The sequence below is a fragment of the Peromyscus leucopus genome, chromosome 4 (genome assembly GCF_004664715.2).
Source record: "Peromyscus leucopus breed LL Stock chromosome 4, UCI_PerLeu_2.1, whole genome shotgun sequence".
Classification (NCBI taxonomy): Eukaryota; Metazoa; Chordata; class Mammalia; order Rodentia; family Cricetidae; genus Peromyscus; species Peromyscus leucopus.
This window is the reverse complement of record NC_051066.1, coordinates 95,067,474-95,132,993: the sequence shown is the minus strand read 5'-3', so window position 1 is coordinate 95,132,993 and position 65,520 is coordinate 95,067,474. Positions and strand designations below refer to the sequence as shown.

Genomic DNA, 65,520 nt, shown 5'->3' with positions numbered 1-65,520 from the left:
AAGGTGAGGATTTTTAAACCGTGAGCCAGCATTTGGTAGGTTTTCGCAGGGAAGTTTCGAGTTGAGCAAAGCCTAAGAAATACTGGGAAATCCTGTTCTAGGAGTTTTGTTTGTTTTTTGCCACTCATTGATACCATGCTTGTAATCCCAGGAGGTGGAGGCTGGAGGACTAGGAGTTCATGCTGCAGGTAGCGAGTTTGAGGTCAGCCTGGGCCATAAAACCCTTCCTAGACGCGGGGAAGTGCTTTTCTTCTTTTTTCCAGAGGAGCCCTGGCTGATCTCCGTCTCTTAAATGGCTGGAATTACACACTTGAGCCTCTATGGGGGTCTTGCATTTTATTTCTCTCTCTCTCTCTCTCTTCTCTCCTCTCTCTCTCTCTCTCTCTCTCTCTCTCTCTTGTTTTTTGTTTTTCGAGACAGGGCTATGTAGCCCAGGCTGGTCTCGAACTCAGATATTTGCCTACCTCTGCCTCCCGAAGGCTGGGATTAAAATGGTGCACTGGGATTAAGCGTGCACCACCACTGCCCAGTTTGCATTTTATTTTCATGGCATTTTTTGTTTGCTAAAGAAAAGGTTAAAAGCCACATCTTAGTATACACCCTCTCAAATGAAGCAGTGGTCTTCCCGAGGCATCACCTGTCTTGCCCCTTGACCCCTTTGTTTAGAACCAGCTTGAGAAATGGAAGAAGTTCTCGTCAATTTAGTGCCAAAATATCTTAGCACCTTTCTCAAATCGCCTCAGGCTCCTGGCTTCAAAGTTACTTAGGCCATTGCAGCTCAGCCTTAGTCTCCCCAAGGCTCCTGTGCCCACTGAAGTTCTAGTCTGACTCAGTTGTTTCCTAATTAACCCCTTGTCTTACCCCATCTGAGATCAGCCTTCCTGTGCTGACAGTAACGCTGTGGATGTGGCAGTCTAAGAAGCCCATTAATGTGGTGTGGAATCTTGATGTCAGACACGTGCATACTCCCTCTCTTGGTTGGCCTGGAAGCTCATCTCTTCATCCTGACATTTTTTCCTCCTAATTTTTAATATAAATTTTGACAACTGTATCCAATTAAACCCTTTGTGTGAGGTCTGGTGGCTAATGTCTATAATCACAGCACCGAGAAAGCAGAGGCAGAAGTATCTTTGCAAATTCAAGGTCACCGTGGTCTAGATAGGGCATTCCGGTCAGCCGGGGCTACTCAGGAAGATGTGTGATATTTTGTTTATTTTCTGACAAATAAGGCTTGTCTGGAGATCAGAGAAGCAGAGCAGCCAGCCACCTCTTACCTCTCGAATCCTCAGCTCCAATAGGGGCAAGATCCTGTCTACGAAACCTCAAACTGTCTCTACCCACCTTATATTCCTGTCTGATTCCTGCTTCCTCCTACCAAGTACTGGGATCAAAGGTGTGTGCCACCACTGTCTGGCCTCTATGGTTAACTAGTGGATAGCTCCGCCCTCTGATCTCCAGCAAGCTTCATTTGTCAGAACACAAACCAAATATACAACAGGAAGATCCTGTCTAAAAACAAAAAGCAGTAACTAAAATTTCTTTGCTATATGGGATTTTTTTTCTGATTTGTTTTAACCTTTAAAAGTGGTATTTGTGTGCTGGGCAGTGGTGGTGCACACCTCTAATCCCAGCACTCTGGAGACAGAGGAAGGCAGATCTAAGTTTGAGGTCAGCTTAATTTTAACAGTAAGTTCCAGAGCAGCCAAAGGTACACAGAGAAACCTGTCTTGGGGAAAAAAAAAAAAAAAAACTTTAAAAAAAAAAAAAAAAAAAAAAAAGGCTGGGGCGGTGGTGCACGCCTTTAATCCCAGCACTCGGGAGGCAGAGGCAGACGGATCTCTGTGAATTCGAGGCCAGCCTGGTCTTCAGAGCGAGATCCAGGAAAGGACAGAGCTACACAGAGAAACCCTGTCTCGAACCCCCCCCCCAAAAAAAAAGAAAGTGGTACTTGTGTGTGAGAGGGATGTGTGTGTTCTCACCAGTGGAGCTGGAAGAGGCATCCTATACCCTGGAGCTGGAGTTAGAGGGTTATGAGCCACCAGATGTGATGCTGGAAACACCAAACACAGGGCCTCTGGAAAACAGGAAGCACTCATAACTGCTGAGCAGTCCCTCCTGCCCCGTTTGGCCTGTCTTGAATTTTCTTCCTTCCTAAGCATGTCATAACTTTTCAGATTTGAACATCCTAGCCTTATTGTGTGTGTTGTCACCGGGCTGCCGAGGTGGCTTAGCAAGAGGGCTCGCTGCTCAAACGTGAAAGCTGAATCCAGGTCCCACTGCCCACTTAGAGAGCTGGCACGGCCACACACAGACCTGAAACTCTGTGCTGTGGAGAAATCGAGACAAGAAGATGTCAAGCGTCAGTGAGAAAGCCTGTCCCGGGCATAACAGAGAGAGACAGTGCTGGAGCCTCTTCTCTGTAGGTTAGGTGCTGCTTGTTAACAGTATCGGTACGTTTGAGAGCCCTTCCTTAAAGGATGAAAATATAGCTGGAATGGTGGCGCACGCCTTTAATCCCAGCACTCGGAGGCAGAGGCAACTGGATCTCTATGAATTTGAGGTCAGCCCGGTCTACAAAGCGAGTTCCAGGATGGCTAAGGCTACACAGAGAAACCCTGTCTCAAAAAACCACACACAAAGAAGATTACTGGGGCTAGAGGCTGCTCTCATAGAGAACTGGCATTCAGGTCCCAGTACCCATTTGATGACTCACCATTTGTAACTCAGCTCCTTCTCTTCTGAGGCACTACATACATGTGGTTCACAGACATACATGCAAGCAAAGCACCCATACATACAAAATGATAATAATAAAGGCCCAGTGTCATGGTACATGCCTTTAATCCCAACACTCTAAAGCACTCTTTGTGAGTTCAAGGCCACCTACCCTACAAAGAATCCCAGCCAGCCAGGGCTACACAGTGAGACCCTGTTTCAAAAGCACAATAATAATAAACTAAAACTTTTAAAATTAAAAACAAAAATAAATAAAAAATTTTAAATAAAAGAAGTAAAGTGAAAAAAAAATCATAGTACCAGGGCTAGGGCTGTGTCTCGGTGACAGAGTGCTTGCTTACCTGTGCAAGGCTCTGGGTTCAGTCCCCAGCATCACAAGTATAAACAGACAAAAGCACTTGGGAGCTGGGAAGTCGGCTCAGTGAAAACCAGACACAGCATATTTCTTTAATTGCAGCATCCAGGATACAGAGGCAGGTGCATCTCTATTGAGTTCTACTCCAGGCTGGTCTTTATAGCGAATTCTATGCCTTCCAGGGCTATCCAGTAAGACTTTATCTCAATAAAACAAGGAAGAAGCTTCTATTTTAGCTATGATGAGAAAGGGGATACCATGTCCATTTTTTAAATTGAAAATGGTTTTTCATATAATACATTCTGATTATGATTTCCCCTCCCTTATCTCCTCCAGATCTTCCCCACCTGCTACACTTGCATTTCCATTCCTTCTTTCCCTCTTTCTCTAGAAAACAAACATGCCTTTAATCCCAGCACTTGGGAGGCAGAGGCAGACAGATCTCAGTGAGATCGAGCTAGCGTGGTCTACAGAGTGAATTCCAGGACAGCCAGAGCTACGTAGAGGGACACTGTCTCAAAAATACAAAAACAAAAACAAAAAACAGGCAAATAAACAAACTAGAATAAACAAAAGAACAAGAAACACACCAAGTCCATAAAAACACAAAATTGGAAACCGTAGTATACAAGCAAAAGTCCAATATTTCCAAAAATAACCATGAGTTCATTTTTCATAGGCCGTGTACTACTAGACACAGAGTCTGCCTGCCTTAAATGTGGTTTGTATACCCAGTGAGACTTCATTGGAGAAGCTAATTTTTCCTTTGTGAGCAGTTGTCAACTAGAGACAGATTCTTAGAGATGGAGCTGGTGTCCACCTCCCCTCAGTGCTGGGACCTGTGCAGTCCCTGTGCATGGTGCCATAGTCTGAGTTCCTATGTTCCTCAGTCCCCTGGTGTCTAGAAGTCATCTATCCCCTCTGGCTCTTAAAAATCTTTTGGCTTCCTCTCTTCCACATCCTTCACTGACCATGCCCATTTTATAAACAAAAAAGCTAATCTTGTCTTGCCCAGAGCCTACAGTTTTGAGTTTCCTACAAAAGAATTAAAATTGTGGGGCTGGAGAGATCAGTGCTTAAGATCTCTTTCAGAGGACACAGCTTTAGTTCCCAGCGACCATCAGCAACTCCAGTTTCAGGGGATCTGGCGCCTCTTCTGGCTTCCTGGGGTACTAAACTAATGTGCGGAGACATACATGGAGGCAAAACAAACTGTACACATAAAATAAAAATAAATAAAATTGTACTTGCTGTGGTTTTTAGTATTCTAAAAATAAGAAACAAAACCAACCTACTCTTCTTATCCCTTAGAGCAGTGGTTCTCAACCTTCCTAATGCTGTGACCCTTTAATACAGGTCCTCATGTTGTGGTGACCCCCAACCATAATTTTATTTTGTTGCTACTTCATAACTAATTTTGTTACTGTTATGAATTGTAATGTAAATATATGATATGTAAAATATCTGATATTCAGTCCCTGTAAAAGGTCTTTTAATACCCCACCCCCACCCAAAGGGGCCACAACTCACAGGTTGAGAACCACTGCCTTAGAAATTTGGAGAAATGCACCACCAGGTTGTGCTGGTGGCGCACACCTTGAATCTTGGCACCTGGGATGCAGAGGCAGGTGATTCTCTGTGAGTTTGAGACCAGCCTGGTCTACAAAGGGAATTACAGGACAGCCAGGACTGTTATACAGAGAAAAACCTGCCCCCCCCCAAAAAAAAAAAAACAAGAAAAATTTGGAGAAATGGTAAATAACCAAACTTTTGAAACTTTTGAGATAGGGTGTCCCTGGCTTGCCTGAAACTTACTATGTAGACCAAGCTGTTGTAGTCAGAGACCACCCTCACCTTGGTCTTCTGGATGAAAGATGTGCACCACCATACCCAGATCAAAATAGTCTTTTCAAAATAATGGTCTCTTTGTTAATTTTTAAGTGTTTGGATGCTTGACGAAGATTCTTTGAAGTCTGCTTTTGGAATCACAGAGCATGGATCCCAGCAGTGACTACCATTTCCTCAACCACATTTTGTGGAGAAGAGTGAAACTCACCTTGGTTTCTGGAATCTTCGAGGGCGTGCTCCAGCATGTGGATCCTAACAAGATTGTTGTCCTAAAAAATGGTTGGGTTCTATTTGTCATTTTCTTCTGCCTTCTTAAGAGATTAGCAGCTGCGTGTGGGTGGTGATTGTGGGCAGCATTAGTAGCTGGGAAAGTAGTGTTGTTCCTATTTTAAGAAAGGTATGAGAAAAATATTAGGATACTATTCCCGAGCAGAGCAACATGGCTACCTGTGTTGGGTGGTCCTCACTTGTGTACTCTCACTGACATTATAGTGAAATTTTCTTTTTATATTATTTACTTAATGAATGTGAGTGTTTTGTCTGCATGTATGTCTGTGTGCCACATGCATGCCTGGTGCCCTCCGAGGCCAGAAGAAGACATAGGACCCCTGAAGTTACAGATGGTTGTGGATTTTTACATGGGTGCTGGGAATCAAACCTGGTCCTCTGGAAGAGCAGTCAGTGCTCTGAACTGCTGAGCCATCTCTCCAGCCCTGAGGGTGGTAGTTTTCAATATATACTTCTAAAATTTGGGAACTTCTGTTAATTATTGTTTACATGAATATTGAAATCAATCTTGTTATTGAAATTGTTTTTGGCTTCAACAGAGGGGAAAAAAATCACAGATGTAAAAGAATTAATTTGTCTCCGACAAAAAGAAGTCCAGAAGTCAGGAGTTTCAGGGCCAGTCTCAACTACATAATGAGTTTGAAGCCAGCCTGAAATACATGAGAACCTGTGTCAAAAGCCCAAACCAGGGCTGGGGATGTAGCTCGGTTGGTTGAGTTCTTGGCTAACACACAGAAAGCCCGAGGTTCAGACCTTTACCCACACAGGACAGGTGTAGTGGCACATGTCTTTCTTGTTGTTGTTTTGCAGGGAGGGCGGGTTATGTGTAGCTTTAGCCTGTCTTTAGACCAGGCTAGCCTCAAACTCTCAGATCTGTCTGACTTTGCCTCCTGAGTCCTGGGATTAAAGACATGGGCCACCATTGCTGGCTGGCACATGTCTTTACTCCCAGCAATTGGGGTTTTTTCTTCTTTTTTAGTTTCTTTTTTTTTTTTCCTTTTGGCAGAGTCCTCATTATATAGCCTTGGCTGGTCTGGAACTTGCCAGATAGACCAGGCTGGCCCCAATCTCACAGAGATCTGTCTCCCGAGTGCTGGGATTAAAGTCGTGTGCCCACCACCACTCTGCAGGATTTTTTTTTAAAAGATTATTTATTTATTAAATATACAGTGTTTGTCTGCATGTGTGCCTGTAAGTAAGAAGAGGACACCAGATCTCATTACAGATGGTTGTGAGCTACCATGTGGGTGCTGGAATTGAACTTAAGTGCTCTTAACTGCTGAGCCATCTCCACAACCGAGGAAGAAGGGATTTTTATATAAAACTCGTGTTTCAGTAATTTTAAGAGAGTTCACAGTTTCTTGCAGTTTTGGGAAATAGTATGTGTTATTAACCAGACACAGTTTTATATCTGTGAAGATTCTTTTCTATCACAGTGAAGAACGTAGAGACAGGCCGGAGTGTCCCAGGAGTGAAAATGTTTTTGGGCATGAGATTTTGAATGGTAAGTTTTATGTTCCCTAATCGCTAATTGGAATCTACCATAGAAAACTTACTCCTCTGCCTCATTCAGGCATTTGAAAGAAAATAAGATTTACTTGTCTTTAGTACTGTATACATGAACTTGTTTTTTTTCTGCTTTCCACCCATTTATAGTCTGCAATTGAGCACGGTGTGTGGGTGGAGTGGCTGGTGGCTTTCCGCTGGAAACTGTTGAAAACCTTCTGGTTCTTTTTCAGTGGAACTAATGGATGAAGCAGAACAAGGTGCATCGGGAGAAAAGGCATCTTCTGTTAGGTATTACGAGACAGTTTCTTCACTGTGAGGTTTTCCAAGTGAGCACAGTAGAGGAGACAGACTTAACTCTAGTCCACTGGCTGCTTCTCAAATGGTCTAAGGAACTAAAAACAAGCAGGTCAGTGTGTCTGTCTCTAGATGGCGCTTCAGGCAGTGGATGTGAGCAGTGTAGAAATGGGCTGCAGTCTTTGCTGTTAACGATAGGGAGATCTGTCCATGGCATCGGTAACAAAGGACAAGTTCATCTGAATATGGTTTTTTGTAAGGATAGCATAAATACAGAAAGAGCTGCACTGGAGAAAATGAAAGACGAAGACCTAACTGTATGTGAACCTGCTTCATCTGCACCAGAGGCACCCACCAGCTCTTTACTCAGTGACCTCAAATACTGCCCATCGGGTGAGTGCTGGACCTCTGAATTTGCTAGGCTCTTTTTTTTATTGTGCCTCACAGTAAAATTGTGAATTAAGGTAAGTATTATAAATTATGTGTTTAGTTGACATGGGAATGCATACTGTGTGCCAGGATTGGGGATGCTGCCCTCACTGAGCTCTGATACAAAAGGTGCTAAATAAGATGAACGAATAGGAAATATGTGCCATACTGCACCTGTAACCCCACCACTGAGAGGTAGAAGAGGATCAAGAGTTCAAGGATAGAACTGGCTACATTAGCAAGTTTGAGGACAACCTAGGGTATATGAGACCCTGTCTCAAAAAAGAAAAAATGAGTAAAATATGTAGAATGCTAGTACTCTATTACCACATGCTGAGAATAGCAGGACAGTAAGCTTCACATGTCCAGGGCAGGTCTCACTGAAGTAGTAACGTTAGCATAAAGGCCTAAAGGAGGGAGGCATTGAGCTGTTTGGTTGTCATGAGAAATGCCTCCCTTTGTTCTTTGTTTTGAGCCGCAGTCTAGTATTAGATAGCCCTGGCTGCTGTGGTATTCCTTATGAACCCAGGTTGGCATCAGTTTCCCAAGTGGTAGGATTAAAAACAAGGGCCACCACTCCAGGCTCTTGTTTTCAAACAGGATTTCTCTGTGTAGCTCTGGATGTCCTGGAACTCACTATGTAGACCAGGCTGGCCTTGAACTCAGATCCACCTGCCACCATGCCCAGTTTTTCAATTGGTTAGTTTTTGTGGTTTTGTGATAGGAGTGATAGGGTCTCACTCCTATAGCCCAGGATTCATGCTGTAGCTAGCAGGCTAGCCTCAAACTCTTCAACAATCTTGCCTTGGGCCCTATGAGACTGAGATTATAGGCATGAGATACAGCACATGCTGAGAGATGTAGTTAAATGTAAAGGCTCTAGAGGTAGGACATGCCAAGATATCGAAGCAACAGCAAGGAAATCATATATGGAGCAGAAGAAGAAGGAATAGGTGATGAGGTGGATTGATGGGTCACTGAGAAATTTATAGACCATTAAAGGGGCGTAGGACTCTGAAGAAAGAAAGGAAGCAAACTAATGAAGAGCTTTTTGGGTTTAGTTTTTCATTAAAAAAAAAAAAAAAAAAAGTAGCCAGGAGGTGGTGGCGCACGCCTTTAATCCCAGGCAGAGACAGGCGGATCTCTGTGAGTTTGAGACCAGCCTGGGCTACAGAGTGAGTTCCAGGACAGGCTCCAAAGCCACACAGAGAAACCTTGCCTCCAAAAACATAAAATAAAAAACAAAATTAGTTGTTGTGGTATACACCTTTAATCCCATTACTAAGAGACTGAGGCCAGCCAGGGCTACAGAGACCCTTTTTCAAAAAACCAACCAACCAACAACACAAATAAACACATCTAGACAGCTTTGGGAAGAAATTATAATTCTTTGTTTTTCATTATTCTATCTCACACTGTCATCCATGATAACCTGGAACTCAAGGCAATCCTCCTGCCACAGTCTCCTAAGTCTTAAGATAACAAACAAGGACCACCATGCCTGATCTTCCTTCACATGATATATATTGAGTTTAATATATATAGTTTAATAATAATTATATATATATATATATATATATATATATATATATATTAGTGTTTTTGAAACAGGATTTTTTTATGTAGTCCTGGCTGTCCTGGAACTTTATAGATCAGGCTGGCCTCACACTCACAGAGCTCCGCTTGCCTCTGCTTCCCAGGTGCTGGGATTAAAGGCATGCACCACCACCACTGCACAGCTTATGTTTTAAATTTTCCATTACATTTATTTGTGTTGGGGGATACATGTGTGTCATGACATGCATGTGGTGGTAGAGAGCCACCTTGAAGGAAGGGTTTCTCTCCTTCCGCCATGTGCGTCCTGTATTGAACTCAGGCTGTCCAGCTCTGCAGTGAGTGCCTACACAATGAACCATCTCATTGGCTTGAAATATTGGAAACCACTCAGGACAGTGCCCTCGACTCCAGTGGTAGCAGTAGAGTAGGTAGGAAGCACTGTACTTCTAGATGTGTGTTGAAGGTGGGGCGGAATATCCTGACAAATTAGATAGGTAGGAGTGTGCAAGGATAACGTGGAATCAAAGATGATTTTAGGGGTTTGAACCTCAGCATCTGCAAGTATGAAGAGAGCTGTGTAAACTAAGATCAGAAGAACTTCATGCAGAAAAGGTTTTGGAGACCTGAACAGAAGTTCAGTGAATTAGACAGAGTTCTTTAGAGGAACAGAATTAATAAAATGAGAGAGAGAGAGAGACAGAGATGATGATGAATTTCTTGTCAGTAACAACAGATAAGTCACACTTGAAAAGTTAAGAATCCGGTAGTTACTAGTTCCTTGAGGCTAAATGCTTCCCCAGTTGGAGTAGTTCCATAATAGCTGTGTCTCCCTGGTTAGGGGCAACAGCTGTTAGTTACACAGGGCAGGGTGCCTCAGTAGTCCCAGTCTGGTGCAGAAGCCCCTAAGGTTCCTGGAAAGCCTCTGGTGCCCTAGTCCATAATGAAAGCTTGGAAATGCTGGTTCTGAGATCAGTGGAGGAAGCAGCAGCAGAGTAGCTTAACTCGGCAGCAGGAGGAAGACCAAGCCAGCAAAAGACCAAATTACTCTCCCTTCTGACATTTGCTTTTATCTGGGCTGCTACCAGAAGATCCACAATTGGGTGGGCCTTCCCCCGTCAGTCAAGGCAATAAGGACCATTGTTTGGTAAGATGCCCTACTCAGGTTATTCTAATTTGTGGCAATTTTTTTTTCCCTGAGACCGGCTTTCTTTTTTTTTCTTTCTTTTTTCTTTTTTTTTTTTCCGAGACAGGATTTCTTTGTGTAGCTTTGCGCCTTTCCTGGAACTCACTTGGTAGACCAGGCTGGCCTCGAACTCACAGAGATCCGCCTGCCTCTGCCTCCCGAGTGCTGGGATTAAAGGCTTGCGCCACCACCACCTGGCTCGAGACCGGGTTTCTTTTTGGCTTTGGAGCCTTTCCTGGAACTCACTTTGTAGACCATGCTGGCCTTGAACTCAGAGATCCACCTGCCTCTGCCTCCCAAGTGCTGGGATTAAAGGCATTCATCTGCCTGGCTATTGTGGCAAGTTTACATTAAAACCAACTGTAACATTCAGTTTTGGTCAATTTAAGTTTGAATAAAGACCAGGGATGCTGGCACTCAGGTTATATATTGCTGGGAAGATTGTAAGTGGAGGACAGCATGGGCTACATAGTGAAGCCCTGTCCCCAAAATAGAAAATGTAGCCTAGAGATGAGAAGTCTCATATGGAGAGAAAGCTTCAGGAATCAAGCAATAGACAGTTTTTAAAACCTTGAGACCAGCTGAAGTCACCAAAGAGAGCGTGTATAAATGCAAAAGAAGAGGAGGATTGTCCTGTGGAACTACGGAGATTAGGAAGTAAAGGATGTGTGTGTGTGTGTGTGTGTGTGCGCGCGCGCGCGCGCCCCTATGAATGCATATATGCACATCCTGGCTCTTGTGGAATTCAGGGGACAACTCCAAAAGTTGCTTCTTGCCTTCCACCATGTAGGCCCTGGGGATTGAACAGGTCACCTGCTCCCAAGCCTTTAAACTAACTGAACTATCTTGACAGGCTGTCTTAGTTTGGGTTTCTATTGCTGTGAAGAGACACCATGACCACGGCAACTCTTATAAAGGAAAACATTTAATTAGGTGGCTTACAATTCAGAGGTTCAGTCCATTATCATCATGGCGAGGAGCATGGCAGCATGAAGACAGACATTTTGATCAGAAGGCAACAGGAAGTGGACTGGGACACTGGGAGTAACTCGGGTCCTTTGGAAAACCAGCAAAAACCCTTAACCGCTCAGTAACTGTGCCAGTTGGAATGGGAGTGCCCCAGTAGCTTCTGTATTTGTGTACTTAGTCCCAGGGGGTGAACTGTTGGACCCATTAGGAGGTGTGGCCTTGTTGGAGGTGTGTCCCGGGTGGGCGTTACTGTTTCAGAAGCCCAGCACCAGGCCCACTGTCTCTGCCAGCTGCCCGTGGATCAGAATGTGGAACTCTCAGCTCCTGCTCCAGCTCCAGGCTTACTGTCGTGTGCCCTGCCGTGATGATAATGGACGAGCCCTCTGAAACTGTAAACAAGCCTCCAGTTAAATGCTTCCTTTTATGAGAGTTTGGTTGGTCATGGTGTCTCTTCCCAGCAGTAGAATAGTAACCATAACCAAGGCAGCCACCAAAAAATAACTCTTAAGGTAGGGTCTAGGGATGTAACTCAGGATAAGATACTTTAGTCATGTTAACAATGACCTGGGTTTCATTCCCATTATCATCAGATGTGTAAACTGTGGAAGTAGAGGCAGGAAGATCAGAAGTTCAAGGGCATCCTCAGCTACTTAATGAGTTCAAGGCTAGCCTGGACTGTGTGAGACCCTATCTCAAAAAAGACATCATCATCATCATCATCATAATAATAATAATAATAATAAAGACTTTAAAACTCCAACAGTATGGGTGGGTATTATTCCTTTTCCAGGACTCATTTATTTTAAACTGTTACTTTTTATTATGAAATATCTTTTTAAAGTGCTTGACTTGGGCAGGCAGGATGTGTCAGTGGGTAAAGGTGCTTGCTGAATAGTTTGCATTCAATCCCCAGAACCCACATAAAGGTAGAAGGGAGAACCCAATCTACAAAGTTGTTTTATGACCTCCACATTCATGTGAATGTGTGCACACACACCCAACACACCATACACATGCATACATAATAATAGATTAATCCCTACAGGAAGGCCTTAGTGTATACTCAGTATGTAAACCTAGAAGAGAATCAGTACTGGATTATGACCATTCAGTTTGTAAGATTATCCTTGGTAGAACTCTGGTTTACTCTCAGTTGACAAAACAGGATAGTAACTAGTACTCACATGTTTGATGTGTGAGGACTGAACAGGTGATAAGGAGTATGTCTAAAATTAGCAAGAGGACCATTCTTTTGTCAAGGAAGAGAGATACAATCAGTGCCATCCCTCTCTTGTAGAGGAAGAGGAGGTGACATACACAGTCATTGGTCAGTTCCAGCAGAAGTTTGGCGCTGCGGTAAGTACTGCCAATCGTTTACAATGTGGTCTTCTCTATAGATATCGAGTCTGTGTCTTACAAATTGATTTTAAGACCCTTGATGTTTTCCCTATTAACAGTATTTTGGTAGTTTTATTATTTATTTATTTTTATTTTTTGTTTTTTCAAGACAGGGTTTCTCTGTGTAGTTTTTGGAACCTTTCCTGGATCTCGCTCTGTAGACCAGGCTGGCCTCAAACTCACAGAGATCCACCTGGCTCTGCCTCCCGAGTGCTGGGACTAAAGGTGTGCGCCACCACTGCCAGGCTTAAAAGGTTTTAAAATATTCTTTTTATGTGTATGAGTGTTTCATTTACATGTATGTCTGTGCATCCCATTCACACAATGCCTATGGCTTCCAGAAGAGGTCATCAGATCCTCTGGGACTGGAGTTACAAATGGTTGTGAGCTGCCATGTGGGTGCTGGAAATCAGACCCAGATCCTGTGCAACAAAGCCAGCATTCAGCCACTGAACTGTCTCTCCAGCCCTTTGGTGTGTGTGTGTGTGTGTGTGTGTGTGTGTGTGTGTGTGTGTGTGTGTGTGTGCGCGCGCGCGCAGGCATGAGTGCCATGGCGAGTGTGTAGAGGTCAGCAGACATCTTCCAGGAGTCAGTTCTCTCCCCCTTGCACACTGTTTGAGACAGGGTATCTCTTGTTTCCGCTACTGTGCTGTGTCCAGGACAGCTGCTGACCCAGAGCTTCTGGGCAGGTCTGTCTCTGTCGCCCATCACCGGAAGAATGCTGGGGTTACACGTGTGCACTACTGCATCAACCGTGTTATATCAAACTCAGGTCTTTAGGTCTGCTCAGCTAGTGCTAGCCCAGGGTAGCCTAGAACTAGCTCAGGGTACCAGGTTTGTATGGCAGGCACGTTTACCCACTGAGTCATCTCACCAGCCTTGTTTACTTATTTTTGAGAAAGGCTCTAGCAAATAGTCCATTCCAGCCGTGAACTCAGATATATCTCCTACCTCAGCCCCTTCCGAGTAAGATTGTAGAGATGCATGAAATTTACATTACATTGTTAGATGAGCTGTATAGGTACAATACTTTGAACAAGAGTAGAAACACATGGACAGTATGTTCTAACCAAAATAATCTTAAATTTGTTTCAATAAAAAAAGATCCATATCACTGTAAAATATTTAAAACTAGTAGTTGCTTTTTTAAAAGTATATTCAATAATCTACCTTTTTTTTTTCAAGACAGGGTTTCTCTGTGTAATAATCTACCTTTTTATCCTATCATTTCTATGACAAATATACAGTATAACAAAAATTTACCCCAAATTTGTATCAATATACAAAACTCCAAGCCAATATAAAATATTTAAAACTAGTAGTTGCTTTTTAGAAGTAGATTCAGTGATCTGCCCTTTTATCCTATTTCTGTATCCCCCCCTTTTCTCTTTAGAATGAGATCCCCAAATCTAATCCCCTTTGTTCAGCTTTTTCCTGACCTGTACCATAACAACTTGTAACCAACTCCCCTAAATGATGACAAATATCCACAACCCACTGAACGACCAAAAAAAAAAACCTGCCCACCCCTCCTCTTGGGAATGTGGGCTTCATGTTCTTTAAAATACTTCCTGCTGTCTGGGAGAGAGCATCTTTAGGGGACCCTGAAAAAAATTAGGATAATTGTCAAGTCCTGGGAGAGCTAGCTGTACCATTTGTTGTCCAGTCTCTGTGTAATGGGAAAGTGCAGGGCTTGTCTCAAGTCCTGGCTAGAGGAGTCTGTGAAGCTGGATCATCTCAGCCAGCCACCTTGAAATTGTCCTGAGCAGTTTGTAATCCAAAGCTGATCTTCGGGTGATGTTTGTATGCTTAGTGTTGTCACCATAGTCCAGGTGGAATCATCGTTATGGGGCCCCATCCTCCTTTTGGAGACTTCAAAGGTTGCTATTAGGCATGGTCATGGTTCACTAGAGAGAGCTTAAACATTTTAAATGTCATATGCAGCAGATCTCAAAGAGGTTAAAGGACCATAATTTGTTATAAACATCCAGTGTACAAAAACTTAACTCCTAGTTACTTGAGAGAGATTCAATATGAAATCATGTTCAGGAAGCTAGATGAAGCCCTTTTTCTAGAATTAGTACTCTATATAACCTTTAGGATCATGACAAAAAGTTTTAAAAACATCTTATAAATTTTGATACCTTAAGAAAAGCTTTAATAAAATAAAACCAAAGGATCATGAGATGAGTAGCAATAGAATAGTCCCTGAATTTTGGTTTTTCTTTGGTCCCTATCAGGGGGCTCTTCTGACATAAGATAGAGATTTTGAATTTTCCTTTTAACAAGCATGCTTGGGTTTAGAGGAGAGAACCACTAATGTTGTGTGGTATTTTGTTTGTGTTCTGACAAATAAAGCTTGCCTGTAGATCAGAGGGCAGAGCTAGCCACTAGTTAACCATAGAGGCCAGGCAGGGGTGGCACACACCTTTAATCCCAACACTTGGGAGGAAGAAGCAGGAAGATCAGGAGTTCAAGGCTACCCTGGGCTACACAAGATTGAACCAGTCTAATAGAGAAACAGGGCGGTGGAGGCTCACACCTTTAATCTCAGCACTAGGGAGGTGGAGACAGGAATATAAGGCAGGTGGAGATAGGATCTCACCCATTCAGTCTGAGGATTCATAGAGACAGGATGCCCTATTCAGTCCGAGATTGCTTAGAGATAAAAGTCTCTTGTGGCTGCTGCTCTGCTTCTCTGATCTTTCACCCTGATATCTGATTCCTCCTGGTTTTTATTGTTAAGACTGATTCGGATCGAGCTTCATTCAGTGTGCCACCATGCCAGGCTGGCCAACCTTTTAGGGATAGCAACTGGACTTTTTTTTTGTTTAGTTGTTTTTTGTTTTTTGTTTTGCTTTTCGAGACAAGGTTTCTCTGTGTAGCCCTGATATTTCTGGAACTCATTCTGTAGACCAGGCTGGCCTCAAACTCAGGCCTGCCTCAGCCTCCCAAGTGCACCACCATGCTTGGCTAGCAATTTGATTTTTCCCCTTTTTTTTGTTTCTCGAGACAGGGTTTCTCTGTGTACCCACCATGGCTGTCCTGGATCTTGCCTCTATAGACCAGGCTAGCCTCAAACTCATGGAGATCTGCCTGCCTCTGCCTCCCAAGTGCTGCAATTATAAGCGTATGCCACCACTGCCTGGCAGCAATTTGATTTTTGAGACAGGGGCTCGTGTACCCATGCAGCCTCTAACTTCCTAAGTAGCTAAGGTTGATCTTGAACTCCTGATCCTCCTGCCTCCACCTGGGTTACATGAGGACATCAAAACACCCAGCTCCTGACTCCCATTTCCTTTTTCTTTTTTTTTTCCTTTGGGGTACCAAGAAATGTTTTGTTTTTCTTCTTTCTTACAGTAGCTTTGTTAATTGCATAAAAGCATGTTTTGTTTTTGCCATTTAAACATTATCACACAATCCTATTCTGAAGGACAAATGCTCATTAACAACAAAGCGAAAATAAAAATTCACAACCTTAATCACCTAGATTTGTCATTAAAAGGAAAAAGGGGAAGAGGGGCTTTCTTAGAGGCATTTTTACAATGTCACATTTTCTCCTTAAAAGAGAAGGATTTCAAAACGAAAGGTGAATTAGCTTAAACAGAAATAGTCATAAAAAGGAACTTTACAGAATTGTCAACAATATTTAAGACAACATTGACTAACCGGTTTCCTTACAGCATCTTCCCAACCCCGACCCCCAGGACCAAGACAGAATGTCTGACTCCCATTTTATAAGGACTACTCAGGATGGTGTTTAGGTATAATCTCAGTGATTTGAAAAAAAGGAAGTAACCATCCTTATGTTCACAAATGGACTTCATAACTTATAATTGGGGCTGCGTGGGTCATTTTAATTTGTTACTGATTCAGAGATGAAGTCTCCATAATTTTCTCAGCCTGTCCTCCAACGCAATCCTGCCCTAGCTTCCAAAGTAGCTGGGAAGACAGATGGACACCACCATGCCTGTCATACATATGGTCTTTAAAGGGAGAGCTGACTTTTAGCAGGTTTTTTTTCATTAGCATTTGAGGTCTGAGTGATTAATCTTCCAGTTATGTGTTTACACTTCTGCTGAAACTGAACTGAGGAGCAAATGTGTTCAGTGGTAATTTATATGTATAAGTGAAAACTCTGGTGTGTGTTAGTCAAAGTTGTAAATTTTAAAAGATGAAAAAAACAAATACCCAGAGGTGGTGGCACATGCCTTCCTAGCACTTGGGAGGCAGAGGCAGGTGGACTCTGAGTTTGAGGTCAACTTGATCTACAGAGTGAGATCTAGGACAGCCAGGGCTGTTATACAGAGAAACCCTGACTTGGGGAAGGAAAAACAACAAAAACATGACCCAGGAGCTGGGAAGATGCCTTAGTCAGCAAAATGCTTGCTATGCAAGCATGAAGGCCTGAGTGTGGATCCCCAGCACTGAGGTAAGGCAGGGAGCATGCACGTCTGTACCCTCTCTGCTGAGGAGGCAGAGACGGGCAGATTCCTGGAGCTGCTGGCCAGCTAGTCCAACCAAATCAGTGAGCTCCCTGTTTAATGAGAACCTGTCTCAACTGTAAGATGGGGAGCGACTGAGGAAGACACAAACATGGGTCTCTGTCCTCCAAATGAATGTGTTTGCACACATACTCACAAGTGAACATGTACACACACACACACACACACACACACACACACACACACACACACACACGACCCAAGCTGGGTGTTTGGCACATTCTTATGATCCCAGTACTTGGGTAGTAGAAACAGAACAACAGGAGGATAAGACTAGCATGTGCTAAGTGACTAGCATGGGCTAAGTTGGAGACCAGCCTGAAGGTATATGAAACCCTCTTGTTTATCTATCTGTCTATCTATCTATCTATCTATCTATCTATCTATTATTTTGAGTCAGGGTTTCTCTGTGTAGCCCCAGTGCTGGGATTAAAGATGTGTTCCTTTTCTTGACAGATGCTCCACATCAAGAAGCAGAGTGTCTGAGTGTGGCTGCAGAAGGAGCTAATGTGTGTCGCCATGGGAAACTCTGTTGGCTTCAGGTGAAAGATCTTTTCTAAACTGAAATGTTTTCTTTGGTTTTGTTTCTGGCATGGTCTTATGGAGCCTAGACTGGCCTTGACTCAGTTGTGTGTTTGCTAGCCTTTGAACCCTATTCCTCCTATATCCACTACCCAAAAGCTCAGTGTCTGTATATGTATGTGTGATTATGCGATAAATCCACGGAATCTGGTTAAGGCGAATTAGGGAATGCCGGGCGGTGGTGGCGCACGCCTTTAATCCCAGCACTTGGGAGGCAGAGGCAAGCGGATCTCTGTGAGTTTGAGGCCAGCCTGGGCTACCAAGTGAGTTCCAGGAAAGGCGCAAAGCTACACAGAGAAACCCTGTCTCGAAAAACCAAAAAAAAAAAAAAAAAAAAAAAAAAAAAGAATGATTATCCAGTATTGTCTAGGAAAAACAAAGGGTAATAACATAAACAAAAATGGAACTACAACCAACAAGAACAACAACAAACTATAAATACATGCTAAATGTCCAGATCATAGGTAAATGGCAAATTACCAAGATTACTCCAATAGCTGTCCTATCCTGAAGATTCTAACTCTAGTACTTAATATGTTCTAGGTAAGAGACGAGAAGATTCTAACTGTAACTATCTAGTCTTCAACTCTATCAAAGACCTGAGAAGGAACATAATAGTACGTGAGAAAAATGGAAAATGCGCGCAAGCAATTTCTGAAAATAGAGACAGCTGGCAGCCTGGACAGTCACCTAAAGTTTCTCAGCATCACTGGGGCATCCAGTTTGGCTACAGGCCTAGAATATCTGACAGACTATTTTCAGAAGCAGGAATTTTGAAAGACCATCTTACCCTGTCTTGGCAGAGTTCAATAGTCACTTTTCCTTGTGTCCTGCTTGTCCAGAAAGAGTAGCATTTGTACTGTCAGCAGTCTAGGCAAGGGCAGTTCTTTGCCCAGCAGGCCAATTTGTGCCAAGAAGAAGTCAAACTTTCCAATGGAAATGTCTTAGAAGCCCAACATTTTCTCAGGATCAGACCTGTGCTGCCAGAAGCAATCGTGTTTCATGTCAACAGAATTCTAAGTTATCAAAACATTTAAATGCCATATTCTCTAGGTCTATGAAGTTTTTGAGGATTACCTATCCATCTGACATATGTTTCTGTAAATCTGGAGAACCTAACTAACATAAAAGTATAGAAGTGACAAGCATGGATTACTATAGTTCTGTAAGTCTTATCTACCTAAATAACCCAAGGACTAAAGCTTCACATTAATAAGATAAACAGTCTGTAAACAGATGTACCGTATAAGGACAATGACCTCAAAATGGTGACAATATACAAAATATCTTAAATGGAGGTAGAAATGTATAATGCATTATGATAACAATATCCTAAATCTGTACCAATATACAAAATGTCCTAAACAGAGATAGGGCATATATACAGTATGACAAATATAGTCTTACATTTGTATCAATATATAAAATATTTCAAACAGGAATAGAAAAATATATGTACAATACAACAAATATAATTTTGTATTTGTATCAGTATACAAATTATCTTAAATAGGACTATAAGAATAGTTCACATTTGTATCAAATATACAAGAATCCACATTAGTGCAAATTATCGAAGGCTGATAATTTGCTAAATAAGTTTACTAGTAGATACAATGATCTACGTTAATATACTATGCCTATCCATTCCCTTTTTCTTTTCTAAAGGAGAATACTGAGTCTAAATTTTATTGTTCCACCCCCCAGTCCTATAACCATTCATCCATAATGCTGAGAGGGGTTTGGGAGAGGAGGTGTCCCTTTCTTAGGATTGCTTCCTGCTGTTTGGGGGCAACAATATCTCTATGGGGTCCTGTAAGAAAGCTCAAATAGTTAGGTCTCAATAGGACTAACTGTAGAGTCTGCAGCCAGTCTCAGAGTAAAGGGTAAGATTGTTTTGAGATTCTGGTTAGAAGTGTAGTATGATAGACCATCTCATCTTGGAACTGTCCTGAAGAACTATCAGTTCAAGGCTGATCATTAAGTATGTTCTTAGGTACGATGGCATCTTTCTGGACCGAGTAGAGTCCTTGTTGTGGGGCCCTGTCTTTCTTCTGGAGACTTCAGAGATTGCTATTGGGAAGACTTATTTTCACTGTGGAAAACTTGAACATTATTAATATCAAAATGGACAGTTTGGATTTAGGGTGATTTGAGGAAGGATTCCCAGAAATCAAGGATAAGCATGGAGAGAAATAGAAATTTGACAACAATGGTCCCTAGATTATTGGTTTTCTTCTGTCTCACACCAGTCCATTCTTCTGATATGAGACAGAATCTCCTAATTTTTCTTTTAGCAATATTCTTGGGTTTAGAGAAGGAGAGAGCCACATTCCAGCTCCAAAGCCAGCTTGATTTATTTTTTGTTTTGTTTTTTGTTTGTTTGTTTGTTTTGTTTTCCAAGACAGAGTTTCTCTGTGTTTTGTTTTGTTTTTTCCAAGACAGGATTTCTCTTTGTATCCTTGGCTATCCTGGAACTCTCTGTAGATCAGGCTGGCCTCAAACTTACAGAGATCTGCCTGCCTCTGCTGGGATTAAAGGCGTGCGCCACCACCGCCTGGCCAGCTTGATTTATAATTGAAGCGGGACCACTTTTCTAGGGTTAAAGAGATACAGATGTTAGGCAGTGAGATATTACCCTGTGAAGTATATTGGTACCATAAAGGATGTCCTTCCTTTATGCAGTAGACATCTAGGTGTCCAACACCTTATGATTTCTTGAAGATGGGTATTCCTATTGTCCTATAAAGACAAAAAACAGAACCCTGCTTAACCCTTGTTTGTTGAGTTTTCCTTACAACTTGTAGAATTGTCACATTGGTGGATGAGCTATTCCTTCTCCTCATCAAGGGGTTTCTCCTGTTCGAAGCAAATTTTAATTAATTTTGTTGGTATCCATAGCTTTTTTTCTCCTGCAGAAACAGAAGCAAAACCCCTTCCCCAACATAGGACATATCCGGGGTTCCATTCTGAGGTCAACACATCTTTGAAGTAAACCGGTTGGTTTAGCTTAAGGGTTTTTTTGTTGTCCAGTGTCTCTCCACAGCTGTTGTCTCTTTTTCATCAGCATTGAGAAAATTCAAGGTTAATAAAGCATTATATAATCTATTTCTAGGGGTCATTGTTACCTCTTTCTATTTATTTAGCATATCCTTTAAAGTTTGATTGGATTTTTCTATGACTGCTTGACTTGCGGGATTGTGTTGTATACCTGTAACATGCTTTATATTGTAATAAGCAAAAAACGATCTCATTTTATTTGAGACATATGCTAGAGCATTGTCAGTCTTATTTTTTTAAAGATTTATTTATTTATTATGTATAGTGTTCTGCCTGCATGTTTGACTACAGGCCAAAAGAGGACACCAGATTTCATTATGGGTGGTTGTGAGCCACCATGTGGTTGCTGGGAATTGAACTCAGGACCTCTGGAAGAACAACCAGTGCCCTTAACTGCTTAGCCATCTCTCCAGCCCACATTGTCAGTCTTAAATCTTCCAAATTCTGCAAAACGAAACACATCCATTTGCCAAATTTCATTTCTTTGTATAACTTTAGGATTGCTTCCTGCAGGTAATAGAGTTTGGTTATAGAAGGAACAAATAGGACATTTTTTTACAATTTCCTTGGCTTACTGCCAAGTGATGGAAAAGTCCCTTTTCAAACCTTTGGTGTTTTTGTTTCTTATGAAATTCTGAGGCTTCTAGCACATTACCTATTAATAATTGATCAATCTCATCATTACCTTGTACAGACCTGTATAGGGTCTAATGTGTGTTATATATATAGGATGTTCCCTATTTCTGATTATTTCCTGTAATTGTATAAATAGTGAAGTTAATTCTGACTCACCAGGAATAAATTCAGCAGTTTCAAGATGTAAAACAACTCTCTCTGCCTATTGAGAGTCAGTAACTATATTGAGAGGGTCCATGAAGTCCATTAGTACCATAAAAATGGCATACAGTTCTTCTTTTTGATCAGAATTGTAGGTGCTTTGAGCCACTTTACTTAAGTCTCCTGATTTATATCCTGCCTTTTTTGATTTATTTGCATCAGTATAGAATGTGGGGACTCTAGAGATTAGTTTTTGCTGTACAGTGTGAGGAAGGACCCATTCAGTTCTTTTTATGAATTCTATTCTCTTGCTTTTGGGATAACAATTGTTAATCTCTCCCAAAAATATACAGCAGGCTCTTTGCCAATATTTATTATCTTTCCATAGTGAGGAAGTTTCCTCATTAGTTAAAGGTACTGCAATTTCTGCTGGGTCCATTCCTGTCAACTGATGAAGTCTCAATTTTCCTTTTAGAACTAAATCAGAGATTTTTTTTTCTACCTAAGTCTTTAAGTTCTTACTCAGTTTACATGTTAGAAATGTCCATTCCAATATAATATCTGCATCAAAATCCCTGTAGAGGTGTGTGTAGAGGAGAGTATGACTAGAATACAGTTAAGTTCTGGATTCACCTGATCCACATGTGCCTCTTGTATTTTCTTTTCTACTAGAACCAATTTCTTCTCAGCTTCAGCTGATAATTCTCTTGAACTATTTAAGTCCTTGTCCCCTTTTAGGGTATTGGCCAAATTTACTAGTCCATCTTTGGGTATTCCAATGATGGTCTGTAAGTTGGAAATGCTTCCTGAAAATTTTTGAAAGTCATTAAGACTCCACAATTGATCTCTCCTGAGTTGTACCTTTTGGGGTCTAATTTTTTGTAGATCTATCTTATATTCTAGGTAATTAATAGAATTTCCTCTTTGTATTTTTTCAGAAGCAATTTGTAGCAAGGCAAAAGTTTCTTTACTTCTTTAAACATGCTTTCTAAGGTATCTAACTTTGGATCAGCTAATAAGATACCATCCATATAATGGTAGATTATAGATTGTGGAACTTTTGCATGAATTATTTCCAACAGTTTTCACAAAATACTGGCACAAGGTAGGGCTATTTAACATTCCCTGTGGGAGCACCTTCCATTGATATGTCTTGACTGTCTGGAAATCATTATAAGTAGATACTGTGAAGGCACATTTTTCTCTATCCTTTTCTTGTAGAGGTGTGGTAAAGAAACAGTCCTTTAAGTCAATAACTATAATAGGCCATTCTTTAGGTAACAGAAAGGGCAAGGGCATCCCATTGTGTAAGGAGCCCATAGGCTGGATTACTTTATGGCTGTCAGATCTGTCAGCATTCTCCATTTACCAGATTTTTTTTTTTAATTTCTATTTTTTAAATTACACTCATGATATTCATTAATTATACTCATGATATTAATCACATTTGTGGTATTCATAGATTACATTCCCAGTATTCATTCAAATATATATATGTATATATAAAATATATATATATTTTAAATGCCCAATGTCATTGATTGAAGGAGGGAGGAGGTCTTAAATACAGGCTTACAGCACAATGGAAGAACCCCGGAGGGCAGAAGTTCGCTACTGATGTTTTATAATCTTGCATCTAAGTTGTTAACACCCATTATTCAGGATACACAAACAATGAACTTCCCTTAAGCATTCAGGAGGGTGGAACTTGGCAGGGAATTAGCATAGGGAGGATATCAAGTCAAGGTCCGCAAGCAAGGCAACAGTTACCCAAAAAGGGGGCCAGGGACCTACAGGTCCCCCTTTTATTAAAAAATGAGCTTCTGACTTGGGTTGTGTGGGACGTCAGCAGGTCACCTTATCCGTCATGGAGACACCTGCCCAGGCCACACAGGTGCTCTGTCTTAGGTTGATGAGTGCCCCCCCAGGTATTACCCGTCTCTGAATACTCATTATCATACAGGCTCTATTGTGTGTAAGCTGCAGAGTTAACTGCTGCCAAAGATCTCAAAGTGGCACTGGGCTTGCAATCTGTGTGTTCGACACAGAAAAGACCAACAGAGGTCCTATCTCACCCATAGCCAGTAGGCTAAAGGCAACTGAGCCATTCCCTTCCTTAACGAGCCATACTGTACGTTGGAGTCCTTGTAAGATAGTATCCCAAAAGCAACTGGAACCTGAGTATAAATTTATAATTTTCAAAGCCACAGATTTTTTTTTTAAGACAGGGTTTCTCTGTGTAGTTTTGGTGCCTGTCCTGGATCTCACTCCGTAGACCAGGCTGACTTCAAACTCACAGAGACCCACCTGGCTCTGCCCCCCAAGTGCTGGGATTAAAGGCATATACCACCACACCCCAGCCAGATTTCTTTTTCGTAATGAGTACAGGACGATTCCAAGGGCTGGTAGATTCTTCACTATGTTGAGCATTTAACTTCTCCTGAACCAGCTCTTCTAAAGCTTGTAGTTTCTCTTGTGTCATAGGCTATTATCCAACCCAGATAGGTTTATCAGTTAGACATTTTAAAAGTAGGGCCATTGGTACTTCTGAGAGTTCAATGGCAGTTGTGCTATGTTTGTATACAGCCTAAATGGTTGGTGGCTGTTTCTATAATATTATTTCCAGAAACATGAATTGGTCTATATTCCACTTCTGAGATAATCTGGGTATTCCATTGCTGTAACAGATCTCTGCCCCAAAGATTCACTGCTACATCTGCCACATATGGCTTCAGCCTTCCTCTTTTTCCTTCTGGCCCTATCCATTCAACCCATCTAGAACTTTGTTTTACCTGAGATAGGGTTCCAATCCCTAGAAATTGGACATCTACCTCTTGAATAGTCCAATTCTGATGCCATGATTTTGGTGTAATTATATTAACATCCACACCTGTGTCCACCAGTCTTTCCAGGACAATATTGTTAATTCACACTCTAAGTTTTGGTCTTTGTTAATTTATGGAAGTCTGCCAAAATATTCATTTTATGGTGTTTTTTTGGAATTTTTGATCCATCTATCAAAATTGTTCTATCATTCAGTGCAGTATCATTCTTTTTTTATTTTTATTTTTATTTTATTTTATTTTTTTTCCATCACAGGCAATTTATTTTGTTCTATTCATTCACGGTTAATACAGAAAATACTTGGAAACATTTCCATATAATGTTTGACACAGAAATCATCAAATAGAAGTATACAATGTTGACAGGAGGCAGTACATTTATAATTTATAACCCCAAATGTATTTATAAATTAGAAATGGAAAGATCTACAAATGAAATTATGAAGGTTCACTAAAGTCATTTAATCTGTCAGTTTCTCATTCATTTTTATGTCTTAATAATATTCTATTGTATGAATAAGCCACATTTTATTTCTCTCCAGTATTTGATAGCTATTTGAGTTGTTTTAACTTTTTTACTATTAGCAACACACTGCTGTAAACCTTCATGTACATGTTTCATAGGTACACATTTTCAGTAGTTTGAGGTTATATTCCTAAGGGTAGGTAGAATTGTTGAGTAACAGAGTATCAATGTTTTGCATTTTGACCAACCACCAGACTGTTTTGCCAAAGTGGCACACCATTTTACAATCTCACCAAATCCTTGTTTTTAAGGCTCTGATTTTTGTACAAAAGCATTCAATCATTCTGTCAGACCAAACCAGGAAAAGTAAGCTATAGTTCAGAGCTGTACTATTCCATTTACTATGCAAAGCCAATCTTGGCGTTTGCAACTCTCAGCCCTTTTGAGTATTCTTGCAGTGTTCACCTTTTCCTCCACCACTTTTTTTTTCTTCTTTTTTTCTGGTTTATTTCTATCTATTACAAATGTATAAAAAATCCTCCATCAACACTGCTGATAGCAGCAGAACCTTGAGAAATATACCTTTGGTTTGCCTCGGAAAAGGAACACATATTGTACTGTAAAGTTTATAAAATTGGTGCAAAACATTGTAATAATGTTACAATACCAGTTTTACAATACTAATGGGGAGCCGATGGGATACATGCAGAACTGTGAAAGCGATCTCACTTAGCCAGCTGTACACGTAGACTGTAAATCTACATTCAGATCATTTCTGAACTAAGACTATCATCTCAGTTTATCTGTTGAGGTCAACCAGGAAACCCTAGAATATACCTTGATTTTTGCAAAAAAACAAAATAGGGGGAGGTGTTTCTTCAGCATTTCAGTCCACGAGTAACAGTATCCTAAGAGGCAAAGTGTTCTCTCACTGTCAACATAGAATGAACTGCTGCTGGAGGTCAACTTGGGCTTTAATTTGCATTAGCACTTACATGCATAGTAGTCCAAGTTGTTGACCTTATGACTTTAAAAAGTAACTCTAAAAAAGTAAAATGGCCCTTCTTGGAAGACTAAAGAAAGACATCCAGCCGCAGTTGTAAAAAGTCTCATCAAAACAATATACCCTTTTATGAATTACGCCTCAATTAAAAAAAAAAAAAGTAGCCCCAAAAAAGAAGCAGCTCTGAAAAAGAAAATATAACTTAAGATATTTGAAATAACAAGGTGAATACAGTTTCAAAAGTAATTAAGATATATTTTCTTAAGGCTATCTAGAATTAGGCTTTAAAGAATTCTACCATTTCAAGTTTACCACTAGTTACTAGATACCTATTTACAAACAAGATGTTCACCTTTTTTGTTCCTTTATCAAGAGAAAAATCTACCTTCAGACTATGAGGGTGGTGATGGGGAGGGACTAGAAAACAAGATTCAAACAATCCCATGCAAATATCACATTTTTCAAATGGAAGAACTCCAAACTGCACTAGAAGTTCCAATCACTAAGACACTTTCCATTGAAATGATTTAAGTACAACTACATGGCACCAAGGTTTAGGCCTAATATAGGCCTGACAACCAAGTCCTTGTTTTCTGGAAGAAAGGCCTCAAAAGTCCCACTCAATTCCATATAACAATACTTCAAAGATCAATTAGGTTTTCCTTTCCTTAATAGTTTTGTTTTTGACTTCTAATCCTAAAGACTAGATTAAAACTTAGCTCATTTCTCAGAAGGCATTGCTTCCCTTTGCTCTATGAAAGAGTCCACCAAGACCTCTTCCTCAAAACCATCTAGCCCCCAGCCTCCAGCCTTTGCTTGTGATGCATCTTTCTCAACATCCTGAAAAGGTAATGTAGGTAAAATATGCTCATAAACATTAAAACTAGTTGTTAGAAAGACGTAACTAGCTTTCTAATTTAAGTTTTAAAGCATAAATACTTGCAGCTTAATCTGCAATGACAATGATTGTCGAAGCCTAGAATTCAACATTTACAAATTCTCACTCACACACACAAAACACACTATTATCATACAACTTGTGTCTTGAGAGAATCTTCTGCTTTTTAGATCTTTGGCCTCCCAGTCAATCACAAGTTCAACCAACTTTTCCGAGTTCTGGTAGTTACCTGGACCACTGAGGCATTGCCACAAGACTTCTTCTCTTTTGAAACATCCTTTTTCTCTAGATATTAGGATAGCTACACCAGCTTGTTTCTTCTGTGGTGTATGTTGGTGTGGGATTATCTATTGCTTGATTTTTCATGGATGTGTTTAGCTTCTTTGGGTTGAATTTTCCCTTCTAGTGCTTTCTGTAGGGCTGGGTTTGTAGACAGGTATTGATTAAATCTGGTTTTATCCTGGAATATTTTGTTTACTCCGCCTATGGTGATTAAGAGTTTTGCTGGGTATAATAGTCTGGGTTGGCATCCGTGGTCTCTTAGTGTCTGCATGAGATTTGTCCATGATCTTCTAGCTTTCATAGTCTCTATTGAGTAGTCTGGTGTTATTCTGATGGGTTTACCTTTATATGTTACTTGGTCTTTTTCCTTTGCGACTCTTAATATTTTTTCTTTGTTCTGTGTGTTTAGTGTTTTGATTATTATGTGGCAAGGGGACTTTTTTTTTTGGATCCAACCTATTTGGTGTTCTGTAAGCTTCTTGTATCTTCATAGGTATTTCTTTCTTTAGGTTAGGAAAGTTTTCTTCTATGATTTTGTTGAATATATATTTTCTGTGCCTTCGAGTTGGTATTATTTTCCTCCTTCTATCCCTATTATTCTTAGGTTTGGTCTTTTCATGGTGTCCCAAATTTCCTGGACGTTTTGTGTTATGACTTTTTTGTCTTTAGTGTTTTCTTTGACTGACGAATCTATTTTCTCTATCATGTCTTCAGTGTCAGAGATTCTCTGTTCCATCTCTTGCAATCGGTTGGTTATGCTCGTTTCTGTAGTTCCTGTTCGTTTTGTCAGAATTTCTATTTCCAGCATTCCCTCAGCATGTGTTTTCTTTATTGTCTCAAATTCATTTTTCAGATCTTGGAATGTTTCTTTCATCTGTTTAATTGCTTTTTCTTGGCTTGATTTGATTTCTTCCCATTTTTTGTTCGTTTTTTCTTCCATTTCTTTAAGGGAGTTTTTAATTTCCTCTCTAATGGAGTTTTTCATTTCCTCTTTAAGGGAAGTTTTTATTTCCTCTTTAAGAGAGTTTTTCATTTCCTCTTTAAGGAAAGTTTTTATTTCCTCTTTAAGGTAGTTTTTCATTTCCTCTTTAAGGAAAGTTTTTATTTCCTCATTGAGGGAATGTTTTATTTCTTCTTTAAGGGCCTCTATCATCTTCTTAAAGTCATTTTTAGGGTTGATCTCTTCTGTTTCTTCTGTCATGGTATGTTTAGGTCTTGCAGGTGTAGAATCACTAGGTTCTGATGTTGCCATATAGGTCTTTATGTTGTTGCCTGTATTTTTGCACTGGCGTCTACTCATCTTTTCCTCTGTGCTGTGCAGGTGGTGTCTGTGTCTGAGAGTGCCTCTCTTGTTCTAATTTTTAGTCTTGGTTTAGTAGGGGTTCTTGGTTAAATTGGTGCTATTGGGCTGTTTCTTCAGGGACAGCTGATTTCAGTCGGTGAATTATATACTTATGATTCTGGTGATCTGGTTTGGTGACTGGGTAGCGCCTTCTTCTGTGTTCCCAGGTCACGTTTTGTTCATTTGTCAACTCCTCAGCTGATCTTGTTTCTTCAGACTTCAAACTGTAGGCATCTGAATCCTCTCCCAGATGGGTTTCAGCTGAGCAGGGTAGTCTCACCAACACCTCCAAGTTGTTGGGTTTCACAGGATCAGCAGCTGGGCCCTGGGTTGTCCCCAGACGAGTGTCCAGACTCGCCCTGGTTCCTACCCACAGAGATAGCCTCTTCCCCAGGTGTTGGGGCTAGGGGCGTCCCCGTTCCAAGCTGTGTCCACCCCTCTCCGCCCCAGGGCCTGTCCACCCCTGTGGCCCACCGCCACAGGCCCACCTGCGTCCACTTGTCTCCACCGCTGGGCCTGTATGTCCCTGTCAGCTGCCGCTGGGTCTGTCTGCCTCTGCGGGCGGCCAATGGGCCTGTATGTCTCTGCCGGCTGCCGCTGCGGGCCTACCTACCTCTGCTTGTCACTGCTGCCGGGCCCATCCACCTCTGTGAACTGCCACGGGGCCTGTATGTCTCTGCCGGTTGCCGCTGGGCCTGTATGTCCCTGTCGGCCGCTGCCACCAGGCCCTTCCACCTCCGCAAGTCGCCGACCTGTGTCTGCCTGTCTTCGCTGCGTGGCCTGTACACCTGTGTGGGCCGCCGCCAGGCCTGAATGTCTCTGTCAGCCACCGCCGCCGGTCCTGTCCACCTCCGTCTGCTTATCTTTGCCGCAGGGTCTGTCCACCTCTGGGGGCCGCCGCTGGGCCTGAATGTCTCCGCCAGCTGCCGCTGGGCCTAAATGTCCCTGTCAGCCACTGCCGCCGGACCCGTCTACCTCCGCGGGCCGCTGCCACAGGCCTACCTGCGTCTGCTTGGCAGTATCATTCTTTACATTAGGCACTGGGATATTTAATTGTCCTGGGGAGGAATTTCCTCCACAGTGGCTGGAAATGTTTGGACCATGTTTGATTTGGGAGCCTGAGACATGCACCCCGAGGCATTTCCCACTGGTAAAGGATTGCCTCATATGTCTCTTGTTGATGTGCATTCATTGGTCCAATGTCAGCCTTTGCCACATCTGCATAATCCAGTAGACTGGGGTCTCTGGGTTATTTCTAGAAGAAGCATTGCTTCTAGGAGCACCTATGTATAATTTCTTCTTATATGACCTGGTTACCACAGTTAAAACATTTGTTGTTACCTTGATGCCTCCTTCCACCTTTGGAAGTCGCCTCTCCTATCCAAGCCTCATTACCATAGTTAAGAGACACAACACCGTTTATATGTTGGATCCATTCCTCTAAAGGTGTTGACCTGACCTTTAAAGGTGTAAGTATTCTTTTTCATTCTGTATTAGCATTGTCAAAAGCCAAAGATTGAGTTAATACTTATCTTAATTCTTGTTCTGATACTTTTTTTTTTTTTCGAGACAGGGTTTCTCTGTATAGCTTTGCGCCTTTCCTGGATCTCACTCTGTAGTCCAGGGCTGGCCTTGAACTCACAAAGATCCACTTGCCTCTGCCTCCCGAGTGCTGAGATTAAAGGCGTGCGCTACCACCGCCCAGCTATTTTTTTTGTTTTGTTTTGTTTTGGTTTGGTTTTTCAAGACAGGGTTACTCTGTGTAGTTTTGTTTCCTGTCCTGGATCTCGCTCTGTAGACCCCAGGCTGGCCTCAAAGTCACAGAGATCTGCCTGGCTCTGCCTCACGAGTGCTGGGATTAAAGGCTTGTGCCACCACTGCCCAGCTGATACTGTCTTGTTTAGAGTCTTGGTCAGTCTTTGTTTAAAAAAAAATCAGTAAATGGTTCTTTTGACCCATGGAAGACCTTCATATATAGCTCAGTTTGTTTCCCTGATTCTGAAATTTTTTCACAAGCATTTAAAGCTGCTATACAGCATAGAGATACTGTATGCTCATCAATGGTACCTTGTACATTTATATCAGCAAAATGGCCCTCACCAAGAATTTGATCTTGGGAGATCTCAAAACCTTTAATTTTACCTTGCTGCTCAAGGGCCTTTGCTTTTTATCTTGACCAGCTTTTCCATTGTAACTGCTGGCTATATTCTAACACAGTTGAAATTAACTAATTCCAGTCATCTGGTATAATTCTATTTCTAGAAGACCATGTATTTTACAACTTTTTTACATATGTTGAATGTATGCCATAGGTAACTACAGCCTCCCCAATGTGTTTTAAATCCCTCATATGAATAGGTTGCCAGATATATTCTATATAATCTTCAGGATGTGTGTCAACTGCTGACTTCTCATGGATGGTGACAGGATAAGCCATTTTATAAGAGCCACCTGGCAATGTTATTGCGTGTATGTGTTTGAACCTCCTCTGTTGTAAAGGATTCTAGAGATTTCATGGAATCATACAATTTTTTATGAAACATGATTTCCACAACTTTGTTCTATCAACTAGAGATGATCTTTCCTCCTTAGAAATAATCTGAATGGCATTATGATTACTCTGAAGGGTTATTGTTATATACATTAAGTATTCATATTTATTATCACCACCTCCTTCAGGCCCTATAGCCCAAGATCATGGGTGGAGCAAATATCACTACATACCAATACATACATACATATATACACATATGCATGTATATTGGCTGTCCTGTAACTTACTCTGTAGACCAGGCTGGCCTTGAACTCAGAGATCTACCTGTCTCTGCCTCCCAAGTACTAGGATAAAAGGCATGTGCCGCTGCCACCTGGCACTGTGTATATGTATTTTTTTTTTTTTGAGACAGGGTTTCTCTGTGTAGCTTTGGCGCCTTTCCTGGAACTCACTCTATAGCCCAGACTGGCCTTGACCTCACAGAGATCCGCCTGCCTCTGCCTCCCGAGTGCTGGGATTAAAGGTGTGCACCACCACCGCCCGGCTTGTGTATATGTATTTTAATAGTCTTCTGTCATTCAAGAACTCACTTAGAATGTCCATTATTGTTTTCCTTTTTTTTCCCCTGGAACTACTGGGGTTGAACCTAGAGCCTCTTATATCCTAGATAAGCACTCTTTCACTGAGATATCCCCCGAGTCTTTAGAATAGCCATTCTTCTATTACTCATTTATTTTAAAAAAGGCCAGTGGGTATGGGAGAGATGGATCAAGGGTTAAGAGTTCTTACTGTTCTCACAGAGGAACCTGTTAATTTTCAACATCCCCATGGCAGTTCACGGCTGCTTGTAACTTTAATTCCATGGGGTCCAGTGCCCACTTCTGACCTTGGAAGATACCAGGCATGCATGTGGTGCACAGACATACATGAGGAAGAACATCCATACACATATTTTAAAAATAGCTGGGCAGTGGTGGTACCTTTAATCCTAGCACTCTGGAGGCAAAGGCAGGTGGCCAGCCTGATCTATGCAGTGAGTTCCAGGACAGCCAGGGCTACACAGAGAAACCCTGTCTCCAAAGAACAAAAAACTTTTTTTAATTTATATGTATCTATTGAGGGGCGGGGCAGAGCAGTGTATGAATGTGCCGCAGCATGTATAGAGGTCATCAGACGACTTGCAGGTGTCAGTTTCTCCTTTTATCTTGTGTGTCCTGCGGATTGAGCTCCAGTTCTCAGGGTTGGCAGTACCTCTAGCAACTCAGCCATCTTACCTCTCTCTTAAGGAATGTTTTTCTAAAGTCTTCTCACTTGCTATATTCCTGTCTTCAGTATGGATGGCCCCCCGACGAAGAGAAGTTCTCAAGAGAGTCAGGGAGTGATAAAGATGTATCTAGTTTTTTATGTCAATATCATATTAAGGGCTGGGGTGACTGTTCAGTTGTTAGGACCTGAATTTTACACTTAGAACTCACAACTTTTAGAAGCCAAATATAGTAGCATGTGTTTGTAATCCCAGAACTGGAGAAGCAGAAGCAGGCAGGTCCTGGGACTCATTGGCTAGCTAGTCTACCCTAGTGGCCAATAAGAGACCCTGTCTTAAAAAAAATCCAGGCAGTGGTGGTGCACACCTTAATCCCAGCACTTGGGAGGCAGAGGCAGGTGGATCTCTGTGAATTTGAGGCCAGCCTGAGCTATAGAGTGAGTTCTAGGATAGCCAGAACACAGAAAAACCTTGTCTCAAAAAACAAACAAAACAAAAAAGAATCTGGGCCAGCAAGATTGCTTGCTACCAAGATTGCCAAACTGAGTTTGATCCACAGTTCCACATGGTGGAAGAAGAAAACCAACCCCGACAAGTCACCTAATCACGTGTCCTGTGTCATATGTGCCTGCCTACCCATTCCACACAAGAATAACTAAAAACAAATTTAAATTAGTTGCTGATGCCTGAGGTTGTCCTCTGGCCTTCATGCACATGTGTGTGCACACACACACAAACACACACAGTATTTGGTGTTCAGGGCAGGGGTTCCCAAGGCCTACCCCTGTTGGCAGTCGATAACTTCTGGGAGGGAGAGTTGATTTTTCTTTAAGAGTGGGGCCACTGGAAGGTTGTCCCTTCCCCAGTGGATGACTCCATGCGCTAGTGTAGATGGGCAGTGCTAATTTGATTCAATGGATTAAAAAATTTAAAGAAGAGGACATGAAGTTGTGAAGGAGATGTGATGGGTTTTGGGGGGAGTTGGAGGTAAGGAGTAAGGGGTAAATATGATCAATATATATTGCATACATGTATGAATTTTGAAAGAATAAAGGGTAAATATCATAAGTGATAGAAATGAATACATATATTTATCATGCTTACTGTACCTTAAAAGAAAAAGAAAAAACCCATCAAGCTTTCCTGGTTGACATAGAAAGTTTACCTGTTTACTCTTTTCTTTCCTTCTGAAAATCCTAGTAATTGTACTTCCATCTTATTTATTGCAGTATCAGTATCAAAGGTACAATATCAAATCAGAGATATCCAGAATTTCACCCATATTAAGCAAACACCCAACCACAGAGCCACCACCCTAAGTCCCATTGTATCATTTGAATGACTGCTGCCAGCTTAACAGTGAGGATGCTCCCCGTTTTCATCTGTGTCCTGTGCTTTTGGTCCTCAGATCCCTCCTGTGGTCTTTCCTCATTCCGTGGTATTATCTGTTGTAGGTGGCCACAAACAGCCGAGTTTACTTGTTTGATATTTTTCTTCTGGGAACGCGTGCTTTCAACAATGGACTTCAGATGATTTTAGAAGACAAGAGAATCTTGAAGGTGGGCATTAGAAGCTGATTCCTGTAGTGATGAGGTTAGGGTAGGTCCTAATGACTCTCCATCTTCTGACTCCGTAGGTTATCCATGATTGTCGATGGCTTTCGGATTGCCTGTCTCATCAGTATGGAATCATGCTGAACAATGTCTTTGACACACAGGTATGAAGGGGAATGCTGAAGAAAAGCCAGCACACATGGATCCTAGTAGAAGATTCCCTGTCTAAAAAATGATTGTGCCAAGTGTGGTGGCACATGTCTTTACTCCCAGTATTTGAGAAGCAGAGGCAGGTGACTCTCTGTGAGTTGAAGGCCAGCTTGGTCTACATAGAGAGCTTCACATCATCCAGTGCTACACAGGGAGACCCTTAAAAAATAAAAGATTGAGCCTGTTTTTCCTGGTGGCCATTCCTGCCCATATCTCGCATGAATTATGTCTATAACTTGTGAGAACTATAAAAATTGTATAGAAAGTGACTTAGAATCACGTAAGAGGAAGTCTTCTCTTTTTACTCTAGAATTGTAAAGGTAAGAAGGAAGCTGGGTATGCCATGACATTCAGGAACTTCAGAAATTTGAAGGTCATTCAGAAGTCTGATGTGGAGACTTAATATGAAGTGAAAAAGCACATCTCACCTTTATCATGTGTTTACCTCAAGGGTGTAGGTTGTTGGGACTATTACAGCCCTTCAAAAAAAAAAAAACCCTATTTATGGGGCTATCAGGATAGCTTAGTAGTTAAGAGCATTTGTTGCTATTGTAGAGGACCCTAGTTTTGTTCCCAATACCCACATATCTATCAGTAACTCTGGTTCCAGGGGAACTGATGCCCTCTTCTGACCTCCACAGACACCGAGTGTACATATGGTACACACACATGAAAGCAGGCAAACACACATATAAAACAAAGTAAATAAATAATTTCTTAAAAATGAAAAAAAAACCTACCTGGCTAAAATAATAACTTGATAAGACTTGAATGGGCTCTTGCAAGGGACCGGAAGGAAATGAGAAATGCCTTGCCTAGCCCATTCTTAAAACTCATTTGGTTTCTGATTGGACCCTGAAAGCAGTAAAACCTCTGGTCCCAGTGTGGTTTCTCTCTTTCTCTCTTGTTCTTGCGTCTTTCCTTCCCTCCTTTCCCTTGGTTTTTCTTTTTTTCCCCTTTGGTGCTGGGGATTGGTTATTATTTTTGAGGATCAATTCCTAAGTTCAATTTCTTGTTTGAATATGTGGCTCATTTTACTCTGTATGTATCTACTCATGAAGTGTGTACCATTTCTTAGGTTTGCAGTTCCTTTGGGCCTTCTTTTAGAATCCTTCAGTGTATAGTATTGACACTGCCTGTGCGCCATGCTTACTCCCAAAGTCTCAGAGGAGTCTCCCTTGTTCCCCTGAAGCTGTCCGCATAAATATTGTTTTCCTTGCTATCGAATGAACTCAAGGCCTTGCATAGAAGACAAGCATTGTTGCTATAATGGATCACAAATTTGGCCTGGCTCCCTTAGTTATAGTTCTGAAGTTATAGTCCTTAGTTATAGTCCTCTTACAGTTCTGAAGATGAGAAGGCTCACATCACTTTTCCTGGGTAGGAGTCAGGGCGACAGCAAGATTGTTCTAGAGGTTATTGGAAGTGACTGCTCCCTTGCTTAAGAACAAAACCTTTGGACAGGGTTTCTCTGGGTAGGTCAGTTTATACTTGCTGTGTAGCCTAGTCTGCCCTCAGACTTGCAGCTATCCACTGTCTTCTGCATCCCCAGTGCTGGCATCATGGACAGTGCTGGCATCATGGGCAGTGCTGGCATCATGGGCAGTGCTGGCATCATGGGCAGTGCTGGCATCATGGGCAGTGATGGCATCATGGGCAGTGCTGGCATGGGCAGTGCTGGCATCATGGGCAGTGCTGGCATCATGGGCAGTGCTGGCATCATGGGCAGTGATGGCATCATGGGCAGTGCTGGCATGGGCAGTGCTGGCATGATGGGCAGTGCTGGCATGGGCAGTGCTGGCATCATGGGCAGTGCTGGCATCATGGGCAGTGCTGGCATCATGGGCAGTGCTGGCATGGGCAGTGCTGGCATCATGGGCAGTGATGGCATCATGGGCTTGCTCTACCAAACCCAGAATATTTAGCGGGGCTTTGATTGTTTTTGAGACGAGACTCATGTAGCCCTGACCTCAAACTCTAGCCAAGGACGACCCTGAACTACTGAGTTTTCCCCTCTGGGCTCCCCTGCCTTTCTCAGTAGCTTGAGGCCACGCACGTTCATTGTTTTGTGACTCCTTTCTCCCTCTTCAGAGTATGTCATTCTGTTGATAGGAAACAAGAAGATTTGGGATTTCAAGGCCAGTCTCAGCTACCTAGTGTTCAAGGCCAGCCTGGACCACATAAGGCCCTGTCTCAGAAACTTAAAAAAAAAAAAAAAAAAAAAGAGTGTGTGTGTGTATGTGTGCAATGCTGGATAGATAAATGGTTCATCAGTTAAAAATGCTTGCTGTGTAATGGTGAGGGTCATATTAGGGTCCCAGCACCCACATAACAAGCTGAGTGTCCCCGTAAACACCTGTAACGCCAGCTCTGAGGGAGGCAGAGACAGCAAGCCCACGGCAGCTAGCTGAGAAACCGCAAGCCCCAGGTTCAGAAAGAGACCCTGTCTCAGAAGACTAGGCAGAGTGATGGAAGACACTCCACTGCCCTCTTCTGGTCTTCGCTTGCACACACAGTTGCAAACATCTGTACACACATGTGCATGCAGTAACATAGACATGTACATATACATAGAGAGTATGAGAGGTGACTCGGGTTAAGAGCACATGCTTCTCTTGCAGAGGACATGAGTTTGATTCCTAGCAACCGCATAGTGGCTTACAGCGCTCCATAATTCCAGTTCCAGAGGATCTGGTGCCCTCTTCTGGCCTCCTCAGGCAACAGGCATACACTTAGTGCTCATACATACATACATGGGAGGGAGGGGGGGGCGGGGGGACACGCTCATACACATGAAATAAAAAGATTCATCTTTTAAAAATTAAAAATAAGCCTCAGGCTATGAATGTTGATTGCCTTTAATCCCATTGCTTAGGAAGCAGAGGCAGGTGGATCTCTGAGTTTGAGGCCAGACTGGTCTATAGAATGAGTTCCAGCAGAGTCAGGGTTACTAAGTAAGATCCTATCTCTGAAAAAATAATTCTTAGAAAACAAAGGTAAAAGGATAAAGTAGGAGCCGGGCATAGTGGCGCACGCCTTTAATGCCAGCACTTGAGAGGCAGAGGGAGGCAGATCTCTGTGAGTTGGAGGCCAGCCTGGTCTACAGAGTGAGTTCCAGGATAGCTGGATCTACACAGAAAACCCTGTCACAAAAAAACAAAAACAAAACAAAACAAAAAACCCAAAACATTGTATAGTTTTGACAAGGAAGCCAAAACTATACAATGGAAAAAAGAAAGTATCTTCAACAAATGGTGCTGGCATAACTGGATGTCAACATGTAAAAGATTACAAATAGATCCCTATGTGTCACCATGGACAGAACTCAAGTCTAAGTGGATCAAAGACCTCAACATAAATCCAGTTACACTGAACTCGATAGAAGAGAAAGTAGGAAGTACTCTTGAACGCATTGGCACCGGAGACCACTTCCTAAATATAACACCAGTAGCACAGACACTGAGAACAACAATTAATAAATGGGACCTCTTGAAACTGACAAGCTTTTGTAGGGCAAAAGACATGGTCAAAAGACAGCCTACAGAATGGGAAAAGACTTTCACCAACCCCACATCTGACAGAGGGCTGATATCCAGAATATATAAAGAACTCAAGAAACTAGACATCAAAATACTAAACAATCCAATTAAAAAATGGGCTAAAGAGCTAAACAGAATTCACAAAAGAAGAATCTCAAATGGCTAAAAGACATTTAAGGAAATGCTCAACATCCTTAGTTATCAGAGAAATGCAAATCAAAACGACTCTGAGATACCACCATATACCTGTCAGAATGGCTATGATCAAAAACACTAATGACAGTCTATGTTGGAGAGGATGCAGAGCAAAGGGAACACTCCTCCACTGGTGGTGAGAATGCAAACTTGTACAACCACTGTGGAAATCAGTATGGCGGGTTTTCAGAAAATTGGGGATCAATCTACCTCAAGACCCAGCCATACCACTCTTGGCCATATACCCAAGGAATGCTCAATCATACCACAGAGATACATGCTCAACTATGTTCATAGCAGCATTATTTGTAATAGCCAGAACCTGGAAACAACCTAGATGCCCGTCAACTGAAGAATGGATAAAGAAAATGTGGTACATATACACGATGGAGTATTACTCAGCAGAGAAAAACAATGACAGCATGAAATTTGCAGGCAAATGGATAGAACTAGAAAATATCATCCTGAGTGAGGTAACGCAGACTCAGAAGGACAAACATGGTATGTACTCACTCATAAGTGGATTCTAGATATAAAGCAAAGAACAATCAGACTGCAACCCACAGAACCAGGGAGGCTACATAGCAGGGGGGACCCTAGGATGACTGTGGCTTATAATAAGTTTTGGTTTTACTCAATTACTGGGCAAGCCTCAATCAAACATTTCACTATTAGGATAAGAATTTGTAGAGGCCAGCCTGGGCTACCAAGTGAGTTCCAGGAAAAAGGCTCAAAGCTACACAGAGAAACCCTGTCTCGAAAAACCAAAAAAAAAAAGAATAAAAAAGAATTTGTACAGTATCAAGCTGATAAAAAAATAAAAAGAAAAAGAAAGAAGGAGAAAATAAAGAAAAAGTAGGGCTGACAAGCTGTCTCGCCAGATGAAGGCATTTGCTGCCAGTCCTGAGCACAGTTCCTACAACTCATATGATAGAAGGAGAGAAGCAACTCCCACAAGTTGTCTTGTGGCCTTCACAAGTGGGAGACAGCATGCATGTGCCCCACCCAGATGGAAAGTAAAAATACCCTGTCATCTGCTCCTGTCACCTTCCCCTCTGGTCCACTCTGGTTCACTCTCCATCTGTGACTTTAAAAGAGCCCATGTGAGCCGGGTATGACAACACACGCCCACAGTTCCGACACTGGGGGAACTGAAGTGAGGGGGCCACCCTGCCAAGCCAGCCTCAGTTACGTAGTTCTAAGCCAGCTTGGGCTACATTTTAAGACCCTGTCTCAGAGCAAAACATTTGATTTTATTTAGGACCTACTCAAATGATTTAAGATAATTCATCTTAAGAACCTTAATCAGATTCTAGGGATTAAGAAATAGATTTTTTTTTGTCTGTTTAAAGACAGGGTCTCATGTCACCCAGACTAGTCTCAAACTGAGGATGACCTTGAAGTCCCCAATTCTCTGCCTCTGCCTCCCAAACACTGGGATTACTGGCAAGCTCCACCATATCCAGCATAGGCATAGACAGTCATTATTCAACCTGTGGCATCCAGAAAAATTATTCTTGCAGTTTTTAAAATCTCTATATTTGTGACACGTGTGCATGTACATGTGGGTGCAGGCACCAAGGGGCCGTGTGCACACGTGGAGGGCAGGAGACAACCTTGGGCGTGGGTCCTTCTTTCTCTTTTGCAACGGTCTCTTGCTGTTCACTGCTGCATACACCAGGCTAGATGGCCTGTGAGCTTTGGGGAAGCCTCCTGTCTCTGCCTCCTCTCTTGCCCTAGGAGCGAGCACTGGGATTCAGATAGGAATCCGATCTGCCAAGTCTTGCTTTATGCGGATTCTAGGGATCTGATTCAGATTCTCACACATCCATGGCACATGTTTTGCTCACTGAGCTGTTTCCCCAGCCCAGTATAGCAATTCTTAATTTTTTTCATGTTCCTTACCAAAATGTTGCCAGAGTGGCTGTTAAGTAAGAAACACAGTTCTTGAGCAGCTAACTCTGTCTGCTGCCTTTGTCCTGCCTACTGCATCCTTGCTGAATGTTACAGAAGCATGTTTCTTCTGTTCTGGAGAAAAAAACCTTAACTTCTTTTTTCCCATTCTCCAAAGGCACCAAAGTGTAATAACAAAAAGAGAGAAGAAAATAGACAATGTAGAGCTGTGTTATCTCCTAGCTTGATTATTTTCAAAATAAGTTGACTGACCTCCTTTAAATTTACATATGGCATCCATGGCATGACCTCAGGGCAGATGGAATTTAAACCTCTCTCTCTCTATGTTTCTGTCTCTTTCTCATCTCATGTAGTCCAGGCTGGCCTCCAATTCCCCATGTCCTAGATGATGATCCTCTTGCCTCTGCCTCCCAAGTACTGGGGTTACAGGCTTGTACCACAAAGTCTAGTTCTTGCTGGGGTGGAGCCCAGGGCCTGGGGCATGCTAGGCAAGCATGGTACCTGCAGAGCTACATCCCAGCCCTTACAGGTAAGTCTCCCAGAGTATTTCTGACATGAGCTAGTTTTCTGTGTGTTGCTTAATTTTCATTTGTTGTTGTTGTGAGGTTAATTGTTTTCTGTTTCATATATTAGGTAGCAGATGTCCTTCAGTTTTCCATGGAAACGGGTGGTTTTCTTCCAAATTGTATCAGTACTTTGCAGGAGAGTTTAATCAGACACCTTAAAGTTGCCCCTAAATACCTCTCCTTTTTAGAAGAGAGACGGAAACGTGTTCAGGTAAGTGTTAAAAGATGTGTCATTTGAACTCCAGGCGTGCTCTGCACAGGACTGTTAGCCTCTGTGATGGGGAAGTGACAGCCGCCATGCAAGCCTAGGCTTTGTCAGAGCCTTAGCTGTGCCAGGGAGGAGCAGTTCGTGGTTTCAAGCGGATGGAAACCAGAGTCCAGATTTTTTTATTATGAATTAAAAAGTACTCTGAGTACTGGAGAGATGGCTCAGAGGTTAAGAGCATTGGCAGCTCTTCTAGAGGTCCTGAGTTCAATTCCCAACAACCACATGGTGGCTCACAACTATCTATAATGAGATCTGGTGCCCTCTGCTGGCCTGCAGGAACACATGCAGGAAGAACACTGTATATAATAAATAAATAAATTTAAAAAGAAAAGAAAGGCTGGGTGGTAGTGGCACACACATTAGTCCCAGCTCTCAGGAGGCAGAGCCAGGTGGATCTCTGTGAGTCCAAGGCTAGCCAGGTCTACAGAGCAAGATCCAGGACAAGCACCAAAACTACATAGAGAAATCCTGTCTTAAAAAAAAAAAAAAAAACAAGAAGAAGTAGAATAAAAGAAAAGAAAAAGTACTCTGAAATAAATTTTCAAGTTGGGATGGGGAAGGTTTTATAGAAATTTGAATTAAGACATTGGAACCAAAATCATCTTAGTTGCTTTTCCCAAAGCTATATAAATTTTCTTTAGCGCATGTCTTAGTTAGGGTACTATTGCTGTGAAGAGACAACATGGCCACATGACCACAGCAGCTCTTATAAAGGAAAACGTGTAATGGGGTGGCTTACATTTTCAGAGGTTTAGTCCATTATCATCATGGCGGGACATGGCGGCGTGCAAGTATACATGGTGCTGCAGAAGGAGCTGAGAGTCCAACATTTTGCAGGCAACAGAAGTGAACTGAGACCGTGGGCGTGGCTTGAGCATATATAAGACCTCAAAGTCAGCCTCCACAGTGACACACTTCCTCCAACAAGATCACATCTACTCCAACACGGCCACACCTCCTATTGGTGCCACTCCCTTTGGGGGACCATTTTCTTTCAAACCATGTTCCACTTCCTGGCCCCCAAAGCCTTGTAGCTATATCATAATGCAAAAATGCATTTAGTCCAACTTCAAAAGTCCCCATAGTCTAAAAAGTCTTAAGTTCAAAGTCTCTTCTGAGATTCATGGAGTCTCTTAACTATAATCCTCTATAAAATCAAAATAAAAAAGCAGATCACATACTTTCAACATAAAATGGCACGGGATATACACTACCATTCCAAAATGCAGAGAAGGGAGCATAGTGAGGAAATACTGGACCAGAGCAAGACCAAAAACCAGCTGAGCAAACTCCAAACTCTGCATCTCCATGTCTGATGCCAAAACCATCTTCAGATCCCCAACTCCAGCTTTGTGAACTGCATCGCGCTTCTTCCTCTGGCTTTTCCCACTCCCTGTTAGCGGTCCTTCTCTACACTCCCTGTTAGCAGTTCTTCTCTACAGGTATCCTATGGCTCTGGCATCTCCAACATCTTGGGGTCTCCAAGGCAATCCAGGCTCCACCTTCACAGCTTTGTGAAATGGCTCCTCTAGGCCTCCATTCAGGTACACCCCAATACATGCCTGGCCTCAGCAGCATTCCTTAGTTGCAGAGGGAGATTCCATAATGCCTTTCTTCCATCCTTGAAGCTAGAACCACATGGCCAAAGCTGCCAAGTTGTGCTGCTTACTGGGGCTGGAGCATGGCCCTTTTGTTCAATTACATCTTCACCAGCTTTCTGTTTTCCAATATCCTTCACTGCCTAAGAGTGGCTGTTCTGGAACTTGCTTTATAGACCACCTCAAACTCAGAGATCTGCCAGCCTCTGCCTTTCAAGTGCTGGGATTAAAGGTGTGCACCATCACACCTGGCTCCAACTTTTTCTTTAATTTCTTTTCACAAATTGGAAATTTAGCTGGGTGGAGTCTTGTCCTGAGGTCACCACTCCCTTTATTCCATTTCTTAATCCGGTTATTTCCTTGAACACAGTATTTAGTTCCATTCCACTTTCTGATGCTCCTTTTCTCCTCAAATATTTTTCCTTGCTCAGCTTGCTCCTTTTCATTATAAATCTTCATTGGCCTTAACACTAGTAACCACAAAATAGAGTCTATACTAGGCTGTTTTGAGATTACCTCTGCCAAGGGAATTAATCTAAAACTCTTCACTTTAACCTCAGGCAAACTTGTCGGACAAAGGCAAAAAGCAGCCACATTCTTTATCGAAATATCCTGAGAATAGTTTCTAGGCAATTCTTCTCCTCTAAAACCTCTTGAGCCAGTCAGGCAACAGGAAGTGAACTGAGACACTGGGCATGGCTTGAGCATATGAGACCCTCAAAGCCAGCCTCCACAGTGACACATTTCCTCAAACAAGACAATAAGGCCATAGTGGCTAGTAGTGCTGCTCACGTTGGGGGTCATTTTCTTTCAAACCACCACAGTGTATAATATCCTTACATGCAAACCTGGGTTGTGAGTGTATTACCTACAAAGTTGGTCATTGCTAAAATCTAGCATTTTTCCCTTCAGTGGTGCCAGGGATTGACTCAGGACTTTGTATATGATAGGCAAGTGCTCTGTCATTGAGCTCTACTATACTCCAAGCCCTCTCTCCAACTTTGTGGGCGTTTGTGATACTGGCAATGAAACCTAGGGTCCTAGACATAGTAGGCAAGCTGTATGGCAGGCCTGCATCCTCAAACTTTGAGCAAGAAATCCTGATGTACCAGCCTCCCTCCCAACCCTACTTTTTTCTGACTCACTTTAGGGTACCCAGGGGTCCCAGTGTTTATCCATGTCTGGCGTGGGATATCTAAGGGAAAAAAAAAATCTATGTACACTATGTTCTTATTTCTGTCAGTCTGTCTGTCTGTCTGTTTTTTTGTTTGTTTGTTTTTCAAGGCAGGGTCTCACTGTGTAGCCCTGGCTACACTGTGTACCACCTGGCTAAATTTTACTTACTATTAATTAAAACTGGTCAGTGGTGGTGCATACCTTTAATCCCAGCCAGAGCTATTACACAAAGAAACCTTGTCTTGGGGGAAAAATGGTTTTACTTTCCCTAGGAAAATCCAGAAATATGGTTGACAAGACCTCTTCCACCCCCTTTATTGAAAATCTTGGCCCTGGAAACAACCTACTTGCTTCCACTTCGCTTGGTACTCTTGGATGAGATGATGTCGGACTTAACCACACTGGTGGATGGGTACCTAAACACCTATCGAGAAGGTTCTGCAGACCGGCTTGCAGGCACAGAGGTAAGTGCAGCTTTCTGTGGGTGTTGTGTGTTCTCTGTCTCTTCCTCTGTCCACTGTTGGTTTGAGGACTCCCTTGTGTGTTCGTGTGTTTGCAGTGTTGGAGATCAAACAGAAGACCTCATACGTTCCCAGAAAACCCCCGACTAATGAACAGCCCTTTCTAAATTTTTTGTTTTAAGAAAAGGTCTGACCAAGTTATCTAAGATAGCCTTGATCTCTGTCCTGCCTCCTTCCGGAGCAGCTGGGATTACAGTCGGGATTTGTCACAAATTACAGATTTGACTGTGACACCTACTCTTCACAAATACAGCAACTTTCATGGGATAGCCTTGTGCTCAATCTTCTTTTTCTCTAACAAGGACTGACTGATGTGTCCCCGGCTTTCCTCAAACTTGCTATGTAACCGAGGATGACCTTGAGTTCCTGATCCTTCTGCCTTCATCTGGGCAGTGCTGGGCTGCAGGCCTGTGCCACCATGCCCTGTTTTTGTAATGCTACATATCACACTCAGGGCTTCACTCATGCTAGACAAGTATCCTGCCAACTGAGCTACAACCTAGATCCCCTTTTTTGCCTTAAAAAAAAATATATATATATATATATATATATATATATATATATATATATATATATATATATAGTGTGTGTGTGTGTGTGTGTGTGTGCGCGCGCGCGCGCGCGCGTGCCCACGTGCATGGGAGGGAGTATGGATGGAGGCCGGCAGGGACACCAGATCTCCAGAAACGAGTTACGGATAGTTGTGAGCCATCGTGTGGGTACTGGGAACCAAACCTGGGTCCTCCAGAAGAGCAACAGTTTCTCTTAACCAATGAGTCTTTTCTCTACCTCCCTGTTTTGTTGTTTTCAACAAAGTGTTATATATCCAGGATTGACCTTGAACTTACTATATATCTAAGGATGATCTTGAACTCCTGATTCTCCTGCCTCCACCTCTCAAGAGCTAGGATGACAAGCATGTGCCAACATGTTGAGATTGATACATTGTGTATGTGTGTGTCTGTGTCACATGCATGCATGTCTGTGTGGTGTATCCACATTTGTACCGATATGTGGAGAACTAGCCTGTGCTTGAGTTTATGGAGAACAGAGATCAACATGTATTTTCTTCTGCTGTTTTTTTACTTTTTCCACCCCTGCCCCCTTTGGTTTTTCAAGACAGGGTTTCTCTGTGTAGCCCTGGCTGTCCTGGAACTCAATCTGTAGACCAGGCTGGCCTCAGACTCACAGAGATCCATCTGCTTCTGCCTCCAGAGTGCTGGGAATAAAGGCGTGCGCCACCACTGCCAGGCTCAGACAGATTTTTTAAATTAAAAATAAGAGGATAGAAGACCTGGGTGTGCAGCTCAGTTGGTAGAGTGCTTGCCTAGCACATGAAGTCCCGAGTTTGATCTCTACAACCACATAAACTGGACATGGTGGCTCACACCTGTAATCCCAGCACACAGGAGGATCGGAATTTCAAGGTCATCTGGAACTACCTAGTGAATTCTGTGCCAGCCTGAGCTACATGAGACCCTGTCTTAAAACAAACAGCAGCAAATTCCCCCAGAATATGTGACTACTGCATAGCAGTAGTACACACTTGTAATTCTAGTCCTTAGGAGAATAAGGTCAGAGTATGGTGAGTTCCAGGCAACTGTGGGCTACATAGGAAGTGCAAGATTATTTTGAGCTACATGGGGAGACCCTGCCCCCCAAAAGGTACTGAAAAAATATGTAAAACTATGTTACCATATGGGTAGAATAATTTTAGAAAGTTATAAAAATTCATACTTGAGGGGTTTGACATGTAATCTAGGATTTGGGATGTTGGTCACTGGTAGAATACTAGTCTACCTTATTATAAAGCCTGAGTGGGATCCCAGTTACCACACACATGAGAAGTCATCCAGTGCAGACACACATTTACTAAGTCAGGCAGGCGCGCGCACACACACACACACCCCTGAGATCATATGTACACTGACTGTACCTGGGTATTAAAGCTTTTCAGAGGGTGTACCTTCTAAGCCAACTTAAGCCAGGCTGGAAACATATTTCCTGTATTTACACACACACACACACACACACACACACACACACACACACACACACACACACACTTAAATATTTAATTTTCTTAAATACTTAAATTACTCAAAACAATACAATCAAAATTTTAAAGTAGTATTATATTGGAAACACTAGAGGGCACTACAGGAACACATTTGGATAAACTCACTTGCCTGTTCTCAGGGGTGATAGGGACCATGTTTGGTCTTTGCAAACCTGTGCTTGTTTGCTTTCCCAGCCTGAGTGTATGGAGCTGCCAGAGGAGCTTCTTCAACTCCAGGACTTCCAGAAGCAGCGGCGAGAGCGAGCTGTGAAGGAGTACAGAATGAATGCGCAGGGCCTCCTCATAAGGACGGTGCTGCATCCAAAGACACCAGCCCGGCGCACGCCAGGGAAAGAGGGCCCAGTCAGAGGCTTTTTAGTTTGTAAAACGTCGGACGTAGACACAGCTCCACACTTTCTGTGTCACAGATCTTATAAGGATGAGAATTTTTTGGATAGAGAATCTAAAGAAACGACAGCAAATTCTCAAATTCTGCCTCCCATGAAGGAAGGTGAAGCCAGTGAGGATTCTGAGAACAAACCAATGTGTCGGGAGTCAAGGGGGCCAGAAGACCTGAGAACCCAGAAGGCTTGCTCACTGACTCCCACACATGCGTTTCAGTCACATTTTTCTTTGAAGGAGGAGATAGAACAGTTGCTGATGGTGGAAAATAAGGGAGCTTTGAGAAGCCCAAATCAAGACACCTCGGTGTCTCCTTCTCTTCCCCCGGAAAGCTGGGGGGCACCAAGTGACACCTTTCCTCTTCCTGAGAATGATCTGATTTCTACACTTCCACCCTGCCCCGCGCTGGAGAAGACAGATTCATGGATAAGTCCATCTCCAAATCTGTTTTAGGATTTACGGTTGGCTGCTGAGTCCATGAAGGGGACTCATCTACCCTGCCAACAGGGTCCATGTGAGTTTCTCCTGGGGTAGGTAGGGTGGTTAGGTCTGAACCACAGGCTTCTGGGAAAATGATGGCCTTCAGTTAGTGCTTCTTCCCGGTGTCTGGATTAGGATGGAAGGAATAAGTGAAATAATGGACCAAGTCAAACTTGTGATATGCAGAAATATTCCCAGTAGCCTGAGTAATCATTTCTCATAATTTAGGTTCTGAGGATTTGAAGAAGTGAAAAATGCTTGTGCTCGGTATCTGGAAGGATCCAGTTTAGGAATACTGTGGGCAGCTCCTGTGGATGGCAGAGCTGGTACAGCCTGCGCAGGCCATGGGTTCAGTCTGCAGCATCACCCAAAAACAAGTTGTATTTTTATGTTTGTTTGTGTTTGGGTTATTTTTGGCCTTCAGAGTGAAGTAAATCTAAAAAACCCTTATTTATAGGTTAAAAAATGTTTCTCATCCAACTTCACCAGTACTTTTCTCCTTAAAATATTACTTGAATTGTGAATTTTTGTCTATTGTATTCTAGCCTGAGAATATGTAATGTCACTATAGGGTTCAGTCTCATCTTCTTTATATCTCATCAACCTTCAGGTTTTGTCCACTTTCCTAAGGAAGCAGAGGTACTGGCTTCTTTGTTGTCCCCTTTGTGGAAATCTAAGTTGGAGTCCATTGTATTTGCCTAGAGCTGTTACATTTTCTCAGAGTGAAAAAAAGACAGCTTGAAAAAGGGCGCTTTGTGTTGAGTGCTCAGAAATCACTCTTACTGTTTTGTGTAAAACAACCAATAAACCTGCTTTGGCACCAGATCATCTCTCTTTTTCCCTTTTTGTGTGAGATTGTGGAAATTTTAGAGTAATATCTGAATTCCTAGGTCTGGAGTCTTGTTTAGAAATTTGTATTCTAGCTAGACACAGTGGTGCACACCTCTGATCCCAGCCCTTGGGAAGTTAGGCAGGAGGTAGCAGTTTGAGGGCAGCCTAGGTTTCATGGGAAGACCATGCTTCACTAATTTTTAAAATCTGCCTACCACCTGTTACAGGACTGTTACTGCACCTTGAAGATGCAGGGATAGTCCAGGATCAGCAACGACAACCAGTTGTTTTATGAGTGTCACTGAAGGAATTAGTGTTCCCTCTCAGATTCCAGACCCAAAGCAGGGTGTAGTGGCCCACCTCTGTAGTCCTAGCACTTAGGAGGAAGAAGCAGGGGGATCCAAAATTCATTCTCAGCTCTGTAGTGAGTTCAAAGCCTGCCTGGGCAAAGGAAACCCGTCTCAGCAACAAAACAAACTAAATGAAATGCTCTTAAATGAAAAAGAACTTTTAGGGCTGGAGAGATGGCTCAGTGGTTAAGAGCACTGGCTGCTCTTCCAGAGATCCTGAGTTAATTCCCAGCAACCACATGGTGGCTCACAACCATCTGTAATACAATCTGATGCCCTTTTCTGACGTGTAGTTATACATGCAGTGCACTCATACATAAAATATAAATGAGTAACATTTTTAAAAAGGAAAAGAACTTTTAAATGAAAGTTTTAAATTTGTATTTATTTTTCTTTTATGTGCATGAGTGTTTTGCCGGTATGTATATCTGTGCACCACGTGTGCACAGAAGCCAGAGGAGGGCGTTGGATCCCAGCCCTAAACAAGACATTTCTACCATTTCCTCTACGGCTCAGGGAACATAGCAGAACAGGAGGTGGGAAAAGACCAAGAGCCAGAGAGAGGCCAGGTGGTAGCAGCAGTGGCAGCGGTGGTGGTGGTGCACGCCTTTTATCCCAGCACTCAGGAGGCAGAGGCAGGCTGAGCTCTGTGAGTTCGAGGCCAGCCTGGTCTACAGAGTGAGTTCCAGGACAGATGTTACACAGAAAACCCGTCTCAAAAATTAAAACAAAACAACAACAAAAGAGCCAGAGACAGAAGGGCTACAGATATCATCTGGGCAAGACAGCCATCGCAACCCAAACTCCCAAGATGACTGGACCTGTCAGTCACGCTTGGCTGGAAGACTGCCTCAGGTGCCCACCCCTCACTGCTGAACTATTCCCTGCTGATAGACTGATGAAGCAGAAAATCTTGTCTTTAGTTGTATACCTACTTGTGCCCCCCACCAGGCTCTGGTGGGTAGTTCAAATTCAGTGGTCATACAGTTGGCCCTGGTTAAACTAAATGAATGGGTCTCCCCCCAAAAAAGACCAAAAGTCACCAGATGTCATATGCCTTTAATCCCAGCACTCGGGAGGCAGAGGCAGGCGGGTCTCTGTGAGTTCGAGGCCAACCTGGTCTCCAGAGTGAGATCCAGGACAGGCACCAAAACTACACAGAGAAACCCTGTCTCAAAAAAACAAAACAAACAAACAAAAACCAAAAGTCATGAATCTGTGAAAGAACTGGTAGAGAGGAGGGGGCACTTGATGAGGGGAGGGAGACCAGAGTCTCTGGGGGGAGATTAATTAGAATAAATATACATGTATGAAATTGTCAAAGAACAAAATTAATAAAGCAATGTATGGATGGCATCCCAACCAGTTGCACAAAAAGATAACCCTCTCCTTCCTTCCTCTTCCTGGAACTTGTTCTAATGACTGTTTGCCTGGTTGGTTTTTTTTTTTTTTTTTTTTTTTTTTTTTTTTATGACAGAGTTCTTATTTACAGCACTTAGCATTTAGTTGTCAGGTGGCTTTGAAGTTGTAGACAGTAATGCACTTGGGGGAATTTGAGACCTCCAGAATGCAGAAGTAGTCACTGAGGCTACTGATGCCATGTGGAGGCATCAAAGCCCTGGGCCTCACTTCCTGGCCTCTGGTTTACATTGTAGTCGATGATTCTCATCAGCTGTTTACATCTAACAGCTGTCCCGAGTTCATAAGAAAAGGAAGGGGGCGGGTAAAAATTAAAGTTGTTTGGCACCAAGAGAGAGAGAGAGGTGGGCTGCAGGTGGGACTATCGTTGCTGCTTAGCCTGCTGCCCTCTCTAAGGTGTGCATTTATTTTATGTGCAGGGGTGTTGTGCCTGCATGTATGTCTGTGCACCAATGCATGCGGTGCCCAGGGAGGCCAGAGAAGAGCACTGGATCTCCTAGGCCTGGAGTTACAGACGGTTGTGAGCCACCGGGTGGGGTCTGGGAATCAAACCCAGGTCCTCTGGAAGGGCGGCCAGCGCTCTTACCTGCTGCTCCGTCTCTCCAGCCCCCACCCACTGTTTTCTTGCTGTATGCAAAATTTAAGAAAAAAAAGGGAAGGGTATGGATGGCTCAGCAGGTAAAGGTGCTTCCCACCAAGTCTGAGGACGCGAGTTCAACCCATCAGTGACAGATGCTGCAAGTTCCTCCTCGAAAACAAACAAAAACCCTTAGGATCTTGTGGGAGACGTGAATGCACGTTTAACTAAAATAACAGTTAACGTTCAGTGCGCACCATGATGGTGAGAGAGAGAGGCCCAGGAGCTGGGGAGAGGAGAGGACGCTTGTTCTGGAGCTGAAGTGTGTGGGCATGCTTCTCGAGAGGTAGGAGGGGGTGTATCATAGCAGGAGAAGAAGATTCCACTGTGGAGAGAGGAGAAAGCATACAGGGTCTGGTCCTGAGAGGGAGGCAGGGAGGTAGATGCATCTGTGTGTGTATGTGTGCTCTGGGGGTTGGGTTTTTTTTTTCCCCTTTGGTTCCAAGCCAAAGAACTGACTCAGCTAATGTAAGCAAAAAGAGAATTTATTGGAAAGATGAGTGACTCTCAGAAATGATGGGAAATTTAGAGAATTAAATTTGGAAATAGAATCAAGGGTGCTGCAGAACTGGAGGAAGCAGCGACTACTCAGCTGCTGGAGTGAGTGCCAATGTCACTGAATAATCGGATTCGGGATTCGAAACCTTGAGGCAGGGAGCAGGGATGGGAACTGGGATCAAAAGCTGGTCATAGTTAGAAGTGTGTTATTATTACACGGGGGTGCCTGGATGACAATGTCTAGTGTCCTTTACAAAAGGCTATAGGCATATCCTAGGATCCTTAAAAAGGATGGTGTGTGTGATGCTGTGTGGAATTCCAGCACCCGGGGGATGGAGGCAGGGGGAGTGAGAATACTAGAAGTCTAGGGGCTGGAGAGACGGCTCCGGGGTTAGGAGCACTTGCTGTTCTTTCAAAGGACCCAGATTCAATTCCCAGCACCCACATGGGGCTCAGAACCATCAGTAACTCCAATTCCAGGGCATCTGGCACCCTCCTCTGGCCTGTCTGAGGCACATGTCCTACATAGACAGACGTGTGGACCAACTCCTCAGAGGAAGAGTACAAAGGTCTGGACTACATGGGGTAGACACAGTTGCCAGGAAAAACAACAACAACAACGAAAATCAAATGCCCGGAGCCGAGGACATGGCTCAGTGGAGAAGGTGCTTGTCATACAAACACAAAGACCTGAGCGTGGAATCCCAGGACCCATGTAAAGAGCTGGACACGGGAGTTCCCTGGGGCTCAGTGGACAGCCAGTCTAATCAATTGGTGAGCTCAAGTTTCATCAAAGAATCTTTGCCTTAAAATACACACATAGAGCTGGACAGTGGTGGCGCACACCTTTAATCCCAACACTCAGGAGGCAGAGACAGGCGGATCTCTGTGAGTTTGAAGCCAGCCTGGTCTACAGAGCGAGATCCAGGAGAGGCACCAAGACTACACAGAGAAACCCTGTTTGGAAAACCAAAAATCAAAACCCCACAGACGCATGCACACACACAGTAGAAAGTGTCAGTCTCCATACAAGCATAGGTACACACACAAGTGTACCTGCATGCACATACACTCAAAAAGAAAGGAAGGAAGAAGGGGGGATGAGAGGGAGGGAGGGAGGGAGGAGACCAATAAAATGAAAATTAGGAAGAAAATCAGAATAGTATCCCTGTGGTGGGTTGAGAAAAAATGGGCCCCAAAGGGAGAGCCCACACACTATTAGGAGGTGTGGCCTTGTTGGAGGAAGTGTGTCACTGTGGAGGCAGGCTTTGAGGCCTCATATATGCTCAAGCCACACCCAGTGAGACAGCTTACTTCCAGTTGACTGTGGGTCAAGATGTAGGACTCTCAGCTCCCTCTCTAGCACCATGTCTGCCTGCAGCCACCATATTGTACCATGATGATAGACTAAACCTCTGGAACTGTAAGCCCCGCCCCCACCGCTCCCCCTACCTCATGGTCCAGACAGATCTCTCTCAGCTGCTCAGAGCCAAGTAAACACACAGAGGTTTATATTATTTACAAACTGTATATGGCCTATGGCTTTAGGAGCTTGCCAGCTAGCTCTTTCATCTTAAGTCAACCCATTTCTATAAATTTATGTTTTGGCATGTGGCCATGGTGTTACCTGTCTGTTGGCATCTTGCTTCTCCTTCAGTGGTGACTGGAGTCTCTCTTGACTCTGCCTTTCTTCTTCCTATCTGTCTCTTGGATTTCCTGCCTGGCTATCACCTGACTCGCCATAGGCCAGAGCAGCTTGTTTATTAACCAATGGGAACAGCATACATTCACAGCGTACAGAAAGACATCCCCCTGCACCATGGTCATGGTGTCTGATAGCAAGTTCAAGGTCAGACTTGGCTGCGTGAGATCCTAGCTCAAAAACAAGAGAAAAGCCATATATAATCACAAACACCTTTAATTGGGAGGTAGAGGCAGGAAGGTGGCCCATGAGTTTCAGACCATCTTGGTCTACATAGTGGATTCCAGGCCAGCCAAGGATACATAGCAAAACCTCGTCTCATAAAAACCAAAACCAAGGCTGGAAAAGTGTCTCATCAGTTAAGAGTATATACTGCTCTTGTGAAGGACCTGAGTTCCTTTCCCCACCCACTCCCAGTGGTTCACAAGTGCCGTAACTCTACCTCAATGCCTCTGGCCTTCCTGTTCATGGTCTCACACAATTAAAAATGAAAATAAATCTTGAAAAAAAGAAAATTTTGTATATCATGTCCTCATCCCCCCTATGGTGGTTTGAATATAATTGATCCCCATAAACCCACAGGGAGTGGCACTTTTAGGAGGTGTGACCTATTGTAGGAAGTGTGTCACCATGGGGGCGGGCTTTGAGTTCTCCTATGCTCAAGCTACTTCCAGCATCCCAGTCCACTTCCTGTTGCCTTCTGATCAAAATGTAGCCAGCACATGTCTACCTGCACACTGCCATGCTCCCCACCATGGTGGTAATGGACTGAACCTCTGAACTGTAAGCAAGCCACCCCAATTAAATGTTTCCCTTTGTAAGAGTTGCCATGGTCATAGTGTCTCTTCACAGCAATAGAAACCCTAACTAAAACATCTCCTCTTTTTTGTTTGTTTTTTGAGACAGGGTTTCTCTGTAACCACTGGAACCCTGGCTGTCCTGGAACTCACTTTGCAGACCAGGCTGGCCTCGAACTCACAGAGATCCACCTGCCTCTGCCTCCTGAGTGCTGGATTAAAGGCATGAGTGACCATACCCAGCCCCTCCCCTTTTGTTTTTCTTTTGAGACTGGTCTTACTGTGTATCCTGTCTAGTCTGGAACTCACTGTGTAGACCAGATCGTCCTGGAACAGTGATGGGATTAAAGAAAGATATATACCACCATGCCCAGAAATGTTCCCAACACTTTCAGTCATGGGAAAGGGTCTCATGAAGCTCAGGTTAGCCTTGAGCTCACTGTATAGCCAAGGCTGGCCATGAACTGTCAATTTCCCAAGTGCTCCAATTACAGACCTGTGCCACTGTACCTGTTTTCACATTTCTTAATAATTATCATATTTAAATTGTTGATTATATAGCTGTCTCATACTATGATCTCTCCTTTACCAATAATGCACAGATAACACATAACAAATACTCCTAAGAACAGAAAATCCTGACTGCTTTGTGGATAAGGTAGTGTTGTTGCCCTCAGTGATATTTTTCTAGTATTTTCTTTATCAAACGATTTTACAGTGAATATCCACATAGTCACTACCCTGATTTTGCCTTTAGTTACTTCCTATGGCTTTTAGGGATGTAATAATTTATTTAAAAAAAAATCAGTGCAATTGCAATATTTCAACACTACTTAACCCAACTATAAACTGTAAAAACACCTCCTATTCATGTGTGTATGTGTATCTGTGTGTGTGTGTGTGTGTGTGTGTGTCTGTGTGTGAGGGATTGATTTACAGTTTATGTTTATTTACAGAACCCTGGATCTCCTACCAGTGGCTGCACGGGGGATACCTTCAGTTGGTGTGACGGTCTCACTACGGAGCTCTGACTGGCCTCGAAGTCCACTCTTCCTGCTTCAGATTCCCAAGCCCTGGGAGGAGCGGTGCCATCAGCCTTTGGCTTTGTTGTTACATTCCTTTTTTAATGTGTTTTTACCTGTGTATCATATGTGCTCACAGGAGGCCAGGAGAGGGCATTGGATCCCTGGGATTGGAGTCACAGACATTTGTGAGCTACCATGTAGGTGATGGGAATCAAATCCAGGTCCTCTGGAAAAGATGCTCTTAATCACTGAGCCACCTCTTCCACCCCAGTTACTTTTTTTTTTTAAAAAAAAAGTATGTCCTGCCGGCTACTCTGGAATTTATTTTCTAGTCCAGGTTGTCCTCATACTTTGCCTCAGCCTCCAGAAAGCTGGGGTTAGAAGTATGAGCCAGCAGGTCCAACTAAGTCCCCTTTTAGACAGGTCTTAAATGTTCTTCCAAATTTGAGTTGGATTTTGTTTATCTGAATGTTCCATCGACTGGTACTCCCGAGGGCTATGAAACATAAATATACTTCTTCTCCCTCAAGCAGTTCCTTGACTGTTTGGAGATGAGGGCCATGACCTCTCAGACTTTTTCCCTCCTTACTCCCCATTTCTCTCTCTCTCTCTCTCTCTCTCATCTCTCTTTTGAGACAGGATCTCTACACACAACCCTAGAGCTCACTATGTAGCCCAAGCTGACCTCGAACTCACAAGATCTATCTGCCTGCCTGTCTCTGCCTCCCAAGTGCCGTGATTAAAGGTGATTAAAAGTGATTAAAGCCACTGCATCTGGCTATCCCCATGTAATTTTGAAGGGCACATATAAGAAGGCACCTGAAGTGCTCATCACATCCATCTATTATTTTTCTGTTTGATTCCCATAAAACACTTGGGGGAATAAGAGAAACTGTTTTCAGAAGCACATAGCAATGTGATGAGGAGAACTTACAATAATGATGGGCTGGAGGATGTGTTAATGAGTTGTGTGGGGAAGAAAGGAAGCGGTCTTTGGAGTGACATCCTAGAAATGTAATTAGAAGAAAAATGACACCAAAGGGAGATTGGGAAACCAAAGGCAGACAGCTGAAAAGCTGTGTATTAAAAGGTCCAGCCGTGATGAAATTCAAACAACAGGAAAGTTATATGACTAATTGTTAATGTTGAAAAAACAACAGGAAAATTACAATATCATGTATTGTTTCTCTTATGCTTTTAGGTAAAAAATTCTTTTTATTACTTTCCTGAAATGTAAAAAATGCAGGGGACTGTGCACGTGCCTCGGATGGACAGTCCTTGCTAGCACATGTGAAGCCCTGGTTCTGTCCCCAGCACAATGTCAAGCTGAGTATGGAGGTGACTCCTGTAATCACCCAAGAGGGAGAAGTAGGGAGGACAGCAGTTGAGGGTCATCCTCTGCTAGCTGGAGGCCAGCCTGGGCCAGGTGAGAACCTGACTGAAGAAGAGAAAAGTCATTGTGATTTCCATGTGTTTCTATGTGTACTTCTGGTACTGAACAAATAACAGAAATCAGGGAAGAATGAGAAAAAAATGCTAGCATTTCAAAAACATGTTTCCGAAGCTAGGCAAGGTGATGCAGTCTTGTGACTTCAGTGCTTGGGCAGGAGGATCTTGAGTTTACAGCAGGCCTGAACTACACTCTGAGAATCTCTCTTTAAAAAAAAAAAAAAGCATCAGGCAGGGCATGGTGGCACATGACTTTGATCCCAGCACTCAGGTGGCAAAGGTGGGCAGCTATCTGTGAGTTCCAGGAACACCTAGGACTACAGTTAGACTCTGTCTCAAAAAAGAAAAGGAGGAAGGAAGAAGATAGGAAGGGAGGGCAGCTTTTGGAAACCACCACAGCACAACTATGATCTTAACTTTAAATAAAATAACGAAATAGATACTTAAAAGTCAAAAATTCGTAAGCTTCCAAAGAATGAAGGAATTGTGACTTACCAACATTAGGCTGAAATGTAAATAGTAGACTTTGCCAGATTGGTGTGAGTGGTTTTCTGGGGGGTTTTTGGATTAAGGATTCCAGGAACAAGAGAAGAAGCAAAGTGTTATATACTCTGTTGAGTTATGAGCAACGCAGGGTAACCTATCATCCTGTGAAATCTCCATTGGGAACTCAAATGTAGTGGTTTCCAGGTGAGGGTAATGACTGGAAACACTTGAGAAAGATGCATCAGTACAAGTGAGCAATGCTGGAGGAAGGAACCGGAAACCTTTCATTGTGAAGTAACAGAGAAGTTGATACAATGAAAACATGCTGTTTGGAAAAAAAACAGAAATGAATATTCAGTTCAAGAAATAGAATATTACCAGTGCCACAGATCTCACCTTGCCCCCTTACAACATTTTTTGGGGGGTGGTGGTAAATTTTAAAATATGTGTGTGCTTGTGTGTCTGTAGGAATATGTGCTAGTGGGTGCAGTTACAGGAAGATGCCAGAAGGGGGCATCAGACAACCTAGAGAAGAAGTTACAGGCGGTTGTAGGCTGCCTAATGTGGATGCTAGAAATTGTACTCAGGTACACACTATTAACCACTGAGCAGTCTCCAGCCCCTCACCTTGCTCCCTTCCACATCTCCATCCCAGCAATGGCCGCTATCTTCAGTTTTACTTGTAGACCTTTGCTTTCCTTACTACAAATGCCCCCCAACCCATAGCAAAGTAGTTTTGCCTATTTTTGAAATTCACATGTATGACATGACATTGAATGTATACTTTTGTGCCTGGCTCCTTTATCCAGCATTATTTTGCAGTATGTTGTGTGTGTATGCCTAGTTGATTTTCTTTGCTGTATGGTATTGTGTGAAATCTACTTGTGGGAGCTATGTTCTGACAAATACGTCATGAGGTGGTTTCACCATTGTGTGAAGACGGTGCAGGAGGATTACAAGACCACTGTCTCCAGACCAAAGATGTAGAGAGCAATGACTGCTCCATGCATTCCCTGACATACTGTTACAGCAAAAACAGATTTTGTTCTGGTTTAGCTTGCTTTGGTTTTTGAATTGTTTATTTTGTTTGTTTGTTTTCTAGACAGGATCTATATTCATAGCCCCACCTCTCTTAGAATTCACTCTGTAGGCCAAGCTGGCCTCAAATTCAGAGATTTGCCTTCCTCTACCTCCTGAGTGCTAGGATTAAAGGTGTGTTCCATCAAGTCTGGTTTTTGGTTTTGTTTTTTGTTTTTGTTTTTGTTTTGTTTTGAAACAGGGTCTCTTCAGTGATTTGAATGAGAAATGTCTTGGGTAGGCTAGTGTATTTCAACACTTGTTCTCTAGTTGGTGGTGCTGTTTGGGGAGGTTTAAGAGATGCAGCCTTGCCAGGCAGTGGTGGCGCACGCCTTTAATCCTAGCACTTGGGAGGCAGAGGCAGGCAGATCTCTGAGTTCAAGGCCAGCCTGGTCTACAGAGTGAGTTCCAGGACAGCCAGGGTTAGACAGAGAAACCCTGTCTCAAAAAACTGAGTTGGGGGGGCAGCCTTGCTGGAGGAAGTATGTTGCTGGGGCCAACTTGAGATTTCATAGCCTCATTCAATCTCCAGTTTGCTTTTTCTGTTCCCTGATTGGTCACCCATCTTCCCGGGTCTGCTGTCATGCTTCACCGCCGTGATGATTCTTGACTTTCTGGAATGGCGAGCCAAAACAAACTCTTTCTTCCACACTTGCTTTTGGTCACAGTGCTTTACCACAGCAATGGAAAAGTCACTAATACAGTGTCGCCTAGCTGACCTGGGGCTGGACTCGAACTCAGAGGCCCTTCTCCTGCCTGGGTTCTCCAAAGTCTGAAGATTACAGCCATGCACCACAATGCCCAGATTGTTTTCCTGTTTTTGAGATAGGGTCCCCTGTAGTCCATGCTGGCCTTGAACTCCTGATTATCCAATCTTTACCTCTCAAGTGTTAGAATTACAGGCACATACCACCAGGTCCCATGAAATTTTCTTTAGAGACATAGAATGAGTACTCTTTAAAATAATAGCAAAAGTTTTGTATAGTACACGCATGAATCAGTAACATGGTTATTTTTATTATTAGTAGTATGCACTATGCATAATTTATAAGGCTGCCCACATAGTAGGTTTGCTTACACCATCAGCACCATACGCACATGAGCATTGCACTGGGTTGTGATGTTATAACAGCATAGGATTTTTTCAGTTACTTCACCTTACAGGCCCACCCTTGTATGTGTAATCTGTTGTTGATTAAATCACTGTTATTAAGCTGGCTATGGTGGTGTGTGCCTATATTCCTGTCACCTAGGAGGCTGAGGCCAGAGGACAACAAGACTAAATCAAGTCTGTCCTCAAAAGAAAACCCTGTCTCAAAAACCAAACCAAAACACTGTTTCACGATCTGGTACTTGCTATTCAAGCATGGAGACTGGATTATGGACTCCCCAGAACCCCATAAAAGTCTGATGGACTAGGGCTGGAGAGATGGCTCAGCAGTTAAGAGCACTGACTGCTCTTCCAGAGGACTCAGGTTCAATTCTCAGCACCCATATGGCAGCTCACAACTGTCTGTAACTCCAGTTCCAGGGAATCTGATGCAAGCAAAACACCAATGCACATAAAATAAAAATAAATATTACATTAAAAAAGTCTGATGGACCTGGTGGCCTGTCTTTAATTCTACCACTCTATCAGACCTGGGAAATAGGAAACCCCTGAAGCAAGCTGCCTAGCCAGGCTAGTCACATCGGTAAGCTCTGTACTCAACTGAGAGACCATGCCTTGAAGAATAAGGTAGAGAGCAATCAAAAAGAGTCCCAACATCAACCTGGGCCTCCATAGGAATGTGCATACACGTGCATGCACACACCACACACACATAATAAAGTATTATTATGCCACACATGACTACCACAGTCTATTCTGTCACATTATTAGTTTTGAGGCAGCAAACAACTTTCAGTTTCTGGCTTACAATAAGAAACACTTGTTTCTTGGGGTTGGGAATGTGGTTTAGTTAGTGGAGTGCTTGCCTAGCATGAACAAAGCCCTCAGTTCAATCACCAGCACGACATAAAAGTGGATATAGTGTCCGTGGCTATCTTCCCAGGACTCGTGAGGTGGAGGCAGCGGAGTGAGAAGTTTAAGGTTAATCCGCTACGTGTGCCCCTGTCTTAAGAAACAGGAGTCAGAGATAGGGCTCAGTAGATAAAGGGGCTGCCACCAAGCCTGACGACCTGTGTTCAACCCTGGAGCCACACGATAGAAGAGAACAGCACCTCCTACATGAACCACACACACAGATGCAAGCACAAAACAAAGAAAAAAGACTGGAGGGATGGTTCAGTGGTAAAAGCGCTCGTCACTCAAGCATGAGGACCTCAGTTCGAATCCCAAGCACCCACATCAAAAGCTAGGTGTGGCTGCACTGGCCTGTAACCTCAATGCAGTGGGGAGACAGGAGCATCTCTGGGCTTTGTAGGCTGCCAGCCCGGCTCCAGGTTCAACCACAGACCGTATCTCAAAGAATTAAGGTGGAGAGTGTTAGAGCAGGCCACCTGACGTCCTCCTCTGGACACACACACACACACACACACACACACACACACACACACACACACGTGCATGGGCATATATGCCAAACCAAATAAACAGAAACTCAACTATCTTTGGTTTGGTTTGGTTTGGTTTGGTTTGGTTTGGTTTGGTTTGGTTTGGTTTGGTTTTACGGGACTGCCTCTGCCCCCCGAGGGCTGGGATTAAAGATGTGTGCTAGCATGTGTGTGTTTGTGTGTGTGTGTGTGTGTGTGCTATCACAGACAGCCGGCAAGTATCTGTTTCCGGCTCTTGAAATCTGTAGACCCTGTCGACCTGACTTTTTTCTGTGTTTTCTCATTTTTAGGACACAGGCTGAGGGAGCAAAATCTTTTTAAAAAAATTTCAATTTCCTCAGCACTCAGGAGACAGAAGCAGGCAGATCTCTGAGTTTCAGGCCAGCCTGGTCTACAGGTTGAGTTCCAGGATAGTCAGGGATACACAGAAAAATCCCATCTCAACAAATAAAAAAAAAAAAAAAAAAAAGAGTTTTTGAAATTTTAGGTTGGAGAGATGGCTCCACAGTTTAGAGCACTGGCTGCTCTTCCAGAGGAACTGGGTTCAATTCCCAGCACCCACATGCAGCTCACAACTGTTGTAACTCCAGTTCCAGGGGGTCTAATGCCCTGTTCTGACCTCCTCCAGCACCAGGTACAATGTGATGAGGACACACATGCCAGTAAAACACTCAGACACATACAATAAAAATATAATTTTTTAAAATTTATATTATAATTATTAATTTGCAGCGGGGGCTGGGCACGCCGCCATAGCACTCATGTGGAGGAGAGTGAACAGTTTTCAGGTGTTTGTTCTTTCCTTCTACTGTGGGTTACAGGGCTTGAACTCAGGTTGTTTGACTTGCATGGCAAATGTTTTACTCACTGAGTAATCTCACTGAAGAAGCAAATTTTATAAGGGAATATGCTGTTTTGTTTTGAGACAGGATTTCTCTGTGTGGCCCTGACTGTCCTGGATCTCACTCTGTAGACCAGGCTGGCCTTGAACTCACAGAGATCCACCTGCCTTTGCCTCCCAAGTGCTGGGATTAAAGGCATGCGCCACCAATGCCCACCAGAAAAGAAATCTTTTTGAAACAGCAGGGGAAGCAATTATTTCTGGCAGGAATACACTGAAATTCTTAAAGCTTCTGCTTGGACAGAACTAGCAGCTGTTGTCTGTTCTACTCACAGTGTGTTGGCCGAGCACAGCCAAGCCAAGCCATGCATGTGGAATGAATGCTCCAGGAGCCACTCGGGTCACACTGGTGGTACACATGAGTACCAGGAGCTCTGAAGAACAAGCCAGGAGGCCACTCTGGAGACTGAGGCAGGAAGATCATGAGATTAAGGTTCGCTAAAACCCTATTTATTTCTATTTTAAATTAAAATCTTTTATTTCCTGTGTTATGAGTGTTTAATCTGCATGCATGTCTGTGCACCATGTGTATGCCTGGTACCCAAATAGGCTAGAAGAGGGCACCAGATGCCCTGGAAACAAAGCCACAATGGCCCTGAGCTGCCACATAGATGCTGGGATCCTTCAGGAGAGCAACCAGTGCTCTCAACCATGGGGCTAACTCTCCAGTCCTCTAAAACCCGATTTCCAAAACAAGAAGCCTAGCAAAACCAAGCACAGAAAAGAAGCCCGGGGCTGGGGATATAGCTCTATCAGGAACAAAACCCTGGCTTTGATCTTCAGTACTGCTTGTAAACTTGGACCCTGTATAGTCCAAGTTGACCTCAAACTCGATATAGAGTGGATGATGACCTCAAACCCTTGATTCTCCTGCCCCAACCTAGGAAGTACTAGACATACAAGAATTCATGTGTGCCTCTGTGCCTAGTGGGGCTTAGGTATTTTTGCAAAAAAAAAAATGTTAAGCTCATAAATCTCACAAATTTTCGGAGTGTTGATTGGGCTTGTTCTGAATCCACAAGTGACTCTAGCGATAATCAACACTGAGGAAATCAGGAATTCCAAGCATGAGTTGGGTTTGAATCTCCACTCAGAATTTTCTTTAATACCTCTTGACAAAGTTCTTCCCATAAATGTCTGACACAGTGTCTGTCAGGATAACTTCTAGGTACTTTTTATTTTGAAATAATTTTAGATTTACAGAAGAGATACAAAGAACAGAAATTCCTGGAACTCTTGTTAACTCAGGTTCTCCTAGTATCTTACAACACCATGGTCATCTGTAACCATTGTGAAATTAGTATTTATAAACTATGATGAACTGAACTATGCAGTTTTTTTAAGAGTCCACCTGTTTTTCCAATAGTGTATTTTTTCAGCCTCATTATCCAACCCAGGATATTATATTGTATTTTGTTTGGTGTTACTTTAAAAAACATTTGTTAAAATTTTTATTTCCTACCTGCTTGTTACTAGTACATAAAAATACAATTGTCTAACACATTAATTTTGGTTTTTGTGTTTTTAAAGAGTCTATGAATTTTAATAATTACTCCATATTTTCTACACATGCATATCACTTATGAATAAGTGATTTTATTCCTTTCTAACTATGGAATTTTACTCTGATGTAGTGGCACAAGCCTCTAATCATAGCACTTAGACGACTAAGGCACAAGAATTATAAGTTTGAAGCCAACCTGGGCTACATGGTGTTTCTAAAATCAAACATAAAACTGCAGAACTTTTATTCCTTTTTCATGGATTCTTGCTGACTGAGGCTTCTAATATTCTATAGAAGAAAATTGGGTCTAGAAAGCATCCTTGTCTTGTTCTTTATTTCAGTAATAAGAGAACATTCTGGGGCGGTGTGGAAGAGGCTCTCGGGTTAAGAGTACTTGTTGCTCTTGCCAAGGCCCAGGTTCAGTTCCTCACACTCACACGTGCCTCACAGCCACCCACAACTCTAATCCCAGGGCATCCAGTGTCTTCTTCTGATTCTGATGGCACCAGACATGCGCATGGTGCTATGCATATCATACATTCTGGCAAAACACTCAAACACATGAGTAAAGTAAATAGATCTAATTTATGTTTGAGGTAAAGAATGAGCTGGAAGGGTTGGTGTGAGTTGGAGGCTGTTCTGAGATTGCACAGTGAGGTCCACTTCAGCCTGAGCCACAGAGTGAGAGCCAGTCTTCAAAGCCATGGGATGGGAGGACTTTCACCATTCACTGTGTGTGTATGTGTGTGTGTGTGTGTGTGTGTGTGTGTGTGTGTGTGTGTTTTGTTTCATTTTATTTAACAATTATCCTTATCATATGAAGTCTTTCTTTCCAATTTGCCAAGAGATTTCAGAAAGATTGTAAGTGGATACCTAATTTTTTTTTTTGTTTAGTTGTTTTATGAGACAGGGTTTCTCTGTGTAACAGCCCTGCTGTCCTAGAACTTGCTCTGTAGACAAGGCTGGCCTCGAACTCACAGAGATCCGCCTGCCTCTGCCTCCTGAGTGCTGGGATCAAAGGTGTGTGATGTCACTACCCAGTTGTGGATACCTAATTTTATCAACTCACTCTCTATATCTACTGGCATGATCATTTTATAATTTCCTTTTTGTATTATGGTATAGAACTAATTTTTACAAATATTTAAAGATTGGATTCCTGAAGGAAACATAATTGGTTCACTTTATATATTACTGGATTGTGTGCTAATTATGCTTATGAGTGACATTGATACAAAATTTTTCTTTTCCATATTTTTGTCTTTTGTTAATAAGATTATATTAACTTGGGGCTGGGTGGTGGTGGCACATGCCTTTAATCCCAGCACTAGGGAGGCAGAGGCAGGCAGACCTCTTGAGTTTGAGGCCAACGAGGGCTACAGAGTGAGTTCCAGGACAACCAGGGTTACAAAACCCTGTCTTGAAAGACAAAAATCAATCAATAAATAAGAAGGACTGTAGTGGGTAGCCATTCCAGCTTGGATCTGGAAGTTCCAACCCCCATTGAGACTCTGGCAACTGTCACGCCTACTGAGGTGGGCCAAGGGAGGCGTCTGGAGACCTGAGACCTGGATGGGCGAGCGCTCTCTCTGTTCCTGGACCCTAGACGGTGGTGGTTGACTAAGCAGAGCTCCAGAGAACACCGCTGGACTGCGATACACCTTCCCCAGACCCCTGCAATCTATCTATTCCTTCATTTGTAAGTCACCCACTAAATAAATCTTCCTTTTAATTACGTGGAGTGGCCTTAATAATTTCACCAATAAAGGACTATGTTAACTTTAGCCAGGCATATTGCTGCTCCCGCAATCCCAGCACTTTGGAGAAGAAGACAGAAGTAGCAGGAGTTTGAGGCCAGCATCAGGTACACAGCAGTGTTTGACTCCAGTGTGGTCTACACAAGACCTTGTCTCCATAAAACACAAACCCATGGGGAGAAAAGACAAAAGAAACAAGATTATGTTAGCTTTATAAGTTATACTGTAGACAGAAACTTGTAATTCCAGGGTTCAGAAGGCTGGAAGGTCAAGATTCCAAGCCCAACCTGGGTTAGATAGTGGAACCTTGTCTCAAAAAACGTTCTGGGGCAGGACTGGGGGATGGTGCCCTGAGGACCTGAGCTTGAATTCCAGCACTCACATAAAAGCCAGCTGTCCTGACACATGTCTGAAACCTCATCTTTGGAGGACAGAAGAGGTGGATCCTGGGGCTCATTAGTCAGCTAGGTTAGCCAAACAGGTGAGCTTCAGTTCTGTGAGAGCCTATCAAAAACTAGTGAGAATGAGCAAGGAAGATATCCAAAGCCAACCCCCAGTCTCCAATTTTGCAAGGGCAGGTGAGCACACTTGACACACACATCACACACAACTCACACACATAAAGTGTAAAGTGATCAAGGAAGTCACCTGGTGTCAACCTTGGGCCTCCACATACATGTGCACACATGTACACACACACACACCACACAGACACACATGCACACATCCCAACATCAACAATAGCCACCAAATTTTCACAAAGAAAACTCATACCCAACTGATTTTGCCAGTATGTTCTAGAAAACATTCAAAGAAGAATTGATTTCAGATGGGCATGGTGGTCCTTTCCTTTAATCTCAGCATTCCAGCAGCACACAGGAGGATCTCTGTGATTTAAAAGGCCAGCCTGTTCTACATAGGGAGTTCTAGACCAGCTAGGGCTGCATAGTGAGATGCTGACAGAATAATAATAGTAATATAAGAAGAAGAGAAGGAGAAGAAGGAGGGGGAAGAGGAGGAGGAGGAGAAGGAATTATTAATATAAACAATCACAGTTCTTTCTAGAACACAGTTTATCACGTGTGTGTGTGTGTGTGTGTGTGTGTGTGTGTGTGTGCGCGCCCATGTATGTGGAGGCCCAAGGTTGGCATCAGGCGTCTTCCTTGATCACTCTACACTTATTTGTTGAGGTGACTAAACCTGGAGTGTAGCAGGAATCTTTAAAGTTCTTATTAATAAAAACAAACCTGGAGCCAGGTATTGGGGTGAAGCTGGAAGATCAGAGAAGCAGAACAAGCCACAGCCACCTCATCTTGCCTATTCCTCAGCTGATCCTGTTTCCTCAGATTGGAAGCTTCTCAGTCCTCATCCAGAATGAATCTCAGCTGAATTGTGCTGCTCAAAGCCTAAAAGCTTAACCAGCCAAATGCTTCTAGTTTCTGGTCTTCACGCCTTATGTATCTTTCTGCTTTCTGCCATCACTCCCTGGGACTAAAGACTCACTTTCTGGGATTAAAGGTGTGTGTCACCATGCCTGGCTGTTTCCAGTGTGGCCTTGAACTCAGAGATTCAGGTGGATCTCTGGCTCTGGAATGCTAGGATTAAAGGCGTGAGTGCCACCATTTTCTAGCCTCTGTATCTAGTGGCTGTTCTGTTCTCTGACCCCAGATAAGTTTATTAGGGCTGCTGGTCCTGGGTTCTATAAGAAGGTAGGTTGAGCAAGTCAGGGAAAGCAAGCAAATTTGCAGCATTCCTCCATGGCCTCTGCATCAGCTCCTGCCTCCAAGATCCTGCCCTGTTCGAGTTCCTGTCCTGACTTCCTTCAGTGATGAACAGTAATGTGAAAATGTAAGTCAAACCCTTTCCTCCCTAACATGACTTTTGGTCATGGTGTTTTATTACAACAATAGAAACCCTAACTAAGATATTTACTGCTCTTTTAGAGGACCCAGGTTCAGTGTCCAGCAC

The 65,520-nt window shown here is 42.9% G+C and overlaps 1 protein-coding gene across 1 annotated transcript; it reads left to right on the top strand.

The window, feature by feature from the left end:
• The first annotated feature begins 5,085 nt into the window (after window positions 1–5,085).
• Exd1 (exonuclease 3'-5' domain containing 1) lies at window positions 5,086–47,388 on the top strand. The gene is given in 13 exon segments (XM_028854442.1): window positions 5,086–5,218; window positions 6,664–6,705; window positions 6,708–6,731; window positions 6,967–7,024; window positions 7,296–7,423; window positions 12,466–12,524; window positions 17,528–17,549; window positions 17,552–17,613; window positions 33,537–33,641; window positions 33,719–33,799; window positions 40,127–40,270; window positions 43,374–43,565; window positions 45,877–47,388. Coding segments are annotated over 13 exon segments (1,710 nt in total). The 3' UTR covers window positions 46,537–47,388.
• The last annotated feature ends 18,132 nt before the right edge of the window (window positions 47,389–65,520 follow it).